This window comes from Petromyzon marinus, chromosome 2, assembly GCF_048934315.1.
Source record: "Petromyzon marinus isolate PM22_M1 ecotype Great Lakes invasive population chromosome 2, UKy_Petmar_22M1.pri1.0, whole genome shotgun sequence".
Lineage (NCBI taxonomy): Eukaryota > Metazoa > Chordata > Hyperoartia > Petromyzontiformes > Petromyzontidae > Petromyzon > Petromyzon marinus.
In genome coordinates, this window is record NC_133668.1 from 5,034,882 (window position 1) to 5,093,247 (window position 58,366).

At 51.1% G+C, this 58,366-nt stretch overlaps 1 protein-coding gene and 1 long non-coding RNA gene across 5 annotated transcripts; one reads left to right on the plus strand and one right to left on the minus strand.

Moving 5' to 3' along the window:
* Positions 1–2,262: 2,262 nt before the first annotated feature.
* LOC142926844 (uncharacterized) lies at positions 2,263–5,335 on the minus strand. Its single transcript, XR_012943772.1, has 2 exons — positions 4,886–5,335; positions 2,263–3,020 (listed from the first exon to the last, which is right to left on the minus strand). It is a non-coding gene; the product is annotated as an uncharacterized LOC142926844 (long non-coding RNA).
* An 18-nt stretch (positions 5,336–5,353) lies between these two features.
* Positions 5,354–53,011, plus strand: LOC116949219 (vasoactive intestinal polypeptide receptor 1-like). Of its 4 annotated transcripts, XM_032966356.2 has the most exons (13): positions 5,354–5,721; positions 7,756–7,892; positions 19,828–19,929; positions 23,576–23,679; positions 25,032–25,129; positions 26,337–26,469; positions 31,099–31,252; positions 33,333–33,393; positions 43,272–43,341; positions 44,590–44,681; positions 46,393–46,531; positions 48,329–48,370; positions 49,203–49,576. In XM_032966356.2, exons 2-13 carry the CDS (start codon positions 7,796–7,798, stop codon positions 49,437–49,439), a joined length of 1,329 nt encoding a protein of 442 aa, XP_032822247.2. In that variant the 5' UTR covers positions 5,354–5,721; positions 7,756–7,795; the 3' UTR covers positions 49,440–49,576. The 4 variants fall into 4 exon arrangements, with proteins under 4 accessions (XP_032822247.2, XP_075925329.1, XP_075925330.1 ...); XM_076069214.1 differs by lacking the exon at positions 44,590–44,681 and having other exon boundaries at positions 49,203–53,010; XM_076069215.1 differs by lacking the exon at positions 44,590–44,681 and having other exon boundaries at positions 7,788–7,892; positions 49,203–53,010.
* The last annotated feature ends 5,355 nt before the right edge of the window (positions 53,012–58,366 follow it).

The window sequence follows — 58,366 nt, forward strand, 5'->3', positions numbered from 1 at the left end:
AATTGTCTTTGTTAATCATTCTTGTCTGCAACCGTCGCTGCCAGACTGATCAGTTTCTTTTTTTATGCAAGCGACTGTTATTGACATGTGCGTTCTGTGAGTAAAATGGAAAATACAAACACCCGTTGTGTTTAAATCGTGTGGACTCCACTGCTACATTTGGTCACAAAGAGGAAGCCAACTGGACGGCCTCTTTCTATTGCGTGCAGCATACAGTGAGGGAAAAAAAGTATTTGATCCCCTGCTGATTTTGTACGTTTGCCCACTGACAAAGAAATGATCAGTCTATAATTTTAATGGTAGGTTTATTTGAACAGTGAGAGACAATAACAACAACACAAAATCCAGAAAAACGCATGTCAAAAATGTTATAAATTGATTTGCATTTTAATGAGGGAAATAAGTATTTGACCCCCTCTCAATCAGAAAGATTTCTGGCTCACAGGTGTCTTTTATACAGGTAACGAGCTGAGATTAGGAGGACACTCTTAAAGGGAGTGCTCCTAATCTCAACTTGTTACTTGTATAAAAGACACCTGTCCACAGAAGCAATCAATCAGATTCCAAACTCTCCACCATGGCCAAGACCAAAGAGCTCTCCAAGGATGTCAGGGACAAGATTGTAGACCTACACAAGGCTGGAATGGGCTACAAGACCATTGCCAAGCAGCTTGGTGAGAAGGTGACAACAGTTGGTGCGATTATTCGAAAATGGAAGAAACACAAAAGAACTGTCAATCTCCCTCGGCCTGGGGCTCCATGCAAGATCTCACCTCGTGGAGTTGCAATGATCATGAGAACGGTGAGGAATCAGCCCAGAACTACACGGGAGGATCTTATCAATGATCTCAAGGCAGCTGGGACCATAGTCAAGAAAACAATTGGTAACACTACGCCGTGAAGGACTAAAATCCTGCAGCGCCCACAAGGTCCCCCTGCTTAAGAAAGCACATATACATGCCCGTCTGAAGTTTGCCAATGAACATCTGAATGATTCAGAGGACAACTGGGTGAAAGTGTTGTGGTCAGATGAGACCAAAATGGAGCTCTTTGGCATCAACTCAACTCGTCGTGTTTGGAGGAGGAGGAATGCTGCCTATGACCCCAAGAATACCATCCCCACCGTCAAACATGGAGGTGGAAATATTATGCTTTGGGGGTGTTTTTCTGCTAAGGGGACAGGACAACTTCACTGCATCAAAGGGACGATGGATGGGGCCATGTACCGTCAAATCTTGGGTGAGAACCTCCTTTCCTCAGCCAGGGCATTGAAAATGGGTCGTGGATGGGTATTCCAGCATTACAATGACCCAAAACACACGGCCAAGGCAACAAAGGAGTGGCTCAAGAAGAAGCACATTAAGGTCCTGGAGTGGCCTAGCGAGTCTCCAGACCTTGATCCCATAGAAAATCTGTGGAGGGAGCTGAAGGTTCGAGTTGCCAAACGTCAGCCTCGAAACCTTAATGACTTGGAGAAGATCTGCAAAGAGAAGTGGGACAAAATCCCTCCTGAGATGTGTCCAAACCTCGTGGCCAACTACAAGAAACGTCTGACCTCTGTTATTGCCAACAAGGGTTTTGCCACCAAGAACTAAGTCATGTTTTGCAGAGGGGTCAAATACTTATTTCCCTCATTAAAATGCAAATCAATATATAACATTTTGATGAGCGTTTTTCTGGATTTTGTTGTTGTTATTCTGTCTCTCACTGTTCAAATAAACCTACCATTAAAATTATAGACTGATCATTTCTTTGTCAGTTGGCAAACGTACAAAATCAGCAGGGGATCAAATACTTTTTTTCCCTCGCTGTAGGTCACTTGCTGCGAGCTCAGATGTGGCCCAGTGATATCTTTATCAGCAAGGGTTTCACAATGCCCTGCCGAATGGACTCTTTGTCTCCTCGTGAAACCGATAACACAATCAGGATAAACTTGGGAGGGAGGGGGTAATGACGCAAATAATATCACAATCTGGCAGCCCCATCAACAGCAGCCCCATCGACAGCAGCCCTCATCATAGCAGCCCCCTCAACAACAGCCCCCACCACAGCAGCCCCCTCCACAACAGCCCCCACCACAACAGCCCCCTCCACAACAGCCCCCTCCACAGCAGCCCCCTCCACAACAGCCCCCTCCACAACAGCGCCCTCCACAGCAGCCCTCATCATAGCAGCCCCCTCCACAGCAGCCCATTAGGACCAGTTCACTGGAAGTGTTTAAACGTGAACCCCCTCCTCCCCACTACAACCCCTACCCTCAACCCCCCCCCCCCCCCCCCCCCCCAGTCACGCTGCAGCCCCCGACCCTCGCCGCCGACTCTTTTATCCGCCGGCTCGATAACTCGTTTCGCAACCACCTGCTTAACCTCCTCCTCTTGGTGCTACCTACTATGTGAGAGATAGGTAGGTTCCGATTGGCTCTCTGAGAGGCGAGATATTCGCCACGGTGGCTATGAGATGTTAACTACCTCGCCTGTGACACAGGAAGTCGTGGGTTCGATCCCGACCCTTACGCCTACTGCTGTATATTTGGAGTTTGCATTTCTTTCTCCCCGTGGTCGCGTGGATTTTTCTCCGGATCCTCTGGATTTTTGCCTCCACAGTTAGAATCAACAACACGTGTTTAGAGTATTTGGCTCCTGCTTTCCATTTCCACGTGATACGCCACTTGCTTGAGCTATCATTTGTGGGGTCAGGTTGCTTCTGAAAAATAGCTGTATGGCATATATGGCTTCACCTGGTAAAAACACGACAGCGCACTGCCAATAAAAAAAAACCCAGCGAAATACCGGCGTACAGGCAGGAGGTGTAATTGCGATTTTACTTAATTGAATATTTCCATTTTGTCTGCCTAATTGACCGGGCGAGTAGAGTAATGATATAATGCTAGCCAATTATGTAATCGCCCCATTCCTCGACGCTCAATGTCCCAAACGCTTGATTAACCTTGGAGCCGGGCGTCGAGGAGGAGGCGACTGGGCGCCTCGATCCCAGCGTCACGAACGAGAGGCGACCTGCAACTGAACGAGAACGGATGAGGAGGGGGGGGGGAGTGGGTGGGTTGAAGTGGTGGGAGGGGTGGTGGGTGGGTGGGGGGGGATCGCACTGGAAAACAAACACCAGCTCCACAAATCGTTTGATGATGCTGCTGTTGCTGCTGCTGCGGAAGAAGCGGTGGTACAAACGCACGCGTGACAACACCTTTGAAGACATTCGTCAATAACACTGCCGCCGCTAATAGGGACGTGTCATAGGTAACGTTTCGGGAAACGACCCTTCTTCAGCAGCGCCACTCATCAACCCTTCTCTGTCACAACACCCTGGCCACCGCGTCTCGGCACTCCGCATCTGCCCCCACCCCGCCCTCTCCCCCCCCCCTCATACCCCCTCCACCCCCTTAGGGTCGCGTTGGGCTTAAGTGGGCAGAGAAGCCATGGAGAGCAGGAGGGGGATACTCTCGATTCGACCTCGCCGCGATTGTATGATATTGTGACAATTCGCTGTTGCTGATCCTTTCAATAATACAACAACAATAATAGACTGTAGCTGAGTTTTAGGATTCCGATATTCGTAATCCGTTGGAGCTATGCACTTGTAAATCTAAATTGTTAAAACTCATTTTCTTTAGAACTGATTGTTTGGGGTTCAGTTTGTTGGCCTTCCCCCGTAACCGCCGATTAGCACCGTTGGCTGCGTACGGTGCGATAAAAGTTCGACGTGCATACGGAACATACAATTGCTCCCACAGTGTCTGAAACATCACTGAGCCCCACACTCAGTGGTGAGAGGGAGGGAGAGTCGCAGGGCGGTGGGGGTGGAGTGGGTGGACGGAGGGAGGAAGATGAAGATACAGGGGGAAGAGATTAATGGTTTAATTAAGGGAGGGAGGGAGGGATGGCGAGAGGGGGGAGGGAGGGATGGCGAGAGGGGGAGGGAGGGAGGGATGGCGAGAGGGGGGAGGGAGGGAGGGATGGCGAGAGGGGGGAGGGAGGGAGGGATGGCGAGAGGGGGAGAGAGGGATGGCGAGTGGGGGGAGGGAGGGAGGGATGCGAGAGGGGGAGGGAGGGATGACGAGAGGGGAGAGGGAGGGGGGGATGGCGAGTGGGGGGAGGGAGGGATGGCGAGAGGGGGGAGGGATGGCGAGGGGGGGAGGGAGGGATGGCGAGAGGGAGAATGGGAGGAAGGAATGACGAGAGGGGGGGATGGCGAGAGGGGGAGGGAGGGATGACGAGAGGGGGAGGAGGGATGGTGAGAGGGGGAGGGAGGGATGACGGGGGAGGGGGGGATGGCGAGGGGGGGCGAGGGAGACCGATAGATTTGACGAGGCTGACCGCTCTGTACACCTTGCACTCCCGGGGGTCCGGGATCCCGCGCCCCGCGCGTTGTTTCCCTGAGAATCTTGAAAACGCAACCGATGTCGTGAGCGCCAGGACAGGCGGCGGCTCGCTGCTCACCGCGTGTTTCTCTCCAAATATATTGTTTCACTAAGTCAGTGCACCTATCTCTCTCCCTCTGTATCGATTTGTGCTTCCCCATGTGGGTATCTATGCATATATATATATGTGTGTGTGTGTCTCTGTCCCCCCGTCTGTTTCTCTTCCCGCCCGTCTCTTCGTATATCTCTCCATCTGTGCGTCTCTCTGCTCACGAATACACATCGAGCGCTCTCAATCCACGCTCCCTTCTCTGTCGTTCACTCAACAACGTCCCCACCGCTCTCCAACTTCTCCCCACATCTCCATCATAATTCCTATCGTCATTCCGTCCCCTTCATTTCATCATCATCATCATCGTTCTCCATTCGTATTCCTTCTTGCATTTCATCTCGATCCCTCCCCCGTCTCCTTCACTCCCCCCCACCACCACCACCACCCCCCCCCCCCACCTCTCTCCTCGGGAAAGTCGAGCGCGCTCGGAACGGTCTCCGGTGTCAGCGTCCATGCCGCTCCCTCCACACCGCTCGTGAGATCAGCTGGGCCGACTGTGAACCCCGGCGGGCGGGCGGGCGGGCTGGCTGGCTGGCTGGCCGAGAGTGAGCGTCATTTGAACGAGAGTGGTGCTCGAGTAGAGCGGTGAACGCGGAGGGGAAGTAGTGCTAGGGGAGAGAGAGAGAGAGCGCGGTGGGGAGAGAGAGAGAGAGAGTGTGGGGGAGGGTGAATTAGGATCGTGGTGTTTACTGAGAGTGGTGGCGCGCGTCGATCGAGTGGTGTCGGGGGAGTAGTGGTGGTGGACGTGAGCAGTGGAACACGTGGAGGGGGAGCGGCGCGCGCGTGGAGAGAGACGGAGTCGTGCTGACGGAGAGTGATGAACTAGGGGGCGGGGGGGGAGTGGTGGACCAGGTGGGGAGTGACGCGGAGTGGTGAGCGGCGAACGCTCCTCCGTGGTGTTTAAAGGGAGTGGCGCGCGAGCGGCTGGGGGAGTGGTAATCGGGCTGAGATATGGAGAGTGAGGAGCGTTGAAGGAAGGGCGCAGTTGAAATCGGATAGTGATGAACTAGGGGAGTGGTGCACGGGGAGGGGGGAGGTGAACTCGGTTAGCTGTGTACACGGCGGGAGCGATACGCGTGGAGGCGAAAGATAGACGGCGAGAAAAGTGGTACCCGTGGAGATAATCTGAACGCGTGTGCAGAATCGGTGCGCGTGGAGAGAATCGGTACCCGTGGAGAGGAGCGGTACCCGTGGAGAGGAGCGAGACACGGGGAGAGCCGAGTGCGCTGCCGAGGTGAGTGTTTTCTTGCGATATGGCGATACGATCATCGTCACCGTGACGGCTATTGTCATCGTCACCATGACCATGCGTGTTCTCTAATGTGTACTGCTTTCTCGTGCGTACTGCTCCGCGCGTGCCCCCCACGGTCACTCTGTTGGTCTGTGCGCACTCTGCTTATCTGTACTGCCATGCGTCACGCGCGCTGCTGCTCATAGTCATCATCATCAGCTGTTCCGCGTACTTTGAACATCATCGTCGTCGTGGCCATATGATAACTACCGTGATCATCATCTGCTGTTATGCCTGCTCAACATGATCACCATCATCATCATTTCATCATTCTTTCTCAGTGTCATCATTCTTTCTCACCATCATCTACTGCTCTCTATCATTTCCCTCTGAGCTGACGAAATGTCATTCGTACCGTTTGTATATGGCCACTATTAGGAATGACGCGATAACCTTTTCAATGGATCAAATTCATCATAATCGTCTGCTATACCCCGTGCTACTGTCAAAATCACCATCATCTATGTTATCATCTGTCGACTCAGGTATTATTAGCAAAAGCATCAATTGCGTCTGCCCGTAGCGCTGCACAACCCATAGATGGCAACACGTAGCATTATTTGCATGGCGAATAAACATGATTATGACAACCTTTTAAAAGATCATCATCACCATCTACTATTTGGCTATACCATCTTCAAATAGAGTCATGAGTCTCGGCGAGGCTTTCCTGGTTAAATAAGCGTAATAATAGTAATAATTAATGTAATTGTGTGTTCAATATCATAGCCGTTATCTTCATCTGCGCTTCTGTGTGCCCTATGATCATCATTTTTTTAAATCTGGATTGACAACTCATATCTTTAGGACTGCTTTTTGTCTTGGGTTTGTTTGCCTTCATCTACACCTCCGATTAGCACGGTTGGCTATGTAGGGTGCGAAACAACCTCAACACACATGCATCGTTATCATCATAGCCAGGCTGCTGGGCCACAGCCCTGGACCGCATCCACTGCACAAACCATGGTAGAAGCAGCAGATGCGGATGCCTGATTGTGATTTGGATACTTGATGATGATGATGATGAAGAGACTTGATGATGATCATGATGATGATACGGATACTTGATTATTATGACGATGCGGATACTTGGTGATGTTAATGTAGATACTTGGTGATGATGATGCGGATACTTATTCATGATGCTGCTGCTGCTGCTGCAAAAATGGATAATTAAAAACTGTCCTGCATGCGACTGTGTTCACCGACACAAATGCGAATAAGGCATCGTCACAGCGACGATTCACCGCTCCGCTACCCGTGACGCAATTATCCGGCTCAACTCCCTCCCTTCCTGTAAATTGCACCTGTTGCTCATCCGTCACACAAAAAAGAAAGACATAGATCCATAGAGTCACACTGAGACTCGAAGACTCGCACAGAGCGACACATAGACTCACGTAGAGATCTAAATGAAGTAGGCATCATCACAGAGATGCATTCCTCTATTCCGGACGCAATCGTCTGGGTCAACCACCTCCATGTAAAATAACAGCTGTTGCTTAACATCAACATCAGCCGTAAGAAGATCACATCATCATCGTCGCTGTCATCGCCATCATCTGCGATTCCTTGTGCTCTGTGCTCTTTCTCACCACCATCATCACCATCATTTTCTGCGCTCCTGAGTGCTATCTGCTCTGAGTTTTCTGAGCCGTGAAGAAATCACATCGTCACCATCGCCGTCATCTGTGGTTACTAGTGCTCTCTGCTCCTTCTCACAATCATCATTATCTGCGCTCCTGAGTGATATCTGCTCTGAGTTTTCTGAGCCGTAAAGAAATCACATCGTCACCATCGCCATCATCTGTGGTTCCTAGTGCTCTCTGCTCCTTCTCACAATCATCATTATCATTAAAATAATCATAATTTATGACCACCACCACCACCACCATCAGCGCCACCATCATCCGTTGTCCGCACTGCCCGCTCAGCTATTCCGCTCCGCGCGCCACGCTCCGCTCACCATCCGGGTAGCGGTTGCGGTGTCTCCCCACACCCCACCGCAGCAGTCGCCATGTACCCCGAGTGCGAGACGATGGTGATGCTGGAGCTGGCCAAGGAGTCGTGTCTCGAGCAGCTGCGCCACGAGTGGAACGCCACTCGAGAGCACGGTACGGACACGCGCCCAACAAATATTCGGCTCGATAAAGTAGTTTCGGTTCTTGTTGCATGAACAGATCTCACGTGTGTTTGTTTGTTTTTGTATCGTTTGTCGTTGTAACGTTCTGACCTGCCCCGACTGGACATCGGTGGAAAAAGAGCTTCATAGCTCATCGGATTTCTGCAGTATGAATGACTGTTCTGCTTCTGAACAGATGACGCTCCTGCTGCTGCTGCTCCCGCGGTGAGATCGATAGCACACCGGTCACCGGTTCGATTTTATCTCTTGGCGCGGCAGGTGAAACAATGGTGCGAGTTTCTTGAACCCCCCCCCTCCTTCCCCTCCCCGCTCTCTCCGCCTTTATCAACCGGTAGAAATAAGTTCACCACAGTTAGTCGGCCGATCGGCGAGTTGCGTGCGATCGGGGTAACGTGTTGGCTAACGTACGGTGCGAAATAAGTTCAACATACATGCACACCGAGTCCAACCTCTTTGCAAGAGGTTTGTTCATTATAGACGACTGTGCCAAAGTGCAGTCGAGGGGAAGCTCTCCATGCAGAGCCCTCTCTACTGGAGGACTCTTCCGCTAGCAGGGGTGTGAGCGAGACATCGCAGGGCTGCGCCTTTACCCTTTGTTCCGCAACACAAACGAAGCACCGCGCTGCGCGTCCTTGTCACTCTTTAATCGCTGCCGTTCTCATCGATTGAACGTCTCGACGCCATCGCAAATGCCGTGGACATTGACCCGCTTCCCACTGGTCAATGCCGCGCTCGAGTCGTGTCGCAAACTGTGTTTCTCCTCCTGCTCGCACCTCGGCGTCCCCGGCTGCTTGAACCGACTCGACTTCCACCACCGCGTACGCAACGCGCGACACCCCCACTCCTCTCCCTCCCCTATCATCGTCTCTCATTTTTTTTTCTTGCCAAGCTCCGATTGCACCAGTCCCGTGTGAATCCACTGCTGGATGAAGCCCTCCCCGTGCCGTGTCGGTCATGGGGTGGTGGGAGGGGGGGTAGGGGGCTGTTTGACCATACTTCACTACGCTGGTGAGTGCGGATTGGTCAATTTGGAAGAACTTGGGTAGCCAGATTCATGATAACGCTGTGAGCGAACCACTGTGTCACTATCGTGTCTTCTGTATCGTGTCGGCTGTCCTCTTCTATACTATGCTGTACCGTGTCTACTGCACTATGCTATTCTATGCTATACCGTGTCTACTGCACTATGCTATACTATGCTATACCGTGTCTACTGCACTATGCTATTCTATGCTATACCGTGTCTACTGCACTATGCTATTCTATGCTATACCGTGTCTACTGCACTATGCTATACTATGCTATACCGTGTCTACTGCACTATGCTATACTATGCTATACCGTGTCTACTGCACTATGCTATACTATGCTATACCGTGTCTACTGCACTATGCTATACTATGCTATACCGTGTCTACTGCACTATGCTATTCTATTCTGTACCGTGTCTACTGCACTATGCTATTCTATGCTATACCGTGGCTACTGCACTATGCTATACTATGCTATACCGTGGCTACTGCACTATGCTATACTATGCTATACCGTGTCTACTGCACTATGCTATACTATGCTATACCGTGTCTACTGCACTATGTTATTCTATTCTGTACCGTGTCTACTGCACTATGTTATTCTGTGCTATACCGTGTCTACTGCACTATGCTATACTATGCTATACCGTGTCTACTGCACTATGCTATTCTATTCTGTACCGTGTCTACTGCACTATGCTATTCTATGCTATACCGTGGCTACTGCACTATGCTATACTATGCTATACCGTGGCTACTGCACTATGCTATACTATGCTATACCGTGTCTACTGCACTATGCTATACTATGCTATACCGTGTCTACTGCACTATGTTATTCTATTCTGTACCGTGTCTACTGCACTATGTTATTCTGTGCTATACCGTGTCTTCTGCACTGTCTGTGTAGCTGTTAGCGCGCTGCGCTATGAACCCGACGACTCGAGTTCGATTCCCGCTCACGGCCAACACCAGTGACGATTATTTGAACCGTTCCCGGGCCTCCCCTAGGTCGCCTCAAATGAGTACCTGGTGCGGTGTGTAAACATTGCCTCTAGGGAGACAAAGGCGGTCGGGCGTGGTGCTGGCCACCCACCCCCTCGTTTGCCGTGCCGGCCTTCATATGTGCTCGCTAACAGCACTTGCCCCTACGGTCTGTTAAGGCTATATGGGGGGGTCTTTGTCTTGCCATAGTAGGCATATGTTAGCACGCTGCGCTACGATCCTGGCGACCCGAGTTCGATTCCCGCTCACGGCCAACACCAGTGAGGATTATTTGAACCGGTCCCGGGCCTCCCCTAGGTCGACTCAGCATCATATTAGCACCTGGTGCGCTGTATAAGCATCACCATTGGGGAGACAAAGGCGGCCGGGCGTGGTGCTGGCCACCCACCCTCTTGTTGCGCGGTTCTGGCCTTCATGGGTGCTACTCGCTAACAGCACTTGCCCCAACAGTCTGTCACAGGCTATACGTGGGATCTTTGTCTTTCTCTTGCCGGTCATCTTCGTCGCGTCAAGTCATTGGCACATGTCCAGCGAGCCTTCGACAGACACTTCACGTGGCCTCGAAGTGCACCTTGCCTGGCAAAAGCGCCGTGGTGGCGTCAGCGCCACTTGGCGGCGAAACGGGACGCTGTAGTTGTTGGTGACCTACGTCTGTGGTACGATGCCTTTGCTGTGCGTCTGCTGCGCCGTGTCTGATGTGCTGTCCGTGGCGATATCGCTTTGCCTTATTTGGCTGCAAGCCCTGCGCTTCGCAACTGTACCGAGATCGAAAACTCTGCAGGATTCGGTGCCGGTGATTCACTCTTCCGGTAATTAGCTGAATTGGTAAGATTCTGGGTCACGATTAAAGACTCGATTAATGTGAATTCTATCGGACTCTGATAACTATGCTAACGTAACGTAAGGCGCCGTGGTGGCGAGATGTTACCTTCCTCGCCTGGTATGCAGGAGGTCCTGGGTTCAATCCCGACTCTGACGCCTGCTGTATATTTGGGGATTGCGTGTCTCTCTCCCCGTGGTCGCGTGGATTTTTCTCGGGGTCCTCCGCTTTTTTTCCCCCTCCACATTTAGAATCAACATCACGCGTTTAGAGTATTTGGCTGCTCTAAGTTTCCACGTGATAAGCCATTTCGTTGAGCAGTAATTGTGATGGCCAGTTCGCTTCTGAGAGGGAGTTCTATAGGTCAATCGGCCTTACCCGTTAAACTAAAAATCGTTCAGTTCATAGTTTATTATACATCAGGAGCTCATAACTGAGTCTTACCACTTTTCCCATGGAGGATCCCGCCACCGTCCTTCTGTGGGAAGCTGACACGCGTTCGCGATCTGGACGGGGAAACGTTTGTGCCCTGTAGTGGGCGTTTTTAATGTCGCACGCTTGGAGGCGAAAGGGTTGGTGGATCGCGGACGGATTTGTTAAAATTCGCCAAACCCCGCGTGGGTTGCTGCTACGTGGCAACGCAATGGCAGCGGAATCGCATTGTGGACCGCGAACCCGTCTGCGCGGACCTCGTGTGAGTCACGGCATTATTGGGGTCATCTAGTCTCCTGCCCCGTGGAGCAAACCAGCATTGTCTCAAATATCCCAGTGCTGGACCGTCCTGAGGATGAGTCACGCGATTGAGTGAAACTCTCCTGAATGAATATAATCATTGCAGTACTTACTGACATTTTTTGCGTACGGTCTGGAGGGTGTTCGGTCTAGTCTTCTACGCAGGCCAACACGAGACCTGCCGATCGACTCTCTCGTAAATGTTCGCGCGCAGGGCGAAGCGCGCTTTCGAGACAGAGAGAGAGAGAGATAGAGAGCAGACTGAAGGCAATCACTCAGTCAGACGCCTTCTCGCCTCCCCTCGCCACCCAAATAAGAATTCTCTGGACTCGACTCGGACTTTGAGAAGTCCCAGACGCCAGGGATGTTTGCGTATCGCGTCTCGCCCACCCAGCTCCCCCTCTCCGCGGCGCACTGCAGCAGCGCGTGGTGATCCCCAGCGTGGGCACGCCCTGCGATCACAGCCTCGCTCTTCCTCCTCCTCCTCCTCTCTCTATCTCTCGCTCGCGTCAGTGTCAGCCCTGTTCATATTTTCTGGGCTCGTGAGCCGCGTCGTCTCGTCTGAGATTTTATTTGACGTTCGCATTCCATTTGGGCCGCCCCTGTTCGAGGCTAAACTCGTAATTTCCCCTCTGCTGTCGCCAGAGTGGCGAGCTGCCTTCCACCTGCTGTCCGTGCTGTCGACTTCCTGCCCCTGTCTGTTAAATAACCACGCTCAATGCTTACCCCCCCCCCCTCCTCCCTCCTCCCACACCTCTGCCTGTAACCGAACTGCCTCGTTCTGAAGACAGGTATTGTATATTTTCACGAGGTTTGGCTGGCTGCCGAGCTGCCTGGCTGTCTGGCTGACTGGGCGCCTGGAGGGAGGGAGGGGAGGGAGGGACACGTCCAGAGGACGTGCGCGTTGTTCGTCTCTCTTATATATACATCTTCTCTCGATTTCTGCGCAGTGTCTTGTTACGCAGTCGCGTCTATTCGCTATGTAAATCCACATCGTATTGCGCTTACAGGTCTGTGCATGCAGTTGTTTATGTATTTAGGCAGTGCCTGTTATAATCCGCTGTTGAACCTCGGGTGTCCGTGGAAAGCAGAGACTTGTGGGTAAAAATCGGCGGCACAGAGCGACCCGCACACAGGGTTTGGTATTGGCCCGACTTTGGCTCCGTAACAGCTCAGAGGCTCGCCCCTTCCTCGTGCCCCTGGATCTTCCCGTCCGTGGGAGACCAACCATCTGGCTCCTGGAATCCCAGACTCGGCTTGGTTACGAGTGGCCGCGTGAACTACCAATTGCCCTTGCCGTTTAGCCCAGGCACGGTGCGATGGAGACGTGGTTATAGCACTGCACGATGAACCCAGCTTTTCTGGAGTTCAATTCCTGGTCGAGGCTGACTAACTAAACTAGATTTCGATTTAAAGCTTTCGTGACTGCAAGGATTCATCTTCTTTGGTTCTTTCGGTAAAGTCACGTGGAATGAGAATAAAATAATAAAATAATGAAATAAAATAACACGATGATTTATACTAAATGCCTCTGTGGATGTGTAGGCTTTGACTTTAACATAGCCATTTCTGTGACCAGTCACAAGCTAATCACTCAGCTATTTCAATGCTAAATTATCCTGTTTGATTTGTACTAGGTGCCTCTGTGAATGTGTAGGCTTTGACTTTAACATAGCTATTTCTATGACCAGTCACAAGGTAATCACTCAGTTATTTCAATGCTAAATTCCCCTGTTTGATTTGTACTAGGTGCCTCTGTGGATGTGTAGGCTTTGACTTTAACATAGCCATTTCTGTGACCAGTCACAAGCTAATCACTCAGCTATTTCAATGCTAAATTATCCTGTTTGATTTGTACTAGGTGCCTCTGTAGATGTGTAAGTTTTGACTTTAACATAGCTATTTCTATGACCAGTCACAAGGTAATCACTCAGTTATTTCAATGCTAAATTATCCTGTTTGATTTGTACTAGGTGCCTCTGTAGATGTGTAAGCTTTGACTTTAACATAGCTATTTTTACGACCAGTCACAAGCTAATCACTCAGCTATTTCAATGCTAAATTCCCTGTTTGATATGTAAACCCCTTTGTCAAGGTGCCTCACTTCTCTAAACCAGCTTAAAAGACGCTATGAATCTGAACAACGTTCATTGAAGCTCTGTCGTCCCGACAGGTCTGTTCTTTTCACCTGAAGAAGGCCACTTGTGTTGTGGCCAAAACGTCGTGAGAATTTTATTGTGTTATTTTATTTTATTAATTTATTATTTTATTCTCATTCTACGTGACTTTACCGAAAGAACCAAAGAAGATAACTAAACTAGCATCAGTGTGCAAGTGATAATAAACCGTGAAATCTGAGCCCGTGCTGATGTATGGTCAAATGAAGTGCGGTCAAACGACACCGCGTGGGGCAATGCCTTCATCCAGCCGTGGATCTATCGAGGGGCTGTAAGATATAATAAATACGACTAACAGACGCGCGCACGTGTATTGCAGTGCGCGTTTCGTGTGTGTGTTTGTATTTGCGCGTGTTGGGAGCAGTCGTGTAGCTGTTAGCGCACTGCACCACGACCCCGGCAATACAAGTTCGATTGCCGCTCAACGCCAATAAGAGCGACGATAATCTGAATCGGTAATGGGCCTCCCCTAGGTCGACTCAGCCTCAAAACTAGTACCTGATGCGGTGTGTAAACATCACCACTGGGGGAGACAAAGGCGTCCGGGCGTGGCGTTGGCCACATTGTGCGCCGTGCCGGCCTTCATAGGTGCTACTCGCTCACAGCACTTGCCCCAATAGTCTGTGTCGGGCTATAGGGGGGGGATCTTTGTCTTTGTTGGAAGCACTAAGTGTAATTGGCTCGCACGCCGTGCTACGAACCCGGGGACCACGAATACCTGGTGTGGTGGTTGTGCGTAAACATTACAACAGCGGTCGGCCCGAGTGTGACATCTCCTACTTGCCACATAACCCCCCCTCCTCCTCCTGCTCATGTGTCGTGCCCAGCCTTCACAGATGCTCGCTCAAGGCAACTTGCCCTAACAATTTCGATTTAAAGCTTTCGTGACTGCAGGGATTCATCTTCTGGGTTCTTTCGGTAAAGTCACGTAGAATGGAGATAAAATAATAAAAAAAAAATTATAACAGAATTCTGTTATTATTATAATGGAGATTAAATAATAAAAAATAATAATAATAACAGAATTCTGTCTACGTGACTTTACTGAAAGAACCCAGAAGATTTCCCTAACAAGTCTGTGAAGGCTATACGGTGGTGGTTATGGTGGTGGTGGGGGGGTCTTTACCTTTGTGCATATCCGCAATGCACGTTTATTCCTCCAATAATGCATAAAGCATTGAAGGGAACCGAGAAGCGACTTTAAAGATTCCGGGACGTCACCACTCTCCGCCACCGACCGTTTGGCCTCCCACGAAGCTCATGGTCCACCCTCAACCACACACTTTGTCGCACAAATGGAAAATGTAAAACTCTCCAGTAGTGTGCGTCTGTGGTCACCCAGAACAGAGACCGTGCAACGTGTGACGACTCAATGCCCCGATCCACAAATACCGAGGAGGTGACGTCACAGCGACGATACACGCCTCCGCTAGAACTCCTGACAGGGCCGTCATCTGGCTTGAGACCACCTGAATGTGACATTGCAAGTCGCTTGCTCTGCATCGAACAGCAGCAGCAGCAGCCGCACGTAAGAAGACGAAGAAGACCGATCGTCCACCCTTCGCCGCACACCAGTGTCGCCATCGGGCATCTTCGATTGGAAGCGGGAAGATTGTGGAGGGGGGGGGGGCGTGGCTGGAGAGGGGGGGTGGTGGGAGAGGAGGGGTTGGGGGAGGGGGGTGGCGGGAGAGGGGGGGTGGTGGGAGGGGGGGGTGGTGGGAGAGGGGGGTGGTGGGAGAGGAGGGGGTGGTGGGAGAGGAGGGGTTGGGGGAGGGGGGTGGCGGGAGAGGAGGGGTTGGGGGAGGGGGGTGGTGGGAGAGGAGGGGTTGGGGGAGGGGGGTGGTGGGAGAGGGGGGGTTGGGGTAGGGGGGTGGTGGGAGAGGGGGGGTTGGGGGAGGGGGGTGGTGGGAGAGGAGGGGTTGGGGGTGGTGGGAGAGGGGGGGTGGCGGGAGAGGGGGGGGGTGGAAGAGGGGGGTGGTAGAGGGTGGTGGTGGGATGGAGGGGGGGTGGTGGGAGAGAGTGGGGTGGTGGGAAAGGGGAGGGTCGTTAGGTCCGTTTAGCACACAAAGAATAAGAATGAGACACTTTTTCGTGTTTTGTCTTTCACCAAAGTAGTTTTGAGAACCGCATCACATATGCAGAGAGAGCTACGTGTACACAAACAAATGAGGTACATTATGGAAGTCTTAATTTGTTACAAACAAATTAAGACTTCCATAATTTAGGGGGATTTTTTGGAGTTAGATCGCGTAAAAATAAATGTGTAGTTAAACCCGCCACCACCCGACACAGCCAATTAGTAAGGTTCGTAGCGTAAACAAAACATGCCAATTGAGAAGTACTTCAGCACCACCGTGTGTGTTGGAGAATAAACACACGACATTTACAATTCGAGTACTGTGACGTTTCGCTGGCGATTACAACAACCAGCTTCATCAGGCGATGAGCCATAATGTGAAGAAGTCCTCCTCTTCCGGTCTTTAATAGAACAATGGTGATGTAATCAATGTGAGCCAAGCAGGTGCGAAAACCAGAGGGGGGGAGGGGTAATGTAGTCATAGTTGAACTGCGTTTTGCTAATTGCCTTTGAATCTCTGCATCTTTTTTTTGTTTGTTTGGTTTAATTCACCCTATCGTGCACGAAACTAAATCACCAGCAATGCGACGTTGCGGGCCTTACTCCTGTGTGTGGAGCTTTGTTCTCTGCGCTTTGTTGCACCACGCGGGCAGAGCGGTGTCATCTTAACAGCCACGGAGGATCGCGCGTGATCTCGGAAGCTAAGCAAATTTGAGCCTGTGGCTGGATGGTTGACCACTGGAGCTTGCCAGGTGTTGTAGATGTGTGGCTTGGGCGGCGAGGTGTGGCCAAGAGATGGCGGTGGTGGTGGTGGTGGTGTTGATGGGATTAGCCGTTGGTGGGAATCGAACTTAGGTTGCCGCGTTCATAACACGGTTTGCTAACCACTGCGCCACCGCTCCACTCCAAATTAGCAATGGCGATGATTATTATCACAGTGGCCTAATCACCCTGCCTGTGCGCAATTGCGTTTAAGCTCATGAATCTAAGCGGGATTTGAGCCTGGTTGGGTGACTACCGCGGCTTGCCAGGTGTTGTAGGCGTGGGGTGTCCAGGTGTGGCCAGGACACGGTGGTGTTGAAGGTCACTCCCCTCGTATCCATGGGGGGTTTTCCCCCGGGATCTTCGGTTTCCTGCCACGGTGGCGAGATTTTAACTCCCTCACCTGGTATACAGGAGGTTGTGGGTTCGATCCCGACCCGAACGTCTTTATATTTGGAGTTTGCATGCTCTCCCCGTGGCCGTTTGGATTCCTTTCACATTTCGAGGCGTTGCGTTCAGAGTATTTGGTTGTTATAAATGTCCACACGTGTTTGCGAAAAAAAGATAAACTAACGGAAATTGACCTTTGGGAGGCCGGATATTGATTACGTGACCATAACTGTTCAAAGAGCAGGCGCAGCATTAACATTCGACGTACGCTAACACGGACACGTTAAAATGGACACGATACTGTTGTCCACGCGTTTACGTAATGCATTGCTTCAGCTAGAGAATCAAGTCAACGTTAAACATTGACGGTGACAAGTGCAGTCGAGAATCAACCATTAGCTATGACACTGAGACGCCGCCCCGGATTTTCCCGTATTGGGTGATGCGTGCGTGCGATTCACCTGCTAATTTGAATTTCAAGCCAATATCTGATGATGATGATGACGACGACGACGATTATGCTACTGGTGACGATGCTGGAAGTGCAAATGATGATGCCGGTGATGATAATGGACTGTGGCTTGTACGAGTCTATAGGTTTATGAGTTTATGTTGTAGTCTATGGGTTTGTGTGTGATTGTATAGGTTGATGTGTGAGTCTATGCGTGTGTGTGAGTCTATGGGTCCATGTTTGAGTCTATGATTTTATGTGTGAGCATATGGCTCTGTGTGTGTGTGTACAGATCTCTATATGAGTCTGTGCGTATATGGGTCTCTGTGTGAGTCTGTGGGTCTCTATGTGAGTGCGTGGGTTTCTATGTGAGTGTGTATCTCTGTGTGAGTCTGTGGGTCTTTATGTGAGTGTATGGGTGTGAGTGTGTGGGTCTCTGTGTGGAGTGCGTGGGTCTCCGTGTGAGATAGCGCTGATGATGAAGCCACTGCGTGTGCATTCCATGACTCGTTGAACCCACCGGCACGCGTTGCTATCACCTGGGAGCAGAAACGCCGGCGTGGACTTTGTAGCCGCCTCTGGCCGTGTCTCGGTGACCTAGGTGCGTCTCGTTGCCCACGCCCTTGCTCCCACGTACAGCACACGTCCAGCCCCTTTGCCAATCCACTGCTGGGGCAGTTCGCCTCCACGCCATGCGGGACGTGGAGGGTCACATGACCATACTTCACCACGCTGGTGTCAATCGTATGGCGGCCCTCACCACCGATGATGTCCTATTGGCGAAAGTGGGCCCCCCTCTGAAAATTAGTGATCAACACCCCTTTAGTAGAGACTCGCATTTGTCAAGTGAATTCTCATTCGCATGGATACTTTGAATTAATTGGATATGGTGATGCTTGCTTGATGTACTGGACAAGTTAGAAGTTTACGTCCTGCACCCTATGCGTCTTTCGGGAAAAATAGGGCGCACTCACCCACGCTCAGGAATGGAACTGGCCAAACATTCCCAATGCAGGACCCTCCTGAACAGTGTCTTTCCAGGAGGCTTCTTCACTCAGTGGGACGTCATTGGTTCTCGTCTGCTGCCCCTATTGCTCGCTTGACCCCCCCCCCCCCCCACCGTCGTCCGTGCTGTCGACTCCCAGCCACCGTTAAACTCCGGGCTCAAGACCCGCATCATCTCCTCGCCCTATAGCTGCCTGCCCACTATTTTAGTACAGGGTCTTGGAGATGCATTGTCATTCATACGCTACATACATCCACAGTTTAATTTGTAAATGAAAATTGCAGCTTTTACATTAGTATCAAACCCGTGAATGACACATCATAAACAGAATAGTTTTTTTTATACTGGAGGAATCCGATGAGCCTTGAACCTCTTACTGACAGATGTCACGTCACTCATACGCTGGGTTTGCCAGCTGCTGTGATTGGGAAGGCCTGTGATCACAATGCCTGCATTGCACCCGATCTCTTCAGATCTCGGAAGCTTAGCTGGCTTGAACCTGGTGATCGCCATACATTATGAACACGTGGTGTAGGCGGTGATGGCTGACTGCCTGTGATCCAGCACTGTGGAGGTAGCAGCGGGGGTTTGTGGATCACCGCACTGATGGTGTGAAACTCCCTTCCCATGGGCGTCGAGGAGGAGCTATACCCAGGCTCTCCAGGAGAAGGCTGTAAAGCGAGCGGACTAATCGCCATATGTTTCCATCTGTACGGGGATAGAGTGTTGCTCCGTCGCGCGCACATGCGTTTTCTCCAGGTGCTCCGGTTTCCTCCCCCACATGTATAACAACACTCATCATCGTTATTTGAGAGAAAACATATTTCATGAAAAACAAAAACCCCAATTTTGCGGCAGGATCTTTTTTAAAAAATAGTCCTATGCCGAAGTGTGGCGCTCCTGGACAAATAAGTAAAACCAATAAAAAATGCTCCAACGTCTACGCGACCAGAATTCACCAACCCACGCGGAGCAACGTGGTGAAGTATGGTAAAACATCCCCCGCAAGCCTCACGGCGTGGCGAGGCCCCGGACAAAGGCGCTGTGCACATTGGAGGCGACCGCTTCGTGAGCTGCAAGATTGCCGTGAAAACGGGCTCGCAATTTAGACTCCCTCGATATCAACGCAAATCGCCATCGTAAACGGCGAGGGTAAATCGCGGGCTCGGTTCTGCTGAACACATCGCTGTCCGCCTGGCAGCTGCGATTCTTCGGGAAGATGAGCGCGGTTGGCTACGTACGGTGCGCAAGAAGGTCGACGTGCATACACACAAGGGGGGCAGGGGCGGAAAGAGGGGGGGGGGCCTGGAGTCGGTTACATGTGTGCGGTTACAAGCTTCCATTATTAACTCCTAACAACTACGACTACACATTTAATGGCGCTGTGTGTTGCTGGCCGCTTGGCGTTTTGCCCCCCCCCCCCACCCCCTCCGCCCCCTTTTCCACCAACAGGCTGCCCTGGAGAATGGGACCGATTGATATGCCTCCCGCCAACAGCGCTGGGGAAGTCGGTGAACGTCACTTGCCCGGACATCCCCATCTTCACAAAGAGGGGTGCGGCGCGCATGAGGTCACCACTCGTCCCGGTTCGTCCGGGACAGTCCCCCGGTGGTTTCAGAAAGACTGCTACCTTCTCCCGACAAAGATCTGTTTTGAAAGTCAAGATTTTGTCGCTAGTTCAAATACTTCTTGCTTCATACTCTTTGGTTTTTTTCGGTAAAGTCGCGTAGGTAAAGTAAATGAAAACAACTAAATTAATTCACGACGTTTCGGAGGCAACACAAGCTTCCGTCTTCAGGTTCGTCGACTCACGAAGCGGCCAAAAAGGGCGGGGCAATACGAACAGTGGGCGGGGCTACATGGTAGGGCGGGGCTACTTGGGTGGGCGGGGTTAACTGTATGAGCGGGGCTATCTGTGCAGTAGGCAGGGTTACCTGGATGGACGGGGCTACCCGGGTAATGGGCGGGGCTACCCGGGTAATGGGCGGGGCTACCTGGGTAATGGGCGGGGCTACCTGCGTAGTGGGAGGGGCTGCCGGCCCACCGGATGTTGATTCTGCAAGAAATGTGGCGGTAGCCTTAGTTGGGCAGCCTTTTCGCCTGCCTCCAGTCATTTGTGGGCAACAAACTCCACTTCCTCCTCAGCCTCCAGACATGAACCGACACTGCGAGCATCATCTGTCACCACGGTTCGATTACCTATGATGTCCCCAGACGCCCCCCCCACCCCTCCGCCCACCCACCCGCACCCTCCCTCATCCATCCTACCCTCCACAGCACAAAGTCAATTAATCAGTCCAGAAATTGGTACCGCCCGAGGTGGCAAAACGTTAGTGCTCCTGTTTTAATATTGCCATTAAAAATGCATTACTGAATGTAATAGCCTTTTCAATAAATCATCGGCAGCAGCAGCAGTTTCATAATCAACATTATCAGTAGCAGTTTCATCATCAACAACAACAGCATTATCAGTAAGAAACAAATGTGGCCATGGGTGGTCCTGACCACACCGACCCCAAAGGACCTCGTCAACCTTAATAATCATCAGAATCATCAATCATCATCATTAGACGCTGCCTATCCACTTGCTGGATGAAGTAAGGCCTCTTGTCACGCGGTCGCCATCACTCACGGCCTCATGAAGCCACAATCCATCTCGCTCCTGCGCGCCAGCTGATCCTATTGCTCCATCTCCGTTGCTGTCGACCCTTTTGGGCATTCAGTAGCCTCCACAAGTAAATCTCATCTAGTGTTCATCATCACGATCCATGGGCAGAGAGCCCGTCGGTGTCCACTGAACATTTCGTCATTTACTCTTTGGTTTTTTCGGTAAAGTCACGTAGAAATGAGAAATAATAAAATTACATAATAGCATACTATGTTGTAAGAAATGAGAAATAATAAAATTACATAATAGCATACTATTCTACGTGACTTTACCGAAAAAACCAAAGAGTAATTCCTGCAGTCACGAAAGCGCCAAATCAAATTTCGTCATTTGTTTCCACGTTCCTCTCTGTATTGTGACAGTGTGCTCAAGTAGTGCCACCTCGTTCTGGCAACAATCTCTTAAGTCGTCGTCGTCAAGCAATTCTCTGTTAAGTCTTCCTCTCTTTCCAGTTCCTTGTATTTTTCCGAACAACCCACGTTTAATTTTCCCGTTGGTGTCCATCCTACACGTATCCAAATAGTGTCAGTTTCCTTCCCATCACTGCCTGCATCACCAGGGCTTCTTCTGTATGCAACCTTTTTATGCTTCTACGTTGGCCACTCTTTGGGTCCAGCTTAGATGCAGTGTCCTTCCGTAGCAATGCCTGTAGGGTTAGAGACCTTTAAAGCAAGAAGAAGATAAACAATACAGGGCGCTAAGATGTGCAACATCCCGTTATCAACTCAACATCGACCACCAAAGCAGAAAACTCACGAAACACTCTAACCTAACCGCTCCTCCACTTCCTCTCCTAAACGTCCCCCGCCACTCGTCATTCATGACCAAGTCACCCTGAACGTGACTCTCTCACAAACTTAGCAGGTTGGAGCCTGGTGAACACTTGGATGAGAGAAGAGACTATCAGGGAACACCACGTGTTGTAGGTCAGCGCTGCCCGTTGAAGTATAGGAAATCGCAGCATAGCAAGGTCGGTTCGTGAGCTCCATCCAAACAGAACTTGTTATTCAAGTGTCACTCCACCGAATGCGCCGTGATTTTTTTTTCTTCCCACACGAAGCCAACCCCCCTCTCTCTTTATTTTTTATGGAACAGGCCAAACATTGCAATGCGGGAGGATTCTCCTGAATGAAACGAGTCTTGAGACTCCGTGAGACTTTGCTGCGTAAACGAGGCGCAATAGCAATTACCACGTCAAAGTCCTCTTTGAACGTGACACGTTCTGTGCGGTACTGGAATTGGGCACTTAGCTTCCCCGTGGGATGAGTGTTTTACTCCGCTCTACGTGTGCGATTGAATGGGGAGGCTCGTGGTTGAACGTTGGATGTTATCCCTGCGCATTTTGGCAGCCGCTTCTGAGCATGGAATGGTCGCGCACATTCGAGACGATTGTCGCCAAGGTAATCCACGTGCCTCGACACTAACGAGCGACCCACGAGCTGCTTCTCTGCCCCCAACGTCTGACAGTTCAAGCAGAGCCTGACTGCTGATGAGACACTGCACGTTGAAACCGGACCTTGCCTATAAATAGCTGATCGTTCACCAGCACTGGTTCAATCAAGCCTGGCTCTACTGATGAGACGCTGATTGTTTAATAGATTTGTAAACGTACTTTTATATTGGTTTAACCCGTAAGCTAATTTCTCACATTAACATCACTAGCCCCGCCCACTTCGTTTATGACCCTTGGGCTTCACCCATTTTTAACCTTTAAAACTGTCTGCCTCAACAGTTTTACTCCTCTTTTATTCCCCTCCTAATGACGATTGCCTGTGTTGTGTTCAAAACGTCTTTTTTGTTTCTTTTATTTTTATTAATTTAAACCTATCTACGTGACTTTACCGAAAGACCCAAATAATATTATCACATACATGTATAGTAAATTCACTGCTATTGGCTACTTAAAGAAATTGGAACCACTAAATACATGCCATCTGAGGTGGTACCGATAATTGAAACATTTTTGATCTTGGGAGAGAGAGGTTTATTGAATGTAGTGTGTCTATGATTAAATGTAAAGAGCAATCGTGTAGTGAGTGAATGGTTAGCGCACTGCGCTACTAATACGGAATTCAATTCCCTCTGACAGCTAACATAGGTGCCAAATCGAGACTGTGTCTGCGTGAGATTGTGTGCGAGTGTGGTTGCGTTTCCTCGTCTGTGTCTGTATGGGCCAGTGTGTGTAGGGGTGTGTGGACCGGTGACGCAGTGGTTAGCGTGCAACACTACGAATCCAGCAAACCTCAGTTCGATGTATGTTCATGGCTAACTCCCAGTAACGATTATCCAAACCGGTCCTGGGCCTCCCCTTAGGCCGACTCAGCCTGAAATGCCTACGCAATGCGGCGTGAAAACATCAGCAATGGGGGAAAACAAAGGCGGCCGGGCGTGGTATTGGTCACACCACCACCACCCTTCTCGTGTACCATGCGGGCCTTCATATGTGCTGACTCGCTAAAAGCACTTGTCCCAACGGTCTGTTAAAGGCTATATACGGGGACGGGGGTCTTTGTCTTTGCTCTCCGCGTGCAGGTGTGGTGACGCACACGTGCACGCGCGACGGATGGGACGATCCGCAGCCATCCTACATCCACGTGTGCGGCTACATCTTCCTGAACGAGGAAGGGCCCGATCGGGTGAGCACCGCGACTCTCTCTCCCCCAGGTCCCTCCGTGGCAGAGCGCGAGAGAGAAAGAGAGGGAGCGCGTCACCCTCGCGCGAACATCGTCGCTCCACACAGCCTCGCTGGCAACTCCTCGCGATGAATCGAAACCACGGACCCTGAATCGCCGCCGCCGCAACGAGGACGTCGAATGTAGCTACGCAGTGCTGAGCCTGGTGGATATACAGTAATCGGAGGAGTGACTGCGTGTGGATAACAGGTGTTGTCGGCAGGGCCGTCCATTGGGCAGCTGTCATTGAGGCCGTTCAGTGGACCCTGGGTGGGCAAGGGTGCAGTTGTTGACTCTGTCATCCGTTGGTTGCTCCACTCCACAGCCGCAAGTGGAAGTCTGTCGTTTATACTCCACAGTGGTTTAACATCCGTCCATACGCATCATTCTCTGCCTTCGTTATCTTTATTTAGCTCGGAGCAATCATTGTTGATGATGTTGACGATGTTGATGCTAATTTCAGATGCGCCAGTTGTTTGAGGTTTGTTGCGCCTAGTTTCAACGAGCCACGCAACTCGGTAGCGACGGTCCCATATTCCTTTAATTTTCGTCGACTCGAATCGTCCGCAACTATTTGGGCCGCGGTCCAAATGAACGATCTGACCTGGCTTGATTCCCCCCCTGCACGTTGGGACTTGCGCCAAGTGAACATTTGTCAACAAAATGTGACCGTCACAGGGGGTGCAGGTGGCATGGGCGTTGCATTGTAAGTCTGGGTGTAACGTTAAACGTTGAATGTTGTCAGCTACGTGGCCTGGATGTATTTCCGAGCAACGCGCCCGTTGCCCGTCTCAAAGAGTCAAACGAACCACCTGCACGATCGTGGCAACGTCACGGTGAATGTGTTACCAACACGATTAGCGTATTTTGACCTTTTATTTTATGGGAGACATCGAAGCAAATCAGACCAACCCGAGTCATCTCGGGTGTATTGTTCCATGAAAACTACGTAGTGATGCGCCCACCAAGACAAAGGTAAGCATTGTGAGCGAGCACCTCATGGAGGCCGGCACTGTGCACGAAGGGGTGCGTGTTCAGCACCACGCCCGACCGCCTTTGTCTCCCCAGTGGCGACGATTACAATAGAGACTAATTGAGACTGATTCGATCTAAAGGAGGCCCAGAGCCGGTTCAGATAATCGTTACGGGTCGCCGGGTTCGTACCGCAGCGCGCGAACCGCTTGCACCACCGCTCCCCCCACACACACCGAGACACCCAAGCAGACGTGCCGTGCGGGGAGGTGATGTGCGGTGAGGTGTGCTGCAGTGCGGTGTGGTGAGGTGAGGTGTGTTTGTTTGTGTTCATGTGTTCGCAGCAAATTGACTACATGACGCTGAAGACAGCGTACACTGTGGGATACAGCTCATCCCTCACGTCTCTGGCCCTCGCCATGCTCATCCTTTGTCTCTTTCGGTGAGTGTCCATTAAGGTTGGGCAGCCCGCATCAGTATCATCATCAGCGTCACCAGCATTATCATCGGCATCACCATCATCATCAGCATCACCAGCATCATCAGTAGCATCACCATCATCAGCAGCATCACCAGCATTATCATCAGCATCATCAGCATCACCAGCATCATCATCAGCATCATCAGCATCACCATCATCATCAGTAGCATCACCAGCATCATCATCAGCATCACCGTCAGTAGCATCACCAGCATCATCATCAGCATCACCAGCATCATCATCAGCATCACCAGCATCATCATCAGCATCACCAGCATCATCATCAGCATCACCAGCATCATCATCAGCATCACCATCATCGTCAGTAGCATCACCAGCATCGTCAGTAGCATCACCAACATCATCATCATCAGCATTACCAACATCATCATCAGCATCACCATCAGCATCACCAGCATCATACATGAGCATCACCAGCATCATCAGCAGCTCGCTCCGGAAGCAATACACTGATAATAACTCACGCAAAAACTTTCGTAGCCAATTCGAGTTTCCCATCAACTCGAGTCTTGGGAGAAATGAAGCCAACTTCGGCAACAAGCTCGAGTCGACTCAAGTTGGCTGTCCCGTGGATACGAGGTCAATAATTATAAATGTATTGATAACGATTTGTTGATTAAATGGGGCCGGGGGGTGTAGGGGCGGTTAGGGTCAGGTATCTTTGCACACAGTGCTTGTGACAGGTCAGATGCATACTCTTTGGTTCTATTCGGTAAAGTCACGTAGGTGACTTTACCGAATAGAACCAAAGAGTATGGATCCTTGCAGTCACGAAAGCTTCAAATCTAGAAAAGGTCAGATGCACTCCGAGGCCACGTGATGTGTGGAATGCACGCTGACAGATCACGGGAGAGACCCAGGCGCCGTGGATTGACTGACTGAGATGACTGGCAGATGCATGGGCACAATGACAAAGATCCCCCGTATAGCTTGTTGGGGCAAGTGCTGTTAGCGAGCAGCACTTATGAAGGCCGGAACGGCACACGAGGGGGTGGGTGACCAGCACCACACCCGGCCGCTTTAGTCTCCCTAGTGGCGATGTTTACTACACACCGCACCAGGTACTCACCCACAGCTACGAACGAGAGAGTTAGACAGTGCGTGTGCCTACTTGTGTGTGCATGTGCGTGTTTGTGCGCGCGTTCAGCAAGCTGCGCTGCACGCGCAACTACATCCACATGCACCTGTTCGCCTCGTTCATGCTGCGTGCCATCTCCGTGTTCATCAAGGACAGGGTCCTCTTCACGGGCGAAGCCATCGACAACTGCGCCCCTGCACCGGTGAGCAGACACGCTCTCCTCTCCCCGCTCTTCCCTCCCCCGCTCTCCCCCACTCTACCCTCTCCCCGCTCTCCCGGCTCTCTGCGGCTGTCATGGCCCTCCGTGGTTTCTGGGCTTTGAAACCATCGACCCGAGTTCGATGCCCAACATCCGTGGAGAGTGATATATGAATTGTCTTGGGTCTGCCAGAAGTCTATAGAGCCTTCAATGCGTAGCACGTGGTGCGGTGCGTGAACATCGGAATTAGGGAGACAAAGGCGGCCGGGCGTCGTGCTGGCTACCCACCCCCCCCCCCTCGTGGGCCGTGCCCCAAAAGTCTGTTCAGGATAAACGGGACTTGGTGGGGGGGGGGTCTTTGTCTTGGAGACTGTGTCTAGCGGAGCGGCGGTGCTCGTGAACAGCGCTAGGACCGTGTAGGCCGCGCGGGAGGGGATCTGTGCCAGGCGCGGATGCGTGGAGAGCGATGTCGCCTTCTCTCAGGGGGGGGGGGGTGGGGGTGGTGGTGGCTATGATTGTGTTTTGTTGAAAGCTTCCACGTGGTCGTCACGCTTTCATTAAAACGCAGCCACTGCTGCAGCCATCTTGTTTCCCCGGTGCCGAGTTGAATTCTCCCCCCCAGGGCGCCCGCCTCTGCACGGGGCGCTCTTTAAAGCGCATTCGTGCCGCACAGACGCCGCTATTTATTCCGTGCCGCCACGGAGGAAGACGCGATCCATTAATCCCGTGTGCAGGCAATTGCGCGTCGTAAATTCACTTCCATGCACTTCGGCGTGCGTGTGTTTGTGTGTTTAATTTTCGTTTGGGTACGCGTCAGTCCTGCTTAATGTTCCGCGGGGTTTATTCGTTGAATCTCAATGTGATAATTAATCCAGGGGAAAGCGTAAGATTAAGACATATGTTCCAGGGCGGTCCTGCATCGGGATGTTTGGTCCGGTTTTTTTTTTATATTTTTAAAAAAAATGAGCTGTTTGCTTCGTGTGCGAGGGAACCGGAGAAAACCGAAACACACGAGGAAATAACACTCACAAGATCCGCACGGATGCGTTCACGATCCCCAAATCTGCTGTATTGCCATCTATTGGCCACCTCCTTCTAATCCCAGAGAAAATGCAATTGGCGATCCTCCACTTGATCACATTCGGTGCACTCTTTATCACGTGACACACACGCACACATCACACCCTACGTCACGTGGGACTTATTTGCCAATCATCGGGCGCGTGCGGCGCGTAACGACTTAATCCGTGTTCGGACACGATTGGTAAAGGTGGAAAATCTGGGAAATTCCATGACGACGGTCTGCTCGGGGGTTCGAGCGGGTTGTGCTCCGCTGTTCTTTTGAGCGAATGACGTTCCTGAAAGAATTCCCGGCACGAGGAGCGAAAACGTCGGGCATCGCGCCGAATAACACGCGGTGGCACAACGTGGAATGTGTGTGAACAACTGGAATGCGAGGAACCGTGGCGCTAGGGCACGGGCGTCAGGTCGGCCCACGCCTCGTCTCAGCCTCACAGCTGTCGGTTAAAAACAAACAAACAAACAAAAACAAAATATTTCATTTTTCCAGGTAAGGCCCACTGAGCTGTACAGCTCTTTTTCAGAAGCGACCTGGCCACAGATTACACACAGCCTAACGAAGTGGGCTGATCGTGAAAAATCCACGCGACCACGGGGAGAGAGACATGCAAACTCCAAATGTAGTCGCGTCATGGTTGGCATGGAATCCCACGACCTCCTGAATACCAGACGAGGTAGTTAACGTCTCGCTACCGCGGCAGCGAGACGTGGCTCGGACATCACCTGGGAAGCCGTCCAGCCGAGAGAGCATGTTGGGAAATGGTCCAAGGGGTAATGAAGTTCGTTGTGAACGGAGGTTATGCTGTGTCAATATTGTATTGACATTCATAGTAAATGGTGCTGGCTGGCCCACGCGTGTGGCAATAGACTGCGTACACGCACGTGCATCCGTGTGTGTGTGTACGTGTGATTAAGGTGCTCGCTAACAGCATTTGCCGAACAATGTGTTATGTATGTCGGTGTTGCCCTGATTGTATGTGTGTATGACTGCCTTGGCGCGGTGTATAAACACCAGCATTGGGGAGACAAAGGCGATCGGGCGAACAGCACTTACCCCAACAGTCTGTTAAGGCGATACGGAGGATATTTGTCTTTGGATTTTTGGCGCCCCGAGTCCAAATCCCGCTTGGACTGGCCTACCTACAATCCATCCAGGGGCTAATCAGACTGGATTGTGCGAGGAGCTCACAGACGCTTGGTATATCTGGACAAATTTCCTCCAGTGAGCTTCTTCGACAGGCGAGATTGCGTTGGCTGCGTCATGAAACATGCCCAGGAATCGCATGCCCAGGACTGCTTCCATTTTGCTAAGCACTGTATGATCTGGAACATAGCTGGACCGATTGATTGCAGGAGGACTTGGAAATGAGTGCAGTTGCCTATGACTAGCACCAGCAATGCCAAGATCAGGCCACCCAAATTCGATTCCCGCTCAGCCAAAAGCAGCGACGATTACCTGAACCGGTCCTGGACCTCCCCTAGTTCGACTAAACCTCGAATGAGTACCACGTTGAGGTGTGTAAACATCGCCACTGGGGAGACAAAGACGGCCGGGCGTGGTGCTGCCAACACACCCCCTTGGTGCTCGCTAACATCACTTTCCCCAAGTCTGTAAAGGCTATACGGGTGAATCTTTATCTTTGTATGTTGGTGTGGCCCTGATCGGACGTGGCTATGACTGCCTTGTCGCGTTAGGTAAACACCAGCATTGGGGAGACAAAGGCGGCCGGGCGCAGTGTTTGTCTACCGACCCCGATCGGATGCCGTGCTGTGCCGGCCTTCATAGATGCTCGCTCACAGCACTTACCCCAACAGTCTGTAAAGGCTATACGGGGGTTATTTGTCTTTATTTCTACGTGTATGTATGTATGTATACCGATTCCTGGCGTGTAGCTTAAATTGGTTAACTCGAGACAATAGATGACGTACCGGGCTGTTTGTACTTTGTTAGAACCAGCGCTGGAGAGAGAATGGGAGCAGCTGGTAAATATGGAGGTGGCGTGACTCGATATTTCACTCACAAAAGAGGGTGGAAGAGTACATGGGGGGAGGGGAACACGGCCTTTGGTCCTTTAAATTAATTACGTGTTTAATTGATACATTTCAGCACCGCACACACGCACACGCAGCATGAACGAGAACGCGTCCTGCTGCTCATGGTATTCATGGGCCCACTTGTGTTGAGTGAGGTCCGTGCGTGTGTGTCTGGCGACGTGAGTTCGATTCCTGCTCACGGCGATTATATTTGAAACGGTCTTGGGACTCCCCATAGATCGACTCACCCGTAAATTAGTACCTTGGGCGTGTGTGTGTGTGGGGTGCGTAAATATCAGCGATGGGCAAACAAAGGATGGTCGGGCGAGCGTTAGCCAATCCACCGGTGCTCGTGTATCATGCCAGCCTTCATAGGTGTCCGTCAACAGCACTTGCCTCAACTATCTGTTAAAGGCTATACATGAGGATCATTGTCTTGGTTGTGTATCTGAGCGTAGCCATCACGAATGAGGACCTGGTGTGGTGTGTGACCATAAACACTGCGCAGATAAAGGCGGCTGAGGGTAGGTTCTGGCACTGTCAACGCTACCAACGTCACGTGGCACGAGTTGTACCGATAATCAGGCTCGTGGAGCGTTGTTACAACTTAATTTTGTTTCGTTTATTCCATTCATTACACGAACGATTACCGTTTTGCCACGTGTCAGGCTGATTTACACGGGAGATCCGTGGTGCCGTGGTGCACAGCAGCAATAACATCAACAACAATAGATATTCTTGGTTCTTTCGGTAAAGTCACGTTGAAGGGAAACAATAAAATAATAAAATATATATAAAACAATAAAATTCTCACGACGTTTCGACTGCAACACAAGCAGTCATCATCAGGTGCTTGTGTTGCTTGTGTTGCAGTCGAATTATATTGTTTTATATATATTATTTTATTGTTTCCCTTCAATGTGACTTTACCGAACGAACCAAGAATATGAATCACTGCAGTCACGAAAGCTTTAAATCAAAACAAACGAGGTGTATAATGGTCATAAGCGAAACACGCGCGAACCGAAAACATGAAATGAGAGCAAGAGGCGACAGAAAATAAAAAGTTAGGTAAATGTGAAAGTAAGCGCTGTGTATTGGTCTTAAAGGGATGCTAAGAGTTATGCTTGTACAGACGAGAGTGAGGCGCGGCTGTCACCAGCTGTTAACTACCTCGCCTGGTATACAGGAGGTCGTGGGTTCGATCCGGACCCTGACGCCTGCTGTATAGTTTGCATGTCTCTCTCCCCGTGTTCGTGTTGATTTTTCGCCGGGTCCTCTGGTTTTTCCCTCCACATGCTATAAATGTCCACGTGGCGATGAAGCCACTTCGCGGAGTTATCATTTGTGGCCAGGTCGCTTCAGAAAAAGAGCTAATTATCTCAATGGGCCCTTACCTGGTATAATTAAAAAAAAAAGTATTGACGTGGAGAACCTCCGAGCTTGGATGGACGCTCGGAGTGGCGATGGCAAGACCATGGACCCCGCGGTCCGTGTCTCTCTGTCTGCTCGCTGCAGGCCACGTGCAAGGTCGTCATGGTGTTCTTCCAGTACTGCATCATGGCCAACTTCAGCTGGCTGCTGGTGGAGGGCCTCTACCTTCACACGCTCCTCCTCGTCTCCTTCTTCTCCGAGAGGAAGTACTTCTACTCTTACATCATCATCGGCTGGGGTGAGCGAGCCAGTGTGACTACTGTAAACTAAAAATATAAATTATTTTTTTATTGTCACCTCATGTAAAGATATGTTTTTTTAATCTGTAAATATCGAGGGAAGAAGAATATTTCACAATACCTGATAAAGGGGGAACTAAATTGGCATGCAATGTCTTGAGTGGTGCATTTTTCCGCAACTTACTTTATCCAGGACTGTTAATGCCCGGGGAAGACTTTCAGACTCCCCAGGGACAAGTGGTAACCTTAAGCCTGACCCAAACTCGTCAGATGTTGACAGATGCCTAGCGTTGAGTCTGGGCATTGCTACTCCAAAAGTGAGGACGATCCATGGGAAAGCTAGGGCACGTGTAAACCCCATTAAAACGATACACTACACTTTTTTTATTTGACCAGTTAAGGCCCACTGAGCAAGCTTTAAAGCCCTTTTTTCCAAAGCAATCTGGACACAAATGATAGCTAAATGCTCTAGACATGCGTAGACTGTTCGTCAAGAGCATGGACATTACACTTTGATATTTGTTTTGTTTTGCTCGCTATTCGTAATGGGCGTTTGGTTTTCATTATCATCATCATCATCGGCCGTGACCAAATTCACAGCTGGATGAAGGGCTCACCAAGCCGTCGCCTCCTCGCACGGCCCCTTGTGATCTCACGCTCCGCCCAGGACGTGCACGTGAGCCGATGTCTTCGCTCCATCTCTGTGGTCGACATTCCCCCCCCAGGCACCATTCCCATCCGCCAAATGTGTTTAGTACTCTTACATCATCATCGCCCCATCCCTCTCCAGCCAAATCTAACACAACCACCCAATCCCCCAACCCGTCCCCATGCCTCCCTTCCTCCGTGCCATCCTGTCGCCTCACGCCTCACCAAGCCAGTATGGTCGTGAGGATATTTTCAGAGTCTTTTGAATCGTTGCAACTTTTTTTTTAAATCGTAGCTTTTCCCCCTCGCTCGTATTACAATTATGCTGTCAGGAGATAAACGCATTCCATTTGGACATTCTCACAGCCATCAGCGTACTATCGCACGAGTTTAAACATCTAAATGAATAACGCCTCCCTTCCAAATGTGTCTACCCACCTTCTGGGTTCTTTCGGTAAAGTCACGTAGAATGGGAATAAAATAATAATAATGACAGAATAAAATTCTCACGACGTTTCGGCCACAACACAAGTAGCCTTCCTCAGGTGAAGAAACAGGACTGTCCGGAAGACAGCGCACTCAAGCGTCGCAGCAGCATTGGTTCAATGCAAGCAAAACTGTAGAGAGTTAGCAGCAGCATTGGTTCAAGACAAGCAAACTCTAGAGAGTTAGCAGCAGCATTGGTTCAATGCAAGCAAAACTCTAGAGAGTTAGCAGCAGAATTGGTTAAATGCAAGCAAGTCTATGGGGAGTCGCAGCAGCATTGGTTCAAGACAAGCAAACTCTAGAGAGTTAGCAGCAGTATTGGTTCAATGCAAGCAAACTCTAGAGAGTTAGCAGCAGCATTGGTTCAATGCAAGCAAAACCATGGGGAGTTAGCAGCAGCATTGGTTCAATGCAAGCAAAACTCTAGAGAGTTAGCAGCAGCATTTGTTCAATACAAGCAAAACTATGGGGAGTTAGCAGCAGCATTGGTTCAATCCAAGCAAAACCATGGGGAGTTAGCAGCAGCATTGGTTCAATGCAAGCAAAACTCTGGAGAGTTAGAAAACTAGAGTTTGCTTGCATAGAACCGATGCTACTTTTACGATGCATTGTCAGAAGGCTATGTGCAGCCATTGGGTGGTGTATATACATACATATTTTTTTAACGTTAGATTTTTTTACATGGAGAGACAAATATGGAAAGGGGACATTATGCTACGAACTGTAATGGGCTCATCAACCACACGAGGTGTGGGCTCTCTTTTTGCAGCTTCTCATCTGCTCTTGACAACGCGTGTGCCATTAGCCTCCCTCCCCGAGCGCCGTGAGGGGTCTCTCCCACGGGGAGTGGCGGGGTAAACAAGCGAAGCGGGTTATTATAAATAAATAGCCATCCCAATATGGGTGTTGCTGCCCTGCTGTTGTTGCCATGTGCGTGGGCGGCAGGGACGCCGGCCGTCTTCGTGGTGGTGTGGACCGTCTGCCGCGTGGTCTACGAGGACACTGGGTAGGCAGCCGCACACGTCCCCACCTGCAAAGACAAAGGATGCTCCCCCCCCCCCCTCCTCGTATAGCCTTGAACAGACTGTTGCTATGCAAGATATGATTGTGGACCCCCCCCCTCTCATTTCTCCCCCCGACTCACTTTTACTGAAGTAGCTACTCCAGATGGTTTTTTAACCCGTGTACAGAAATGTGTCAGGCTATAACTACCTTTGTTATTTTAGTTGCACCCTGTATTGGCTTTAGAGGAAGGCAGTCTCACAGTGACAGCATCAATAACAACATGTAAATGTACGATGCTGACAATTAAGTTAGCGTGGGGCTTGGTTTCATGCCGGCCCCATCGGTCTAGGAGTGGGATCGTGGGAACTTGCTGCTGCTCTTCTCTTGCCACGATAGCCAAGATGTGTTCATCGGGCTTAGTCCATGATAGACCGCAGGTAATTTTTGTTATGAATATTACTTTGTTCACGTAACACTTTTTTGACTGTTGATTCTGGGCCCTCTTGTGGCCGACTGGGCCCCTATGCGTCGCATAACGCTGCAGAATAACCCCCCCCCTCCCCCCGCGCCCTCCCCCCATAGTTGTGCCCGTGTTGGGCGAGTGCTGTTGTAAATGAGTAGCGTCTGTGAGGACCGGCCAACACCACGGTCGGTCCACCGCCTTTGTATCCCCTGCGCTGGCTTTTACTCATACAGCACAAGCTACTCAGTAAAGGCTGCGCCGACCTAGGGGATGCGCATATGCGGTTCAGATATTCCCCACTGTTGTTGGTCGTTAACGGATCACGAACTCGGGTTCCCGGGTTCGTAGCACAGCGCGCTAACCGCTGCACTGCCGCTCCCCACACACACACGTGCATCCACACAAACCCACACACACAACACACATCAGTTGGATGGATGAATAATATTTCTAATCATCCCGCTCAAGACCAGGACAAATATTTAGACGTCCCTTAATTCTTTTTTTTCGAATAAGTGAGAAGGAGAATATTTATTCGCGCGAACAAGCGAAGCCACTTTACATGCTTCTTGTTGGAAATCCTGGACAGAGCGGTGGTGCAGCGGTTAGCACACTACTCTAGGAACTGATGGGACTGAGTTTAATACCTGCTCACGGCTAACATCATTGGCGAGTAATCCTGCTATCGCCCCCACTCGTGTTTACTGATCTGCAATGGCCAGCATGGTGAAGTATGGTCAAAAATCCTCCACGAACAACAGGTCAAAGGAAGGATTTATTATTAATGCACGGCTATGTCCCCAGACTCACGGAGTCTCAAGACTAATTTTCAGGAGGGTCCTGGATTTAGATGTTTGGCCAATGCCATTATCGAGCGTTTGGCTCCGTGTGAGAGCAAACCACAGCACCCAGAGAAAACCCCACCGGTACAACGGGGATAACACAACTCAACGTCTCCACGCAGATCGATTCAATAATGCATTCATGTACAGCCACTTCATGTAACGCGCCGTCGCAGCAGAACCCGACAACACCCGGTTTGTTCCCAGGCGGTCTCCAATCAAAGCGCTAATAATCAAGCTCGACCCGGCACGAGCTTCTGAGATGCGGTGAGACGTGGGGCGCATTCAGGGCTCTTTTGGTCGTAGGCCCGGCCTGGCGTGAGGCACGCGACTGACGGTGAAGACGCGGCAGCAGCAGCAGCAGTAGCAGCGGCGGCTTTGGGTTCACCATCGAACAAGGACGGTCACTGCATCGCGCGCTTTCGGACGCACTTCTGCGGTCCGGCTGGAACACTCTTCCTTCCGATATTAGGAAGCCACTGTAGCTGTGCACTTTTAAATCTAGATTGAAAACTCATTTCGTTTAGAACTGCTTTTTGCGCTTAGTTTGTTGTCCTTCCCGCACAACTCCGATTAGCACGGTTGTCTACGTACGGTGCAAAAGAAGTTCGGCATGATACTTACGTGCAAAGGATCTGCTGCAGGGGAGCATGCGTTTGGGGTCGATTCGGAAGGCTCTTGTATTCAGGCAGGGGACAACAAGAAGCACAAGTCAGAATGATAAAGGACTTAAAAGCAAGTATCCATCTGCGGTATGAAAGAAATAAATGCGTAAATTACAAGAGCCCTCGTTCGGTAGCCGACAACTGCCAATGCCGGCAAGAGGCTTTTTGTTCCTGAGCTCAGGTGCAGCTCGTTAATTTTGTCAGAGTGGCCGGAGCTCCTGTCGTGTCCCTCTCTGTCTCGTTTCTCTGGAGCACTCTTGTTCTCGTAGAGCCACTCTCCCATTCACCCAGTTCCGCACGCACGCGCGCGCAAAAACACAAAGATCCCCCCGTATAGATTTAACAGAATGTTGGGGCAAGTGCTGTTCGTTTGGCTCGCACGTCACACGAGGTCAGCACCACGCCCTAACGCCTTTGTTTCCCAAGTGGCGATGTTTACACACCACACCAGGTACTCATATAAGGCTGAGTCGACCTGGGGGGGTGGGTACGGAGGTTAGAACCGGTTCAGATATTCATCACTGGTGTTGGCCGTGAGCGGGAATCGAATTCGGGTCGCTGAATTCGCAGTTCGGCGCGCTAACCACTTCGGCGTACACATACACGCGCGCGTGCGGACACTCAGGAACAAGACCGAATCACCGTGTACGTTGTTGCATTATTTTGGCCTCAGTTTGAGAATAAATCACCGGGCGGGCAGATCAAAAACAATCAGCGCGTGTTCGGAAACAAAAGAGGTCCCGGGGAGATCTGGCAAGGCGGATGGTGTGCGGAGAGAGCGGCCACCTCGACTCCCGGCCGCCACGCATTGTGTTTCTGTCGACGTGGACACGTGGGGCAATGTTTGCCCGGAATCTGACGGAGGAAGACATCTGGTCCCGCTCCCAGCCATTTTTATCCAATATGCAGTGGCCAGCATGGTGAAGCATGGTCAAAAATCGAAGGTCCAAAGACCCCAACGGCCAGCAACAAACAACATTATTGAGGGCGTGATAAGTAATTATTGATACGTCTATTGAATGGAGCGAGGTAATAAAAAAAAACTTGGAATGAGAAACGACGGGAGGGAATTACAAACGCGTAGGGTTTGCGAGGACACTGACATAAAGCTCGTTGACCTGCAGCGATGCGTCGAGGAGGTTGAGAGATGAAAAAGCCCTAAACTTGCCTGAGAGAACCTGGCTTGCCTGACACCAACATCAGCGTAACCTTCTCAGCGTGGCGGTGATCACCGCAGCGGGCATTAGCGGCCGTTGGTTGGTGCTGGGGTGGGGGGGGCAGGGCGGCGGGGGAGGAGTGTAAGCAGCGCGTTATTGTGTCGGTGAGCGGCACGCCGTGCGGACAGCGATAAATGTCAGCACCGTCAGTGGCTTTCCGCCTCCCACGCGAATTTCACCCGAGCCGGGGTGCCGGCGCCCGCCCGCCCGCCCGCTCGCTCGCCCGCTCGCTCGCTGCTTGGCGCGCTCCCTGTCGCTGATGTCCAAGCGGTGGCGCCAATTAACGCGAGAGCACCAGGAATGACGCTCGCGGACGGGAGATTGGGATTGGGGGCGGGGGGGGGGGTAATGAAGGTGACCTCTGCGCGTCGCCGGTAAATATCGTCACGCGGTGTCGAGTGCTGACATTTATTTGGATAATAAGTTGGGGGTCGACGGTCGTGGCGGTAGGCCACGGACGGCTGTCGGAGAGCAGAAATGTGGCTCTTCGTGGTGGGCGCGAGTCGTCTTAACCCGAGGAACCTGCGGGTGGAGCGGTGGCACAGAGGTTCGCGTGCGGGGGTTTTAAATCAGGCGGGCTCAAGTTCGATTCCCGATTCATGGCGAACGTCGTTGGCGAGTGAAAGCAGAACCGGCTCCGACCCTCTTCCTGCTTTCTCCCTGCCAGGACTGGACCAGCGTGGTGGAAGTATGGTAACAAAAAAAGACAATTCCATGACCGACGCAGTGCAGGACTTTACCGAATAGAACCAAAGAGTATGAGTCCTTGATCTGTTTGGTGGGATTTGCTGGAATGCACTGCATTCGTTTATAAGGAGAGGCGACTTTCTGCGGGTAACGACGACTGAGGCTGTATGGACACAATGTGTTCGTTGGCGGGATGATTAAATGCGGACCGGGATCAAGGCTGTGAACTAGAGAGGCGAGAGTTTGGTTTTATATGATTTAGCGAAAGCTTTTACACGTGACTGTCATACAGTTAGAGTGCTAGATACGCAATGCAATTAAGTAAATACATGCATATGTTTGCATTTATATCAGGTGAGAGTGAGCAGCTTGGACTTTCTATGTAAAACTGCATTCGACGATGGGGCAACATCAAACCAATGTGCCTTTTCGATCAGTGCCCATTATTTGGTTCTGACACGTGGATCGCAAACCGGTGTGTTGGAGAGCGCATCGCGGATTTGCTCTCTGACAAGCCGGCGTGCTGAAGCAGTCATTGTTTGGCCACGGTCGTTCATCACACGAGAACTTGACTCGTCGGCTGTGTCGGGTGGCGGAGGTTTACGTTACACACACACACACACAACGCACGTATTACTCACGCGGCCAGCTGACCCACCCCCCCCCCCAAAAAAAAAAACGTCAGTGTGTGAACCGTATCATTTTGTCAGGAAAAGTCTACGTGCTGAATTTCATTTCTCGATCTTGGAGGGACACGCAGATGCACTTTGTCTGGTTTTTATTTTACTTCACGAAAGCGAGCGAAGAGTGCACGCGTTTGGGGTGGGGGATAATCGCGCGCGTTTGTTGGGGGCGCCGTTAATTAATGGCCCGCGACCACAAATCACTATTAAACTCGATTTAAAAAGTAACCTGCAGCGACACACCTATTACCATCATTAGGGGGGGAAACGGTGATCTCCGACCCCCAGGAACAGGTTTGCAGATTTGCTGAGCATTTCTGTGAAGTCCTGGGGGAGGGGAAATCCCTCGGCATGGAAAACATTGTGGGACAAAGTAAGGATGACCCTGCTGAGGCTGCGGTGTCTCAAATATTGGAAGAAGAAGAAGTCACCCCCTGTGAGTGGCTGGCTGAGGTGCAATCTGTTGAGGTAGTACTAAAGGCGAGCATGAGTCTGAGACCAGGAAAGGCACCGGGCAGAGATGATCTCCCAAGCGAAATTCTGAGGGAGGGTGGCGTTTGTGCACAAACTGCACTACATGATATAATAACAACAGTCTGGACCACTGGATGGGCTCCGCAGGATTGGAAGGATGCCCTAGTGGTCCCCCTCTTTAATAAGTCTGTGCGGTCCCCCTCTTTAAGAAGGGGGACCGCACAGACTGTAACCACGTAGTTCTTGAAGCCTTCGATGGCTGTATCGGAGGAATTTCCATCTGGTACAGATACAATGGGAGGCTGATCGATTACCGGGTGCGGTTAAGGGATGGCTCCCTATTGGTCAACCACGTTATGTATGCCGATGATCTGGTAATTGCCGCTCACTCAGAGGAGGAGTTGGAGGCGCTGCTGATGAACCTGGAGCGTGCCACGAAGAGGTGGGGCCTTACCATCAGCCCCACCAAAACTAAGCACCTGCCTGGGTATTTTGTACCATCGGACACTCCACCCCCACATCTCCCAATTGGTTGTGGGGCAGTTGTGGAGAGAGTGGAGAGTTTCCCATACCTGGGCAGTGTGCTCATGACCGGCTCTGGTTTGACAGCAGAGGTCTCACTCCGAATCAGTCGAGCGGAATTATCTTTTCATCGGTTGCGTGACACTGTGCGGAAGCTACCTGGTCTGTCACTCCGCACGAAGCTTCAGGTTTTCTCGACCATGGTCATTCCCTCCCTTCTCTATGCTTGCGAAACGTGGACCCCACTAATGGAACATCTTCGCTAGTTAGAAACATTCAGCCTGGCCTGCCTACGATCCATCCTGGGTATAACCAGGCTGGATTGTGTGAGGAGCTCACAATCCTTGAAAGATCTGGACAAAGTCCCATCGATGAGCTCCTCCGGCAGGCAAGACTGCATTGGCTGGATCATGTAGCCCGCATGTCCAGTCGCCGCATGCCGAAACAGCTTTTGCTCGGCCGGATAGAGGGGGCTAAACGGGCGTGGGACGGGCTAGAAAAGAAATGGAGTGATGTGGTACAGGAGGATGTGGAGCTGAGTGGACTTGCTGATGACTGGTACCAGCGGTGTCAAGGTCGGCCTCTGTGGAGGAGGCTCGTGAAGGACGCTGCTACTGGGCAGTTGGAGGCAGTCGCCCTCCAACAACAACGGAGGGCGGAGGAGCGACGCTCACAACAACGAGCGGAGCGCCGGGTGGCTAAAGCACAGCAAGTTGGCACAGTAGGGGGCACAGGTGGTGCATCAGCCAGTCATCTCAGTCAGTCGACCCGTGGCACCTGGGTCTGCCCCGTGACCTCCTGCCAGCGGGCGTTCGACACTTCACGTGGTCTCAACGTGCACATCGCCTGGCACAAGCGTCGTGGTGACGTCACCGTGGTGAATGGCGGTCGTTGTTAATTAAAGGTGCGGGAAAGTGATGGTGACGGACGCGGCTGCACGTGGGGCCCCCGTAGGCGAGGAGGTGCAGCAGATGACCCCACGAGCGCCATCGTTAACAAAATCACGGATCATTAACAAATCACGGCGCCGCTCGACCCCACGGCCTCCCTCCCCCCGGGTGGTATCGGCAGTGCTGAGCCACATAGCCGTGATGCCAGCCCCGGTCGCAGTTCAGGCGAGCCGTAAATGTACACATTTAACATTGCTCCAGTGGACCATCGCTGCATCGCGGCGCAATGAGAGATTTTAATATTCCTGAAAGAACCAATAAAAAGTCTACATTATAGACTGCCAGTACGCTCACTCAGGTTAAGAACCAGGCTACAGTCTACATTATAGACTGCCAGTACACTCATCAAACTTAATAACCAGGCTACAGTCTACATTACAGATTGCCAGTACACTCACTCCGATTAAGAACCAGGCTACAGTCTACATTACTGTTTTTTTTATTTTTTATTCACTTTATTTTTGTATCGTTATTTTTCTATCTACGTGACTTAACCGAAAGAACCAAGGAATATTTATTCCTGCAGTCACGAAAGTTTTAAGTCGAGAGATTTTAAATGAGAGATGCCGGTGATGCGAAGGCGAGGGCACCATTTCGGCCCCCCGGGTAAGCCCTGCTATATCACCGACACAAACTTGCGCCCTCCGTGTCAACCCACGGCTGAGTGAAGCCCCCCCCCCCGCCCCCCGTCGCCCCGTTGCGTGTGTCGGGTTGTACGTGGCGGGGTTGCTTTGGCCACACTTCCCCGCACCTGTCGCTTGCGGGTCGGCGACGTCAGCCGTGGCTGGGAATCGAACCCGGGTCGCCAAAATTATTGCCTCATTGCAGTACGCTAACCGTTGCGCCACCGCTCAACCCCATAGACAAGTACAGAATGGAACAGATACAGCGGAGTGATATTAAATTGAGATAGATCTATGATAATCAAATTAAGTGCCAATTTACATAATTTATCGAGAATATCAGCTAGAGGCGCAGCCCTGCCGCTGGTCAGTGACACGACTGCTGGCAGAAGAACCTTCACTCGAACGAGCTCTGGAGGGCACCCCTCCCGTGGGTGTCTTGGTCTCCTCTTCCACGCTGACCAGACTCACGAGCACCCGCTCTTTACCCCGCCGCACGCGACCTGCCCATCGACTCACTGGGGCGAGAACCCTCTTTTTGTACGGGCTGGGTGCACGCACCGGAGGTCGTGCATTTAACGAAACTTTGCCCCGTTGTCTCAGTCGCCGCGCCGGGAGCTCGAACCCAGCGACAACGAGTACGGAGTTGCGAACCATGACTCCGTAGCGGCAACCCTGCTGAGTAATAACAACAACAATGCAACATCGTCCTCTGTTTATCCAGGCAAAGGTCCTGACTCCTGGCACGTTGGGCCAGTGCCATTAATGTGGGGCCTGTGTTAACGATCGGTTCGTTCAAATCAATTGAAATATTTACGTGCGAGAAAATGAATTCTAAGAGCACTGACAATGAATTGAGCGATTACATTCGAAAAATGGCAACGCGAAAAAAAAACAGCAGCGGGTAGAATGCACGGGATCGGAATCGGAATCTTTATTTAGACTGGAGGAGGGATCCGATGTCCCAGTATGGAGCAGGTCAGCGAGTTATTACAGCAAACAATACCAACAAAACAACATGTCAGGTTTATCAAGCTTGGGCAAGGCAGAAAAAAACAATAATATAAAGCGGTCTCAGACCACAGCAAGATAACACCACAGCAGTGGTCCCTTAATAAAATGGCAGATTAACATTGAGCTATCGATCCACCCGAGGACGAAACGGAAAAGCCCACAATAAAAGGCTGATCGGTCCTGGCTAATTTTGAATGGAACGGGCAATATATGTATTACTGTGGCGCTGCGGTGGCGAGATGTTATCTGCCTCGCCTGGTACACAGGAAGTCGTCGGTTCGATCCCGACCCTGACACCTGCTGTATATTTGGAGTTTGCGTGTCTCTCTCTCTCTCACTCCGTGGTTGCGTTGATTTTTCTCCGGGTCCTACGGTTTTTTTTTCCTTCACATTGAGAATCAACGTGCATTTAAAATATTTGGCTGCTATGAATTCCCACATCATAGGCCACTTCGTTGAGCTATCATTCGTGGCCAGATCGCCTCTGAAAAAGAGCTTTACCTTTACCTGGTAAAATAAAATAAAAAATAGTTTAGATTAGTTGTATAGGTAATTCTAAAATGACTAAAGCAGGACTGTGTAGACATCATTGAGTAGGAAACCATCTTAGGAAGGCTCATGAAATCCTTGTCTTCTGCAGATACGATGTTATTCCGTGTGATTGATTTCAAATTGGCCCCGACGGGTTTTGCTGTAATATTTCAAGTTGGTTAACCCCATGCATTCGCATTCATTTTAGTTCCTCAAAAGGTTTATGGCCAATTTGTCAATGTTATTGTCATGTAACCTTTACGACCGTCTTTATGGTTCTGGCGAGACCTCATTTGTCAATGTTTGCCCGTTTGCGGTGTGTTGAGGCTTGTACAGAGACACCGTATACACAACAAAGACCCCCCCCCCCCATTCTCCCTCACCGTGTATCCATGCAGACTATTGGGGCAAACGCTGTCAGCGAACACCTAGTAAGGCCGGAACGGTGCTTTAAGGGAGATGGCCTGGCTGCGATTGGTTCTCAAGTGCTGATGTCCACATATCGCAATTAGGGAATAACATTTTAGGCTGAGTCGACTTAGGAGGATGGCCAAGGACAGATTCTGATACCACGCTGCTACTGAGACTATCATTTTTTGGCTACTGTTGAATTTTGTTTCAACATGGTAGAGTACCCCCATTGCCTGACCCAACATGTTTGCGAGAAATCAATGCATGCATAATAAACATTTTAACCAATTGTCCATTTTGTGAGGTGTCCTAACCAGCAAGCGAATACAAAAAAATAACGGACGCTCTGCACGCGTGACGTAATGTGTTTGCGCTCACTGGTTACTCTTGGAAACGGCATTGTTCACGCCAAATGAGTCTGTAAAGGTATTTTATATCGTTGTAGGTTACCATGTGGTTGACATTTTATCGTAGTTTTCTTTTTATAGTGCCAGGCTCATACCTAATTATTCACCAACGACTTTCATCTACGACATAATTTCGCACATATATAAATCATCTCACGTAGCCCCCCCCCCCCCCGGGACATTGCCACGTAACCCCCCAGGGGGCGGGGGGGGGGGGTCCGCGCACCCCCGATTGAGAACCACTGCCTTCAAGTGCGTACCCTGAATCGGAACAATCCGCGGAATCTTAGGAGCGTGGTTGGTGAGCAGCTTCGTGTTCACGTGACCCGTCGTCATCGTCGACGCGTTGGGTAGCCCTCTGCTGTGGACACCGTGATTCTTCCACCGCAGGTGCTGGGACAACAAGGGCAACCTGGTGTTGTGGTGGATCATCAAAGGGCCCATCTTGCTGTCCATCCTCGTACGTATCTCGGCTCGAGCAAACACACGCGCACACACTTTGCTATCCCGCGCGTGTGCGCACACACACACATTCATTCGTCACGTCTAGTCAGTGAAGGGGTGTTTGCGCGCCGAATGCGTGACCTGTTGCGACATCGTTTGCATAAACTGCTCTTGCTGCCGTACACCGGCATCTCGAGTGATTTGTGTGATCCACGGATCATCGGGGTGGGTGGGTGGGGGGGGTTGGCAGCGCCGTTCCTTCGAGGGTCGCAGTCCACTTGGACCGTGAACGTCAACACACAGACACGCGCACATAGTATACCCATTCTTCAACAACATCCTATTTTCTTCTGGAGTGTTCGTATTGTCCACTCGTGCGCAGTATGCGCTCCTCATCCTCTGTCTTCGCTCACTGCTGTCCTGCCCATCGTCTCCACGTCCCTTACACAACAGTGTAGTGCAGCCACCTCGAGCTGCCAGCCCTGATTCCCATTCCCGATCCTGCTGCTTTTGTGCTCGCCACTTCGTTTTCCCTTGTGGTTTCCTCTCTTCCCGCGGAAAGCTCTTTATCTTAATAACGCGCATTCAGTGACCATAACGTCACGTTATCGTCACTGCAGTGAGTCTCGATACGTTCCGAGGAGAGGACTGCGTTTGAGATGTTTGGCCGAATTCCATTAGTAAGCCGCTGCGCTTCGCGCGGGAGACACCAACGGAGAGCAGCCAGAGAAAAACACCGCCACGCATGCCACATTTAGAAACGTGCGTTTAGGGGACTCACGCGCAGGGGACTCACACACAGGAGACTCACACGTAGGGGACTCACGCACAGGAGACTCACGCGCAGGACACTCACACACAGGGGACTCACACACAGGGGACTCACGCGCAGGGGACTCACGCGCAGGGGACTCACACGTAGGGGACTCACGCACAGGGGACTCACGCACAGGAGACTCACACGTAGGGGACTCACGCACAGGGGACTCACGCACAGGAGACTCACACACAGGGGACTCACGCACAGGGGACTCACGCACAGGGGACTCACGCGCAGGAGACTCACACACAGGGGACTCACGCACAGGAGACTCACACACAGGGGACTCACGCACAGGGGACTCACGCGCAGGAGACTCACGCACAGGGGACTCACGCACAGGGGACTCACATACAGGGGACTCACGCACAGGGGACTCATGCACAGGGGACTCACGCACAGGAGACTCACGCGTGTGACGCGCGGGGACTGCTGTGTCGGTAGATCAACTTCTTGTTCTTCATCGGCATCATCCGCATTCTGGTGAAGAAGCTTTGCTCTTCAGACGTGGGCGGGAGCAGCAGCAGCCACTACAAGTAAGGGACTCGCACAGACAATCAATCCCCCCGTGTCGCCTTCGACAGACCGTTGGGGCAAGTGCCGTTAGCGAGCACCTATAAAGTTCGCCACGGCGCGCACACAGAGGCGGTGTGGTCCTAACCGCGCCCGGCTGCCTTTGTCTCCCTAGCGCCAATATACAATCACAACTGGCGTTCGTTACGCAGCAACTGTGACGTAACCACAGCGCCTGTGCCAGGCTAGGTGCACACTGAGGCTGTCACGTGTAGTGTTGAAGGCTCACTGGCAGCAGGTCACGGGACAGACCCACGTGTTATGGGCTGACTGACTGATGTCTCAGACACACGCACACATACATGCATACAAACATACGCACTGATACATGGCAACACGCACTCAAACATCCAAACACAACCCACAGTTACACAACTGCATGCCACGTAACATCACCAGAGTATCAAAGACAAATTTCCCCGGTATAGACATAACACGAGGGGGTGGGTGGCCAGCACCACGCCCGGCCGCATTTGTCTCCCTAATGGCAATGTTTAGGAGCCGTCCATAAATGACGTCACGCACCTTTGGGGGGGGGGGGTTCATACATTTGTGACGATGTGTGACGAGGGGGGGGGGGGTTGAGAAACGTGACGTCACATCAAAATGCGCAACTTTAAATAAATATAGACAACACGTTCTACTTAATTAACTAAATGTTGTCTCCTACCAAATCAGAGTGCAGCGCCACATTAAATACGCACTACAATGACAATAGTTTAAAGCGATTTGAAGCATGTTTTTTTTTGGGAGGGGGGGGGCAGAGCTTTGTGACGTCATATTTGAGGGGGGGGTCTGACTTTTTGTGACGCCGTGTGACGAAGGGGGGGGGGTGGGGGTCAAAAATCGTCCAAAATCGTGTGACGTCATTTATGGACGGCCCCTCACACACTGCACCAGGTACTCATTTGAGGCTGAGTCGACCTAGGGAAAGCCCAGGACCGATTTAGATAATCTGGTGTTGGCCATGAGCGGGAATCGAACTCAGGTCGCCGGGTTCGTAGCCCAGTGCGCTAATCGCTGCACCACCGCTCCCCGTTGCCCCCCCAAACCACCGCCGCGTGTGCGCCAGCGCCCTCACTGGCCACTAGTGGGAGCGGTGGCGCAGAGGTTAGCGCCGGGCTACGAACGCGATTCACCAGAGTTCGATTCCCGCTCACGGCCAACGCCAGTGACAAATATCTGAACCGGTCATCGGTCTCCCCGAGGTCAACTCAGCCTCGAATGAGTATCCGGGTGCGGTGTGAAAACATCGCCACCGGGGAGACAAAGGCGGTCGGGCGTGGTGCTGGCCGCCCACGCCCTCGTGTACCGTTCCGGCATTGATAGGTGCTCGCTAACAGCACTTGCCCCAACAGTCTGTTAAGGCTATACGGGGGATCTTTGTGTGGTATTTGTGTGTATGTACACACGTTCACCTGAATGTGTACGTGCTTGTGTGCATTGTCACATCTCCACGTGCGTGCCTGCACGTTCACTTGCGCGCACGTGCGTGTGTTCGCGCGTTCACAAGTGTTCACGCGTGCGTTCACGCGTCTGCGTCGCGTGCCGTGCCGGCGGCCTTCGTGCTGCTACTCGGCAACAGCCCCCAACAGTCCGTGAAGGCTACACGGCGGCGGCGGGGGGGGGGTGGGGGGTGGACGATCTTTGTGATCGCTGTCCGTGTCTGCGCAGACGCCTGGCCAAGTCGACGCTGCTGCTGATCCCGCTGTTCGGAGTCCACTACATCGTGTTCGCCTTCTTCCCGGACGAGGCGAGCGAGCTGGCGACGCGCGTGCGTCTCTACTTCGAGCTGGCGCTCGGGTCATTCCAGGTGGGAGATGGAGGGGGAGGGGGGGAGCGGCGGGGAGGGGGGGCTCGAAGGGGGGGGGTGGGGCTCGGAGCGAGCGGCGGGTGGGAGATAGCCTTGGGTCGGGAATCGAATTTAGGAGACCGGCCCTGTGTATAGGCTGGCGTGCGGACCGCTGAGCCACCGCTCAACTACAATCTGTTAATTAGGGCATAGATAGTGGGATGGTGGGAGCGAGGGAGGGAGGTAGGTCAGACGGATGGATGGAGGGAGAGATAGACTGATGGACAGACCGACGGACGGACGAACGGACAGACGAGCAGACAGACGGACAGCAGTGTCGACAGAGGAACGGAGAGCGTGCCTCAGCACCCGTTAAGCTCACCGGCGCGAAGTGAGCTTGAACGGTTGGTAGGGAAGGTGAGAAGTGAGGGTGGGTGTGTGGGAGAGGGAGGGATGGATGGAGGCGAGCGATTTGGCTAGAGGCAAATGAGTTGATCGACATTGAGTGACATTTGCTGACCTCAATTTGGGCAGGCAGAGCTGCGTGTATCTATTCGAGGGTTTTATATATTTCTTTTGAACGGCAGAAGTGTATTGTGACAGGCATTGCTTGGCTGCATTATCTGAGCCAGACGGGGAATGTGTTTTAATGGAATATAGGTATGTGGGGGGGATCTATGATTGCCTGTGGTAGGGTCAGAGTTCGGAGATGTGAAGTTAAAAAGTTTTATTTTCCCAAGCATGTTCAGCACGGATCGAATAATTCAATTCGTTAAGGCAACACAAAGTGTGACGATGTCAACCCCTCTTCTATAGGGCAGTCAGCCCCTTGGCTCTTTCTGCATTCTGAAAATGGGCCATTGCCCAAAACGTCATCCTATTATAGTATCTGCATTCATGTTACATCATTATCAACAGTAACAGCAGCTATGATTTATCCACTGTTGGATGAAGGCCTCACCTAAACATCCACCAGGGAGACGTGCTAAATGCGCCGAGTCTGAGACGAACTGGTGAAGTTTTAACTGTGGGTCAGGCGCTCTCACACAAAGCTATTGGCCCTACCAGCCAAACAGGGGAAACGTTGGCCAGGCCATTGACCACCTAAAGAGCCACAGTGACTCACTCTGAACATTCAACGGAGGATTAGTTATCACACGTGGCCAAGTCGTTTCTGAAAAATAAGCGAATAGCTCACTGGGCTTGACTTGGTAAGATAAAACGTTGTTTAGTTTGTATTTGTATATATATTTTTAAGCGATTTGTTTACTTTTATTATACGTTGCACTCGTTTTGTTTGTTGTTGTTACATTATGACCTGCCCCTATTGGACATCTGTGAAAAATAGCTTTGCAGCGCAAACGGATTCCTCCAGTATGAAAAAAATAATAATTCTGAGATGCAATCCATCACGCATCAACTGAAGCCATTTCCTGGCCAACTAATTTGAACGTAGACTTACAAGTCCTGGCCAACTGGATTTGTTGTAGCGGGTGAGAACTCCCAGAGACCAGGATAGAGTCTCCTTTTGCAAGAATAACATGGGCTGTCACCAACATGATCATAGCTATTTAAATGAAATAAAGTACAGCAATGAAGCAATTAGAAGTCTGAGCCAAAGCAACTGCATTTTGAGGGAGAAAACATGGAAACACTACACGAACCTGTGAATGTTAAATGGAGAAATGCCCTCGAATGAAAGTTTAAAGTGAGCAAATATCGTTTGCAGCCCATGCATAGCTCAGCGAAGTTGCCCTTCGCCCACGGTCTCAACGCAGAAGCACGACCGAGTGACCCGCCACTGTTGTCTGTCCGCAGGGGTTTGTGGTCGCGATCCTCTACTGCTTCCTCAATGGAGAGGTGAGGTGGATCGCTCCCCCCCCCCCCCATTCGATTGGCGCGGGCGTCCAGACGTGAGGACAGGGGGTGGGGGCAGGGGGGCGCGTGGGCAGGGATGACGACATGCAGACACTGGGCACATATTCTAGATTTACAGCTTTCGTGACTGCTAGGATCCATACTCTTTGGTTCTATTGGGTAAAGTCACGTAGGTGAAAATAAAATAACAAAAAATCACGACGTTTCGGCCACAACACAAGCGGCCTTCATCAGGTGAAGGGACGAGACTGTCTGTCCTCCAGACAGTCTGTCCTCCAGACAGTCTCGTCACTTCACCTGATGAAGGCCGCTTGTGTTGTGGCCGAAACGTCGTGATTTTTTGTTATTTTATTTTCACCTACGTGACTTTACCCAATAGAACCAAAGAGTACTGGGCACATACTTTGTGCTTGCGAATTTGGTGGGGGGGAGGGGGGCAGGGAGAGACGGCGGAGTACACTACCCAGTCAGGCACTGGGCCCACCCCTAAGCCCAAGGACCGATCCAATTAGACCCAGAACTATCCCTAAACGAGAACCAACCAAACGCTGTCACAAACGGTAACCCCTAACAGACTGTCTCAGAAATCACTATCGACAGCCCTAACCCTGATCACGTGAACCAACGACGCACCGACACCAGACCTCACGAAGTTTCCGTCTACCCTCCCCAAAACACCAGGCCCTCCGCGCTGCCCCTAACTGAAGCCTCACGGGAGTGCGGTTCAATCCGCGAAGTTCAATCCGCGCGGTTGAATCGGCATGGTGTCATCCAATGTCCCCCACCCCCCACCCCCCGCGTTGTGGTCGTGCAGGTACAGGGCGAGCTGCGGCGCAAGTGGCGGCGCTGGCACGTGCAGCGCTTCCTGGAGCGCGGTGGGCGCGGGCGCCACCACCATCAGCAGCAGCGCCACCAGCAGCAACACTCCTCCTTCATGATGAGCAACGGCGTGAGCAGCGGCGGCCTCACCACCCACATGTCCCTGCTGCACAAGTCCAGCCCCGGCGGGTACCGGGCCTCCAGCTCGCGCGACGAGTCCACCATCATCTGAGACGAGGAGTCCACCGTCATCTGAGACGAGGAGTCCACCGTCATCTGAGACGAGGAGTCCACCGTCATCTGAGACGAGGCGTCCACCATCATCTGAGACGAGGAGTCCACCATCATCTGAGACGAGGAGTCCACCGTCATCTGAGACGAGGAGTCCACCGTCATCTGAGACGAGGAGTCCATCATCATCTGAGACAAGGAGTCCACCGTCATCTGAGACGAGGCGTCCACCATCATCTGAGACGAGGAGTCCACCATCATCTGAGACAAGGAGTCCACCGTCATCTGAGACGAGGCGTCCACCATCATCTGAGACGAGGAGTCCACCGTCATCTGAGACGAGGAGTCCATCATCATCTGAGACAAGGAGTCCACCGTCATCTGAGACGAGGCGTCCACCATCATCTGAGACGAGGAGTCCACCATCATCTGAGACAAGGAGTCCACCGTCATCTGAGACGAGGCGTCCACCATCATCTGAGACGAGGAGTCCACCGTCATCTGAGACGAGGAGTCCACCATCATCTGAGACGAGGAGTCGACCATCATTTTCAGTTTTCAGTTTATTTATTTTGGCATAGCCCTGTGAGCCATTGGGCTCTTGAATCGGGTGCAACCACAACAAACAAAAACACGAACAAGAAAAACATCTTAAAGTGACTATGTGACTGTGCAAACAGAAAATCCATGGGAAAAAAAAACAGCAAAATATTCCTGAAAAAAGCACCGTACACCAACGCTGTGTGCAAAAAATCCCAGTGGGATGCAAGTCAAACAACAACAACAACCACATGAAAACTTAGATTAAGGCCATCAGTCTAACTCCGTACTACAACAAAAACAAAAATGTCCAAACCAAAAAAACGATTTCGAAATCACCAAAAAATAAAGCCATAATTGCAACGTAACAGTGATCATAGGGACTGTGTCCGGATTTTTACAATAAACTACATAAATAACATGTAACACCAAATCCTAGAGCCAGAGCTGGCTGCAAGAGTTACTCCACAACAACAGAAGCATCAGTCGGAGTATCAAATTTTTCAATGCACCTTTAAGATCAGAATGCTAAATCAAAATACAGATAATACTTTGCAGCGTCATCCGGAGCGAAACATTTTATTTTATGTTACGCCACTGAATAGCAGTGGCAGCTAGGGGTTTACAACTCCACTAGAGCAATTTGAGAGAAGATCTCATTGGTAGCAATTCAAGTTGCAGTTTATTGGCAATAGCATTCCAGACCCTGGGGGCATCAATAGCAAAGGCCCTTCCTCCGGTTTTTGTACGGCAATAGGGAATGTGAAGCTGGTAAATGAGCGAAGACCTGAGGTCAAATTTGTTCTTGGCAACAGAGAGGAGATCCAGAAGGTAGTCTGCATTTTTTTTTTGTAAGTACATCGTGAATAAATAACATCTGGTGCACAAGCCGTCGAACATTAAGAGATGTTAAGTTTGACCCAATGTAGAGATCACAGTGGTGAGTCCACCTTCATCTGAGACGAGGAGTCCACCATCATTTGAGACGAGGATTCCACCATCATCTGAGACGAGGAGTCCACCGTCATTTGAGACGAGGAGTCCACCATCATCTGAGACGAGGAGTCCACCATCATCTGAGACAAGGAGTCCACCGTCATCTGAGACGAGGAGTCCACCATCATCTGAGACAAGGAGTCCACCGTCATCTGAGACGAGGAGTCCACCATCATCTGAGACGAGGAGTCCATCATCATCTGAGACGAGGAGTCCACCATCATCTGAGATGAGAAGTCCACCGTCATCTGAGACGAGGAGTCCACCATCATCTGAGATGAAGAGTCCACCATCATCTGAGACGAGTCCACCGTCATCTGAGACGAGGAGTCCACCGTCATCTGAGACGAGAAGTCCACCATCATCTGAGACAAGGAGTCCACCATCATCTGAGACGAGGAGTCCACCGTCATCTGAGACGAGGAGTCCACCATCATCTGAGACGAGTCCACCGTCCTCTGAGACGAGTAGAATCGGTTCACCACCATCTGAGCGCAGGTGACAACGAGAACACTTTCGTCCAACCGTCGTCTTGAGCGAGTGGGGTGAGTCCACCGTCGAATGCGATCAGTCTACCATCATCTGAGGGATTGAGGCAAGTTTGCCATCTGAGCGACTGTGATGAGTCCGCTGTTGTGCTGAGTGAGCAAGACGAGTCCACCGCCATGTGAGCGAGTTCCGCTTGGAGGTCGTTCCCTCGCCGTGCCGTTGCCGGGTTGACAATCCGGGCGAGGACGTTTGAGAAGAAGGGCGCTCCTGAGCTGGGGTCGGGTCACGCACCAACCCGCCCGTATTAAAGGAACTTGAGTCGCAATGGCTAGAGCTGACCTGGTTGAGAGGTCAACTGGATGAGAGATCGTCTGGATGAGAGGTAATCTGGTTGAAAGCTCACCTGTATGAGAGCTCACCTGGCGGAGTGGTCAGCTGGATGATAGCTCATTTGGTTGAGAGTTCACATGCATGAGAGATCGTCTGGATGAGAGGTAATTTGGTTGAAAGCTCACTTGGTTGAGAGCTCACCTGGATGAGAGTGCATCTGGATGACAGATTGTCTGGTTTAGAGCTCACCTAGTTGAGAGCTCACCTGGTTGAGAGATCACCTGGATGAGATCTCTCCTTGATTAGAGTTCACCTGAATTAACTATCACCTGGTTGAAAAGCATGTGATACTCTACGGCGCAACATGAGTGATGGATTTCCGGTCATCACAGTCACATTTGGGCAACTCTTAAATTCCACTATCATGGAAGAGGTGGTCGCGAAGTGCAGCCCGGTCGGTGTGTTCGAGATAAGGAGGCAGGTCGTAGCTCGCCTGATTGAGCTCACCTGGTGAAGAGATTGGCTGGGCAAGCACGTCGAGACAATCGAGTCGTGTGTATTGTTGTTTTCTACTACACGCTGCGTCAGGAAGTGCACGAGCAGTGGTGTTGATAGGCGCCCGTGAAGCTTCGGATGGCGTGACAATTGGAGTACAGCGTTAAAGCCTCTCAGCCCTAAAAAGTTGGGAGTAGGGCTGAACGATTTGGGGAAAATATCTAATTGGGATTTTTCTGACATTGCGATTTGATTTGTGATTACATTTTTTTAAGTCAGTTTCAGTTCAATATTCACTGTGTAATAGATGTAAACATGTAATGGAGCATTACCACATGATTCCATCAAAATATGAACTGCTCTATATATTCTGGGGCAAGGATGAGAACTTAAAAGATATGAATTGCTTCCAACATGTATTTATTAAAGTGTTTTAATTGAAGTAGAACAATCAAACATGGAACAATTGTTAGGTTAAATAAATAAGGTTATAATAATAAATCATCAAACAATTCCAATAAGAAAGTAATAGGACTTTTCAAATCGCAAAAAAAATCGCAGCCTTTGCGATTTGCTAATCGCATTGTTTCACAATTGCGATTTAAATTTAAAATCGATTCTTCGTTCAGCCCGAGTTGAGAACATCGGTCCTGTGTTGTGCTGCCATCTGCTGGCGTGGTGCAGATAGCGGCTGGGAGATTTGGGGGGGGGGGGGGTTTCAGTGGAAGATCGAGCAGTGTCTGTGGAGGGAAGAGTGGAGGTGGAGGAAGGGGTGGAAGTGAAGGGGGGAGGGGTACAAGTGGGGGAGGGAAGAGTGGACGCGACGGAGGGAAGAGTGGAAGTGGAGGGAGGAGTGGAGGTGGAGGAGGGAGGAGTGGAGGTGGAGGGAGGGGTGGACGCGAAGGAGGGAAGAGTGGAAGTGGAGGGAGGGATGGAGGTGGAGGAGTGGAGGTGAAGGAGGGAGGAGTGGAGGTGGAGGAGGGAGGAGTGGAGGTGGGAGGAGTGGAGGTGGAGGAGGGAGGAGTGGAGGTGAAGGAGAGAGGAGTGGAGGTGAAGGAGTGGAGGTGGAGGGAGGGGTGGACGCGACGGAGGGAAGAGTGGAAGTGGAGGGAGGAGTGGAGGTGGAGGAGGGAGGAGTGGAGGTGGAGGGAGGGGTGGACGCGAAGGAGGGAAGAGTGGAAGTGGAGGGAGGGATGGAGGTGGAGGAGTGGAGGTGAAGGAGGGAGGAGTGGAGGTGGAGGAGTGGAGGTGGGAGGAGTGGAGGTGGAGGAGGGAGGAGTGGAGGTGAAGGAGAGAGGAGTGGAGGTGAAGGAGTGGAGGTGGAGGGAGGGGTGGACGCGAAGGAGGGAAGAGTGGAAGTAGAGGGAGGGATGGAGGTGGAGGAGTGGAGGTGGAGGGAGGAGTGAAGGAGGGTGGAGTGTTCCATAGTTCCATTTATTTGGTATAACCCTGTGAGCCATTCGGCCCTTGAATCGGGTGCAACCGCAACAAACAAAAAACAAAAACATGATCAAGAAAACATCTTAAAGTGATTATGTGACTGTGCAAACAGAAAATCCAGGAAAAAAACATCAAAATATTCCTGAAATAGCACCGTACACCAACGCTGTGTGCAAAAATCCCAGTGGGATGCAAGTCAAATAACAACAACAACCACAAGACAACTAAGATTAAGGCCATCAGTCTAACTCCGTACTACAATAAACAAAAACATGGCCAAACCAAAAAAACGTTTTCGAAATCACCAAAATAAAAGCCATAATTGCAACGTAACAGTGATCATAGGGACTGTGACCGGATTTTTAACAATAAACTACATAAATTAATTATAACACCAAACCCTAGAGCCATATTTTAGGCCACTGAATTGCAGCGACAGCTAGGGGTGTACAACTCCTCTAGAGCAGTTTTGAGTGAAGATCTCATAGGTAGTGATTCAAGTTGCAGTTTATTGGCAATAGCATTCTAGACCCTGGGGGCATCAATAGCAAAGGCCCTTCCTCCGGTTTATGTACGGCAATAAGGAATGTGAAGCTGCTAAATGAGCGAAGACCTGAGGTCAAATTTGTTCTTTAAAACAGAGAGGAGATCCAGTAGGTAGTCTGCGGATTTTTTTGTAAGTACATCGTGAATAAATAAGATCTGGTGCACAAGCCGTCGAACATTAAGAGATGATAAGTTTGACCCAATGTAGAGATCACAGTGGTGAGTCCTATATGGGCAGTTCAATGCAAATCTTAAGGCAGAGTGATAGATGGAATCAAGCTTCTTCAGTACAGTACTTGTTGCTGATTTATACACGATGTCACAGTAGTCAAGTAGAGACAGTATGGTAGCTTTTATCAATTCCAAACGGAACATTGGGGGGAAGCAGTGCTTCTGTCGATACAGAAAACCAATTTTTTTTTGTCTTTTTACCAATATAATCAATGTGATCTTCAAAATTCAGTTTTGAATCCAGGATGACCTCAAGATACTTATAGATCTTGACTTGCTCTATTTGATAATTATTCGAGGAATGTCCCGGTGAGAAGCATAGCACCTTGGTTTTGGAGGTATTCAGGACTAGTTTAAGAGAAACTAGCTGATGTTGTAGTTTGTTGAAATCACCCTGGAGCTTAGCAATCACGTCATCCGGAGAGCGGCCAGCAGTAATCAGTATCGTGTCATCTGCAAAAAGATTTACCCTGGAATGATCCAGGTCAGTGCCCAAGTCATTGACATAAAGAGAGAACAAGAGGGGGCCGAGGATGGAACCCTGTGGAACCCCTTTTGTTATCTTAACACTGTTTGACCTCCAATCATCTGTGAATAGAGTTTGGGTGCGAGAAAAGAGGTAATTGTTTAACCATTTTACTGTGTTTTCGGAAAAACCGAGGCAACTTAGTTTACTAGGCAGGGTGTTGTGGTCAACTGTATCAAAAGCTTTGGACAGGTCAAGAAAGAGACAGGCACAGTACTGCTTATTATCAAGGCTATTGTAAATTTGATTCAGAGAGTCTAATGCAGCAGATGTGGTGCTGTATTGTTTTCGGAACCCAGATTGTTTTAGATGTAGTAGATTGTTGGTGGACAGGAAACTGCTAATTTGGTAGTTTAATAATTTTTCAAAAAAAATCATCAATGGGGACAAAATTGAGATAGGTCGGAGTGGAGGTGAAGGAGGGAGGAGTGGAGGTGGAGGGAGGAGTGAAGGAGGGAGGAGTGGAGGTGGAGGAGGGAGGAGTGGAAGTGGAGGGAGGAGTGGAGGTGGAGGGAGGAGTGAAGGAGTGGAGGTGAAGGAGGGAGGAGTGGAGTTGGAGGGAGGAGTGAAGGAGGGAGGAGTGGAGGTGGAGGGAGGGGTGGAGATGAAGGAGGGAGGAGTGGAGGTGAAGGAGGTAAGAGTGGAAGTGGAGGGAGGAGTGGAGGTGGAGGGAGTAGTGAAGGAGGGAATGGTGGTGGTGGAGGAGAGTCAGCACAATGAGAGCCGCCGTGAAGGTTTCAAGGCGAAGAGAACTCGGTAACAGTTCCCTCTGACGGGACGTGCCTCGCTGGGGTTCCCATCAGCCGAGAGAGGGAGGCTGGAAGTCAGTCGTCCACGATTCCACGGCTTGCTTAGCAGCTCACTCCGAGGTGCCTCTACCACCACGGGACAAGCAGTCACGTCTCTGCGTGTGTTTGATTGCTATACCCAAACAAGGGAGAACTTGTTAAACGCGAGAGCGGCTGTTTACATTCTAACTCTACCGTGTTCGTTGAGCGATCTTTGCGAAGCATTTGCACATCGAGAACGAGTTAGCGGCGGTGGTCGGACTGGGACGACGATGTTACGCCACCGTGCACCTGCCATGATGACGATGATGGAGTGAAGACGTCACGCACACTACCATGTATATATGTATAATACATATCAAATATTATTCTCATTTTACGTTAAAAAAACACACAAAGGAATAATCCTTTGCTAGAGTTTGGACTTTCAGAATCGCTGACCCGGGCCTCGCATCGAGGTCGGCAAGGGTTGGTGGGACACGAGGGAGATTTCTTACAGACAGACACCGCGCCGCTCGACACGCGGCCTCGTCGCCAAACACTTGGGGCAAGTACTGTTGGCGAGCTCCTATTAAGGCCGCAACTGAAACGTGAGAGAGTGGTGTGCGTGGTGTGTATGTGGCCAAAGCCACGCCGGATCGCCTACGTCTCAACCCAACCAACGTCGTCCACGCAGCAACAGCCGCCACGTGCCAGGCGAGGTGCACTCCGAGGCCACGTGAAGCGTCGATGACTCGCTGCTGGCAGGAGGTCGCGGGACAGACCCGGGTGCCGTGTATTGACCGTGATGACTGGTGGATGCGCCACCAGTACACATACACAATCACGCACACAAATACTGCAGCAGGTAAACATGTTGGGCTGAGTCGACCTCGGGGAGGGCCACGTTCTGCTTGGTTACCAATTGCTGCAGTGCTGTCAGTGGTTGAAGCTAGAACTGCAGGCTTTGTATCGCAGTGTGCGAACCACACACACACACCTCAAGACACATATCCCCCGTACTCTATAGCCTTTAACAGTCTCTTGGGGCAAATATTGTCAGCGAGCACCTATTAAGGCCGGCACGGCGCGCGTGGTGTGACCATCACCACAGCAGACCGTCTTTCTCTCCCCTGTGCTGGCTTTTAAACACCGCACCAGGTCCTCATTTAAGGCTGAGTCTACCTCGAAGAGACCCAGGACCGGTACAGTTATTACTCGCCACTGAATGTAGCCATGGCCTGGAACCGAACTCAGATCGCCCATTCATTAACACCACACAAGTGGCGGGACGTCACTACAGCGCTCGTGCCAGGCTATGTGCACGTTAAGGCCACGTGGAATGTCGAGCGCCCGCTGGCAGGAGGTCACCGGACAGGCGCAGGTGCCATGGTTTTGACTGACTGAGATGACTGGTCGATGCACCATCTGGGCCCCCTACTGTGCCAACTTGCTGTGCCAACTTGCCGCGCGCGCACAAACACACGCACACACGTGCGCATTATTAGTTACTGGAGTTGTACATTTGTACACGTGTAGTGCCATTGTTAACGTGGCATGCGCTGGGTGTGAGTGCATTGTATCTCATACCCTGCCCGGTGGTGTAAGTCCATGCTCAGTAAGAACCATTTCGTCAGGTGTCAGGGTTGGAATCGAACCCACGACGTCTTGCATCGCAGGCAAGGTAGTTAACATCTCGCCACCGTGACCACCACTTGTCGTGGGCCGTACTTGCAATGAAGCACGCCGGTTTGTAGAGCAACAACTATAAAGTTACATTGAATAGCTCGAGTGACGAGACTTCATAGGCAACCACGGCACGTATTCTTGCTCGGCTGCATCTCTAACAGAGCGGCTCCCCTAGCCGGGGTAAGCGCGTACCTCTGGGGGTGCTCGTGACATATTCCCGGCGGTGGGGGGGGCGGGGGGGGGTACGCGCGACAGTTCGCGTAGTGGCGATGGTGACATTGGGGCTGCGTTGTGCACGGCAATACTCACGTCGCGTGCCTTGGCGTTGCGCAACATCGGGCGACCCGACCTGACCCCGTGTCCCGACATCATTCTTCTCGCACTCGCTTAGCATTCGTTGATGATACTTATTATTATTTTTTTACAAATAAACAGAACCGAGTCTGCGCGGTCGTCAGAACATCTCGGCACATGCAGTATCGGCCTTCCCCCCGTGTCCCATGACGATGGTAGTGAGTCTAAACTTAAATTAACTCGACATCAGTAGTTTGTAAAGAGCAATTGCAGTGTACATATTAAATTGTAAATAGTTAAGTGCATTTGCTGTTAACTTATTGAGTGTTCACTAAATGTGCAGGGTGTTGATAATGTGTGAATGTAATACCGATGTTATAATGGTGTGTACTCATTGGTACGGTAAGAAGTGATCGGGGTTAGGTCGGGGGTGTTGACAGCCAAAGGTTTAGGAACCACTTCTGGTACACAAGGTCGTGCACTGCTCGCTGCTTGCGGGAGTCCTGAATGGAATTGTGTCCGTCTCGTGACGTCGGCGGCACGTGTAAAATTACATTGGAAGAGAAACTGCAACATTTTTAAACA

Bases quoted from the DNA above. Each gene is read 5' to 3' on its own strand.
- LOC116949219 (XM_076069214.1), top strand. From the start codon at position 7,796: ATGTACCCCGAGTGCGAGACGATGGTGATGCTGGAGCTGGCCAAGGAG. The intron at 33,394-43,271 runs GTAGGCAGCCGC...CTTCCACCGCAG, and splicing joins GTGGTCTACGAGGACACTGG to GTGCTGGGACAACAAGGGCA. The intron at 48,371-49,202 runs GTGAGGTGGATC...GTGGTCGTGCAG, and splicing joins ACTGCTTCCTCAATGGAGAG to GTACAGGGCGAGCTGCGGCG.